Below are 72,089 nucleotides of genomic sequence, written 5' to 3'. Positions count from 1 at the left end.
AACACTTTAACAGTGTGGCCCTGGTTGCCAGTCATGACTGTACCGCCCGCCACTTCCAAACATGTCGACGGTGACCCTGCTGTGAAACTCCATGATACTCCTCGGATACGTGATGTTGAGCTGGCAACGTTGTGGACGGATTTGAGCCGGCGGATAGCGGAAATAAACTAATGCTTCCTGCCGAACCGGTGCGTTCGTGGGCTAAAAAAGAATAAGAATTAAGGCACTTGATGAAATACTCATTACAGACTGAAAATTAAATGACTTAGAATATGCAGTATTTAAAAGAAGTAAAATCTTTCTGTTCTGCGCCCTAGGTGAGCTAAAAAAATTGCTTGAAACATAGAACTTACTTCGCCCATATGCAGACGTAAATCCCCAATCGATCTGACAACCTTGCGTGTACGTTTCCAGTCTCAGAAAATCGATTCTTCCACTCAACCGTGCGACTATCACTTTGTCACCGGCGAGCTTTATGTTAGTTACCCCATTGTTGTGGGTGTTTTCGGCTTCATATATACCCGGGCCCATATTATTGGCTCGAATCAAAACTCGTCGAAATGTCAATTGACGATAGGTTCATCCGGAGTGTTCATTTGTGTTTACATTTTGCTAGCGTTGCCAATTTTATTTTGTGTCCAGCACCCAATGTGGCTACGCCACATCGTTTTTGCGCGTGCTGTCCGACTTCGCTACCGCTCAGTCGGACTTCAACTAGGGATAGCCCCTATGTTTGAGTAAGCCGGGCAAACGAGTGGATCACAGGTTCGCTTGCTTCCGATGGCGGGTCGGTGGCCACCTCGCCCGGCGGATCCTCAGCGGCTTTGCGCCGCTTCGGTTCCTAGGCCTCGGTTATGCGGCTAAGCCGCATCGAAATGGTGCACCTTAAACATTCTAACTTGAATCGGTTGTGTCACCGGAGCCGGAATACGAATTAGAACCAGCCAGCATTCCGGCTGAGTTAAACTGGGAAGATTAGTAAAAATGAATCTGGAAATAAATTTTTTTGGCAACGCTCCAGCACTCCGTTGATTTCACCACCTGGGCGCCAGGTTGACGATATGAAATGAACTATGTTTACTTTCGACAAGTTTTGATTCGAGCCAACAACATCCAGCCTATATACCCTGCAATGAAACGTCCGTCAATAGTTGTAATAAAAAACAAATGACTCCAAACAATTTACCATAAAGTTACCAGTCGTTCCCTTCCAGAACTCCAACCGCCTGAGAACATTCGCTAGCGCTCATCTGCTCCCGGGGTGGGATGAAGCCGTATGATTGGACTTACTCTCCACCGCTGCTACATCATAGCCCTTGGTCGAATTATTCCACAAAAACCGAATTTGCAGATCCGCACAAATACAAACCTTTTAGGCATACACTATTATCATTTGTGAAATGTTTCTCACACTGGACGGTAACACGAAACCATTCTGGGTTAATATTTTCCTGCATCTCATTCTGATGATTGTGCCTGGTGAAGTTAAACTGTAGTTTTTTCTTCAGCTTGAAAGCAAAACTGGTCGGCGAACTCTCAGGAAACGGGAGACAGCTGATGTTTTTGGATTCCTTGGCAGGATGAAATACATCACGGCTCACAGAAAGTATATGTAAGCCGTGGAAATACATTATCAGATAGGTAGAGAAAACAGGAAAAAACAAAAAAGATGTCATCGATGTTTGAAGAGCACTTTTCACTTTCAAGCAGCGTTGTCAGACGGTTTTGTATAATAGGTTTGTTCTAGTACACAGAAGCTGCTCCGGAGCAAACAGAAGCAAAAAAACTTGCTTTTTACTCCAGTTTGCTAACGGAAGAAGAAAAAAGCGAACATAGGAACGATTTTCTCTCTGTTTGCTTCGGAGTACTTCCACTTTCTACTGGTACTGGAACAAATCTAATATGGGTATACTTCTAAATAAAAATAAGGTATACATCGGTGTGAAGATGTATGCTAACCAAAAGTTACCTGCAACTGCAAATTATTGGTTTTAAATTATAAATCATTCTAATGTTATGTAATCAAATCTACTGAGCTCAATCGATTTCAGAATCGGTTGTTGAGCTTCATTTGAAGTTTTGATAGTAACCTGGCAGATTGCTGAATCAATTTCCGGATGATTTGATGTGGAAAGGTGAATACATTTTCTAAAAAGGCCCATACGTAATATTAATTGATCTTATTATATGAAAATCGTTATTTTTTGGTAAGAAAAAAGAAATCGGTATTTTTAGTAACTTTATTGGTATTGAAATTAAAAATCGGTTTAAATATCGATAAATCGGTATATTCTGCAACACTGTTTTGGGGTTCATCTACGTCAAAACAAAGTTTTTGACAAATTCGAATGAACTCTTGGAGTTCATACCCAGTAAACGAAACGGCGAATAGCCAGATTAAAATAGATGCCGGCGAGCGGTAGGCTACTGGAACTATGTTATAGGCTACCCGCCGTAACTTTATTTCATATTCCCCACTGGAAGTTCATCCAAATGGTGTAAAAGTATGGAGAATCAAGGTAAAATAGGACAGGGGAATACAGAGTAAAATGGGCAGTTCGAAGAATTTTTGATTTTTTCAATAGTTAGAGACACCAAATTAACGTGACAGTATTCAGAATCGATCCAGCGATGAAAACGGAAGCTGTTCTGCATATAAAATTTTTTGACGAGAAAAGTCTATTCAGCTTACATGAATTTCATGTGCGAAAAAATCAACCGTGAATATGGCCGACAACTTACTGGTTGGTGTTCTATTTTCATAATTCGGTTTTCTCAACACAAGTTTTCCATTTATTTATTCTGAGGATAGATAAATTTCATTTTCCTTTTCTATAATTTCAGGGATCGAAGGATGTATGGCTAAATTTTCGTTCAACAAGCTCCTGGATAAAATTTGCAAGTAGGGGATGGTGATTATGAAATACTTTTCAACCAGTTATGTGCTCTGCAACATGTTGAAAGTATAAGTTCTATTGTAAATGAATCGAAGAAATAAAAACAAGCAGTTTATTTTTTAAATGTTAAAAATTAAAACTTATTACTTATTACTATACGAATTTCAGTATCTGCTTCATCAGGTAAAAATTATCTGACGTAATGACTACATGAACACAATCATGCTTTACATATTTGACGCCAGGTAATTTTATATGTGATTTTCAGTTCCCAAGCATGTGAAAAACACGTAACTTTGACCTGGTGGGTTAGATAACTATTATGTGTTGCCCCAGATACTGATTTATCGACCCATCCTATTAAATGTACGTGAAAAGTGCGATGGATGAGATTCATATATGTTTTCCCGTGAAAGTAACGTGATTTATTTTTTGAGTGTACGAGCGGTTTGTTTGGTACAGGCCATGTAGCGAAAAATGCTGATCTGCTACTTCTCTAATGCTGGTAGTAGGACGACGGTCAAACGCTCGTTTGCGTGCTTTCATTCATAAAAGTTCAACAATATTTTCAAAGAATGTTGCAAATTGTCATCTTGATAATTCCAAAAATACTCCAAATAAACTATGAATGTGCTAAAGTCGACAAAATCGCATAGAAATTGCTTATTCCAGAGCAGAATTTACCGGTCTAAAATGCATTCTACTTCACTCCGGTTATGTCTCTGACATTACCCACCCATCTTTTTTTCAGATCATGATCATACGTCATTCAGACCCGCGATTTTGGCCATAATGTTTTGCTTTACGGTCCAGTTTGATTGCTTGATAGCGCTATACTTGAAGAATACTTCCCACATCCATGCCCGAAATTCCTGTATTAGCTTTGAAATGAATGTAATGAACATATAGAGCTGGGGTGGGCGTAGCGTAGTTGGTAAATCGATTGTCTTGTACGCAGTGCACCTGGGTTCGAGTCCCGACCCCGCACATAGGGTTAAAACCTTTATAATCGAAATAAAAAACAGGTTTGGATATTGTGATCATCATACTCGGGTTTTTATTTCTTTTGTGAAAAATTAATTCTTGCTTCTTTCCCATCGCTTCACAATTTAAGAAAACATTAAATTTTTTGCGCAAGGTCAAGGTCTCAAGAGAAAGACACTTACAGTGTTGCAGTCAAAAGCTTCCGGAACAGACCACAAAGAGCACTGCACCGGATAAGAAGAAGCATCGTTATTCTACATTCGTTTGCTTCAAATGTTTTCAACTTGGACCTTTTTGTAAATTTTAAGAATTATGTTGGGAAAATTTTGTTTAAAAATCAGAGTGATTCTCAGCATACGAGCTATATAAATTTTAATTTTTCTTGAAGATCCTAAACTCAACAATGTGAAAAGTTTTATAACTGAACAAAAAACCAAAAATAAAAAAATCAATAAAAAGTACTATTAACTAGTGGAAAAATCCATAAAAAATTCATTTTGAGATATAAAAAAACAACAAAAATTCGTATCTCTTTTGAATTTACGTAATCAGATTAAAATATTTACGAAATATAATATTTCTCTTTCAATCTCGCCAGGATTTGGTAGTGGATTATAGTTTACTGACGACGTAAATTATAGTGCATTCGAAAAAATCTGGATGACTTTTGTTAATCTATTAATTGTGATATATTATCTCCACTGTAGGATTTATGCTTAAAAATAATTTTTATCTCGCTTTTAAATTTTGTTTTATGATGGGCCCTATTCTCATAGTCACGTCACTTAGTGACTAGAAGGAAATTTTCTTCAATTCACTAGGTGACGTGATTGTGAGAATAGGGCCCGAAATCTATTTTTTAACGTTTTCAGTATACTCGGGGTATACATAAGAGGCGTTGCGAAAAATTTGAATATTTTTTTATTGTTTTCGCGATTCATTTTTTGGAATATCATTTTCAGCATCCTAAAGCATTAGTAAACAAAATTCAACCAATAAATAAAAATTAAATGTTTTAAAAAATCTTCAGTGCTGTAACCCCTTGAAAGCACTGTACCGGTCAAATAGAAGCGCTTCTAAATTGGCACGTCATTATTTTTAATAACGCGCTACAGAAAAAAAACAAGTAACGATGTGAATTCTCGTGAAATTTATCTTGTTTTATGTGGACTTTATCTCGGAAAAGTTGGACATCGGACTCTTCTCGTGAGTGAAAGAGAATTACAATGCCTGCGTATTATAATAATCAAAAATGTGTGTAATATCAGGACATTACTTGTCATAGGCGTGCGCAGCCTTTTCCATTAGGGGGGGGGGCTAACAGCTTAAAAATTTCAGTTATGTTAAACCTTCATTATCAGTTGGATTTCTGGTAGAGATTCGACTGTAAAACAGTTATTTTATTTTGTAATTGAATTTTACGTTGTTTCATTTATTTCTTAAATCTAGAAGAAATTAACATCAAACATTTTCAACTTCCTTGAAAAACATTTCTCGTGGTCTTTAGCGTAAAATAATCGTCAGGTTTTTTGCAATATGATTTTTTGAAGTTTATAAAATGGAACTTTTTTCAATCGCAGATAGCATGTGAACTATTGATGCAAGGAATTTTTCTACAAATAATTAAAGTTGTGTTTTGGTATGAGTAGTCTGAAAAAAATTTAAAAGCATTTTTTTATCATTTGACTTATGTATCCTGCAATAAGTAAGGCCAATTTAAAATTTAAAAAGGTAGCGATTTTTGGAAGTATGATTTAGCATGATACGAAGTATGATTTAGCATAATACGTTATCAGAAAAAAATGATGCGTATTTAATGTGGGTTTTTGCGGTTTCTATTCCTCTCGAATGAAAATTTGAACTTTGGGCACGAACCTGCCTTTAGTTTTTGCACAAGCTGCTGATCAACATCGCCGGCTGCTTTTTTCCAGTGTCTAGTCATTGAAATAACATCCTTAGCCATGTTTCCATTCAATATATTTAGAGTACATAGAATTGGTTTGGGTGGAATTCCTATATACTTCGATTGTGTGGAATTCCGGGAGGTTAGGGGGTTCAACCCATTTTCATGTACGTTGACGTCATTATCCCAGTACAGCTATTGCACATTCTTACTGTAGTGGTTACTCGCCAAATCTGGCAAAAACTGGGGAGAGCACCGGTGATACCTAATTAGCCGCTAGACGCTTTTCAGACCATTGATGAATAACTCGTTTTTGTTTGTGATGAAAATTGGAGTCTTGTGGCTATAACTGCAAATTTACTGCCAGATGATACACTTTTTCCGGTAAACTTGTCCGCAACAACAATTTTATACTTCTTGGGAACATCTCAGTGATCTTTGGAAACATTAAACTTATGTCCCGGAAGTTGTTTAAAGTCAAATTTGACATACGTTTCATCAACCTTTTATTGCATTTATTGAGTTTTTCAGATCACGATCATACGTCATTCAGACCCGCGATTTTGGCCATAATGTTTTGCTTTACGGTCCAGTTTGATTGCTTGATAACGCTATACTTGAAGAATACTTCCCACATCCATGTCCGAAATTCCTGTATTAGCTTTGAAAGCCTTCATGAGTCCTGACGCAGTTTCTGGTACCGCTTCGACGATATGATGGCATCTTCTTAACTGCAGACATATAGAGCTGGGGGTGGGCGTAGCGTAGTTGGTAAATCGATTGTCTTGTACGCAGTGCACCTGGGTTCGAGTCCCGACCCCGCACATAGGGTTAAAACCTTTAGTCAAAAGCTTCCGGAACAGACCACAAAGAGCACTGCACCGGATAAGAAGAAGCATCGTTATTCTACATTCGTTTGCTTCAAATGTTTTCAACTTGGACCTTTTTGTAAATTTTAAGAATTATGTTGGGAAAATTTTGTTTAAAAATCAGAGTGATTCTCAGCATACGAGCTATTTAAATTTTAATTTTTCTTGAAGATCCTAAACTCAACAATGTGAAAAGTTTTATAACTGAACAAAAAACCACAAATAAAAAAATCAATAAAAAGTACTATTAACTAGTGGAAAAATCCATAAAAAATTCATTTTGAGATATAAAAAAAACAACAAAAATTCGTATCTCTTTTGCATTTACGTAATCAGATTAAAATATTTACGAAATATAATATTTCTCTTTCAGTCTTTCCAGGATTCGGTAGTGGATTATAGTTTACTGACGACGTATATTATAGTGCATTCAAAAAAATCTGGATGACTTTTGTTAATCTATTAATTGTGATATATTATCTCCACTGTAGGATTTATGCTTAAAAATAATTTTTATCTCACTTTTAAATTTTGTTTTATGATGGGCCCTATTCTCATAGTCACGTCACTCAGTGACTAAAAGGAAATTTTCTTCAATTCACTAGGTGACGTGATTGTGAGAATAGGGCCTGAAATCTATTTTTTCAGGACAATATATTGAATGAATTCTGACCTCACCTCAATTCTCACCTAGATTTTCACCAAAAATACGTTTTCAATTTATAAAAAAATTTATAAAAAAATCTCTATCTGTAGTATTGGGTAAACCTCTAATGGGTTTATAAGAAAAATGAAGACAAACAATAACTTTTGAGCAACTCCAAGAATCAAGAAAAAAATAGAAAATCCTCTTTCTGTAGGAAAAAAATTATTATCACTTTTCGGGCTATATGAGTGGTCCAAAATAGATTTAGAAAAGATAGTTAGGAAAAGAATCATTTTTTTTCGAAAACATTGCTATAGGGATCTTTAATTTGGAAAAATTGTGCCAGTTTTTCATATGTATTGGTAGCGGGTGTCCTTACGAGTACACTCATATCATTCTTACACCTTAATTATTCTTTTATGATTTTTAAATTTAAAAAAACCAAATTAAACTCAACCAGCAAACTGACAGTTGTCCTACTAAATGACGTATCTGCAAATATCTCGTTCGCCTCATTGTTAACCAGGACAGCACCCCACACAGCATGATCTCGACATAAATCTTTCATTAGGGCTTAAACCGCTAATGTAAACAAACTGCGTTTTCGTTATTATGACATTATGCGACAAAAATACTACAAGATTGAGGTGAAAATTAGTTAAAATGGTTTTTAGTTCGATTTATAATTAAAGAAAACAAAACGGCGAAACATGCATTTTCTTCGAGATTTCGACTTAGGCCCTTCTTATCATATGGAATATAAAGGCTAAACTTACATTTTTTGACAGAAACGGGCGTACGGTTGTTATTCACAAAATTATTCTTTAAATGGCGGTTCTATTATATAAATGATAAGCAATATCTACTATATCATCATACTATGTAGCATAGTACTATATCATGTCTACTCGATAGTTGTTGCACATAAACATTCGAATATTTCGATATTTTCATGTAATTCGAAGAAAAGATGCACGCGCCCTTTCATTTACATTGGGTTTTTATGCGCCCAGTTGCTGAGCCCTATTAAAAAGTATACTGTCAAGCTCGCCCATTTTCCCAGCCCTACTCAGCAAGACAAAGTCAGTTTAGCCCATTTACCGCGCCCTTCTGAAATTATGTACACAGTTTAGCCCTTCCGCAAATGGTGGTTGCTGAAGGGCGAAATCACGACTGGGATGCAAATTGGACGTAAGCATTTTTTTTAGTTTCTACCCACTAAAAGCACATAGGAATTAAATTCTTTGTTATATTGTCATAAGGTTTAACCAAAGATGCTTCCGGAAAAACATGGTCATAAAGTAATTTATACCTACAATAAGAACTACATTTAAAAAAGCATCGCCGAATATTGAAACTGATTTTTCTCCATTTGAGTACATTGCGACTTTGGCCCTAATGAAAGATCTGTGTCGAATCTGGTACTTTGTCAATCCGCTAGCAACCTGCCATCCCTAAGACAAGACGTGACAATCGGCTTCTTATTTTTCCTTCGGCATTCTTCTTTTCGCACATTTTCACCCTGCCGAAATCATCCGAACAGTGTTGCTGTTTTTATTAATGAAAATAGTCTTGTTAATTTATTTTATGCCGACAAAATTTTGCGTCTTTAATTCACTATATTGATGAAGGACACGTTTTTTCCATGTCATGGTTGTTTAGTAAGGTTTGACGAAGCCATTTTCTGAATAATTTTAGATTACAGTGTGATTTCTGTCTTATTTTTGTTAAAGTTGATCAACCACGTATACGGTAAATGCATGATAAATACTTGTTTCACTTTGCCGCGCAATTTCAGTTCAATTTAGTCGTTTTTACTTTTTTAACGATAATAATTTTATTTGTCAAAAGTAATGACAAGCTTTTCCTATAAATATAGCAACACTGCAAAACATAATTTCGATATCCCTGCAGTAACATTACGTACGGTGCAAAACGTCAGAATCTATCAATCAGGAGCTGGAACATTCTGACATAAAATTGGAACAAAAACGGCCCCCCTTATTGCCACGTCTTGTCTTATGTCGTTTTCGCTTGAGGCAGAAACTAACTCAGTTTCGGAACTATATGCTGTCAAACCGTTTGTTTGAAGCCAGTTTCGAACCTAGGTTATGCTCCACTGAACTGAAAACCGAGTTGGGTTCCAACCTGAAATATATTTCGGGCTCGCTCGCACTACCGCTGTTTTGCGAGAACCCAACTCAGTTCCATTAAAAACGTTTGTTTGAAGCAACCAACCTGGGTTAGTGTCTAGGTTCTCAATCGAAAACGACATTAGTGCCATCCCAAGTTTCATCTGCAAACTATGGTACACTGAAAATTGAAGTTACCTATTTTTTGGGTAAAAATTGCTCACTGCAAAGCTACACTCAAAAAATAAATCATATTACTTTTACGTGATAACATATGTGGTTCTCATCCACCGCACTTTTCACGTAAACTCTATCGGGCCGACCGATATAATAGTATCTGTTTCAATGTGTGATTCGTCATGTGAAGGTTAAGTGTTTTTTAAATAATTTGCAATAGAAACTCACGTAAGAGTAATGCGAAACCAAACATAACAACTACATGACACCAAACGTATCAACTACATGAAACAAGATGTAAGGATAATATGGAGTCAAACGTAACAATAACAGGAAACCGTATATATTTTCATGTGTATTATTTTAATTTAGAGATTTTCAATTATTTTTAATACAAACAAAGCAGCATCTAATAAACATAGAGAAATTGGCTTTATTGAAGTATTTTTATAAAATAATTATGTGCTACAACTAAATACAAGAATCCATTATTTGTATGCGAATTTGTGAAGTTACTCGATTATCAAACACACTAGTCATGAAGCAAATGTTAATTCTATTCAGCGAATGACCATAAAGCCTAAAAGGGTAAGTAAACGAATAAACAATAAATTAAATCCAAAATTGATTGAGATGGTTCCAGTTCATAGAAACATTGGGTTGCACCTCAATTTGATGACGAAATGATATTATCTGGCTACTCCAATGCTCCATGATAATGGATGGGTCGACAGATATTTGAAACGAATTGATAAAAAGAGTTATATGCAAAATTGTCGAAATTATGGAAAAGAACTGTATACGCTACTCATTCCAAGTAGAGATAACTAAAAAGGAACAGTAGTGTTAGGGAGGACATAATCAGCCAGTACTGAATCACTGCTTAGTAACGTTGTGTGACGTTTCTCCCAAATATCAATTCTCTAATCGTCCCATAGGCTTACTATGAAGTGTAAACCAGGTAAACATTTCTGTAATAGCTAAAGTTGATGATGTCCATCACCTCTATCATGCACAGGGTAACGGAAAAGGAGGCAGCATACTTTCGTCCTCGCGCATTCTCATCGCACTGCTGCAGATAATTTATTTTCTGGGGAACGGGCACGTGCTTGGCCAGGAATGGATTATTTGGCTAGAAGCATAAATACCATTGTTATCAAATGCAGTAATTAAGGTCAAAAACAACATACCACGTAGGTAGGCGATCATCAGTCGACAGTATAAGCTTCCTCCGCAGCAATCCAGAACTATCTGATACGACACGATGGTTTCGCCGATAAAATGCACTTTTTGTAATTTCTGTAGAATTAATATAAACAGTTTGACAACATTTCAAATGGAGTGCAATTATGTAGCAAGAATATTTACTTGCCATTGCAAATTTGCACCGGGGTATATCTGCATGAGTGAACACGTTCTCAGTCATCTCGTTTAATTTTTTCACATATAAAATTCATGTAAACGATAATCGTCATATCACTTAATGATTATGTGTCTAATACATAGCTTGTACAGGGCTATCATATGACATATAAAGGAATCAGGTAATGTATGTTGAAATTTGAAAAGCGTAACATTCCGTGATTATTCCCGTGAATTTAAAGTGATTTATTTTTTGAGTGTAGTATTCCGGCGACCTAAAATTAGGTACACGCCACCAAAAAAGTACTGAACGGTGACGTTAAAACTACCTAATAGTAAGTAAACCGTATTGTTTACATTTTTTAGGTGAATTTTACCTCTGTGATTAAGTTTTTTCTACCCAGCGAGTCAGTTCTATCCACGAACTTTAAACTTAACGTTGGGTGAAAAAAAGATGTGTTTTTGTGTGATAGCTTTCAAACGAAAAACTCCAAAAATAAAGTAAGACTATTAAACTAATATACATAATTCATGATTAATATAGTTTCTGCATTTTTCTAGGCATATACATATACGTAGTTGAAGGAAAGAGGATTTTCAGAATTTTCCACGGAAGCTCCTGAAGAAAAGTTATTGAGGCCTTCTTTTATTTAGCGGAATTTACCGAGAATCGACATGGTAGGACAATACATCCTCAGGTAAATCTATTTTAGTTACTTAATAATAATCCGCACTTTACTACACCCGTAAATCTCACTGAAAAATCGTTCTTTCCGTTGAGTGATTTTCACCTAACGATTAGTTAATACACAGCAACTCAAAAATCAGTTATGCTCTTTTACTTATTTTTGACTTCCTGCATGGAAGCAAATATTATAAAGAAACAATATGGTCCACTCCTCTGTTTTACAAAAGACATCACACTAGCGCCACGGTGGCACAAAAGTACACTAGTACACTACAAATTTCGTGATTAGCAAATGACAGATTTTCATCAGTAGTTGCCCACGATGTAGCAATCCAAGGTGGAGACATTAGAAATCACACGCATGACGTCATTCTCACGAACACGAATTGCTGTAAGGTCGGTTTTAATGTAATCATCGTTGTTATTTTGACTGGTTGCTATGTTTAGTGTCGTTACCTTCGTAATTCTTTGTTAAATGCTATAAAGGGTCATTGATAAAAAGTAACGAAAATCGGTTCAATTAGTATTTTTTCGTGCTAAGTTCAAGAAAAGCGATGGGCAGAACGGAATGTGCAGTGTCTGGTTGTGCCAGCTCAAAAAACGGCCCGTCATCTTTGTCATTCTTCCGTGTAAATGCTGCAAATAGGTAATTCATCGAACGGAACTATATATTAACGTTACAGTTGAAACCTGTAAAATCCAACTAGCGACAATCGTTTTTTCTCTTGTTTAGTGCTAATTTATGATGCCGGAAGTAGCGCGCTGTATGGCGCATCATTGTACGAATACAGCGCACTGCTTCCGACGTGATTCCATTGTTTAGAACCAGAGAAAATACGATTGTCGCTGGTTGGAATTTCCAGTTTTCAACTGCAATCAGAATATCATACAGAACCATACGCTGAGCAAGTATATATTGTCACTATTTCGAAATACAGAGAAGCAGAGGCATGGAAAAGATTTTGCTGCAATGCTTCCCTTAGCAAAAACAGTGTTATTAGCTTACTGCATTTTCGGGATTCAGATTTTCTTAATCCACACCACAAGTCTCAAGGGTAAGCATTGGTTCATTTTGATTTCATGAATTTGAATACAAAAACAAATCCGAACTTCAGGTTGTATCTCCATGCCCGCCCGTCTTTACTACCCGGTATTTCAGAACTATTCGATGCATCAAAAAGTGCAACCGATTATGTTCACGCGATGGAAGATGAGAGTGATATTTATTTCGTAGACGAAAATAATGTTGCATTTGAAATGGAAGTGGGTGAGAGTCCGATAGATTATTCGGTTCCATGTATTTGGAAGAAATCTCCACAAACCCTGAGCTCCAATACTTCCGTCAAACATGACCATGATTATTGTGGTAATATTGAGAAAATCATACTGTGTGTGGAACGGCTTGTCCTAGTTGAAGAGCAGAATCGCGACCTTAAAAAGAAAATGCGGATGAAGCAAAAACAAATCAGCGCATTGAAAACTAGAGTACGTACTCTAAAAATGGAGAGAAACGGATTAAAAGCTACCTTAGCATCGCAGTCATCGAAATTGATTGATCCGGTACTATTGGAACTACAAAAGAACAAAAAGAGGAAACAAAGGGGGGCCAGGTATTCAGACAAAATGCGGAATATGGCGGTAGTATTACATTATTGTTCCAACAAAGCTTATCGCCAGATGCGAAAGTTTTTTACCTTGCCGTCTGTTGAAACAATAAAACGTTGGCTTTCGAAATTAGAAATCAAAGAGGGATACTCCACAACAATTTTGAAGCTGCTGAAGTTCAAGGTGGCCGGTTTACCAGAAAATGAGAAGCTGGTTACCGTATTCATAGACGAAATGAGCGTATCCCAACGATTAACGTATGTCGCAAACTCCAAACCCGATTACTTCATGGGTTTTCCAACAAAACTTGATAAAGAATCGACAAATTTGAATCAGAGGGCCAGTACAGCTCTAGCAATTATGGTGAAGTCCATTAAGTCTGGATTCAAGCAAGCTATTGGCTACTTTTTCAATCCCAGCTCACTGAATACTGATCGTCTTCGGAACATTGTAGACGAGGGTCTGAAACTAGTTACTGAAACTGGGCTCATACCCAAACTAATAGTTTGTGATCAAAATTCCACAAACCGTTCTCTTTTCAAATTATATGGAGTTAGCTCAGACCGCCCGTGGTTCATTTTCCAGAAGAATAAAATCTTTTGCGCATACGACGCCCCTCATCTGGCCAAATCTTCACGAAATAATTTATTGAAGCATAACGCTGTGTTGGAGGGGAAAATTTGCAGTTTCCAACATATCATCGATTTGTTCAATGAGGATATCAAATGTTTCCCTCGGTTGGTTCCAAGATTAACTGTGAACCATGTGCAGTTAGCTCCATATGCAGAAATGAATGTCAGCTTAGCTACACAAACATTAAGCTCATCTGTAGCTGCTGGATTGAAGGCCTATGCAGAATTCAAAAAGTTGCCAGCAACATGCTTGAATACGGCAGCTTACACCGAGTGCTTTGATAAACTTTTCGACTGTGCAAATTCGTCCACTTTCACCGAGACGAAGGTATGTTTAACTATGTATAATATGAACAAAATCTAAATATGTTGTTCACAGGACCTTAAAAGACCATTGCAGCAACATTCCGCTCACTGGGAATTATTTGGTTTAATGAAGGATAGATTGAAATCGTTACGATTTATTCCCAAGGACTGCTTCGATTTAAAAACGGTGAAATAGTTTTAATTTATCCAAACAATAATTTTAAATTTACAACTATTTGATACGCTTTCAGGAAGGACAATTTCCCAAGCTGCCGATTCAATCTCGAAAACCTTATTTCATTGACTGTTGGCTCGTTTACATCTCAGCTATTGAAGGATTATGGAAAGATCTTCATGAAAATCACGGATTTTTGTTTCTTAGAACAAGGAACTTATCGCAAGACTGTCTCGAACATTTCTTTTCCCTAATCCGCTGGAAGAATTGTAATAATAACCACCCAGATCCAAGTAAATTTGCATCAGCATTCAAATCGCTAGTTATTAATCAAATGATGGCACCGAAGAAGTTGGGAAATGTAGAGGCAGATCTTGATAAGTATTTTATAAACACGACAGAAATGTCAAAAGTAAAAATAATTAGCATATCAGAAGTTAAAAAGAATACATTGAAAGAAGCTGACATACAAATAGAAATTAATCAATCCAATAGTGTATACTACACCGCCGGTTGGGTTGCATCAAAATTGTTACATAAAGACTATCAATAGAGTGTATGGAGATACTCGTTTGGTGTCAAAAACTAACTTAATTCTACTGAATCATAAAAAGTTCAGACCTGATTCAAAGTTAAACCCACCAGGTTTAGGCATATTTAAGTTTTGTAAAAAATTGGTAAGCGTTTTCGATAAAAACTTTGAACATTTTTTAAAAAAATCAGTCGTAGGCGTTAAGCATAAACTTATGAACGTTAGATTTTGGTCATATGAGGCTCAAAGCGAGCAAAATCATCTAGTTTACAACACTCTATGTGTTCCATGTGCTAAAATGATTGCCAACAAATATTTCAACATGTTAATCAAGGCAAAACTGCAACAGTTGAATATGAAGATCCAGATCGTTGAACAACAAAAACGAAGAGATAAGAAGAACAAGAAGTTTGCGACGAAGCGCAGAAAATTAAACATTAAGACATAAGTCTAACTTGCCAGTAGCTTTCAAATATTAGTCGATACACACAAAAGATAAAACAATGTAATTTTATTTATAGATTTATTTATTTATAAAAACCAGTGGCTCATGATCTTTTTTTCATTTTATGAACTGTAAATAGGGATCTTTAATTTGGAAAAATTGTGCCAGTTTTTCATATGTATTGGTAGAGGGTGTCCTTACGAGTACACTCATATCATTCTTAAACCTTAATTATTCTTTTATGATTTTTAAATTTAAAAAAACCAAATTAAACTCAACCAGCAAACTGACAGTTGCCCTACTAAATGACGCATCTGCAAATATCTCGTTCGCCTCATTGTTAACCGGGACAGCACCCCACACAGCATGATCTGGTACTTTGTCAATCCGCTAGCAACCTGCCATCTCAAGTTTCATCTGCAAACTATGGTAGATCTGATAAGGCTACCTATAGGGTCGTGCAAGTCGCATGGGTTTGGATGTGTTATTGTCCTAAAAGGAAACAAACTAAAAAATGTTTTTTTCAATAGTTTCGGGCCAAAAAATTGAAAAAGGACTGAGATATTAACTCACGGTACTAATCTGCATCAGAATATGCCTTAACCCGCACACCCCTAAAGATCCCTATTACGATCTTCAACACTGGATCGAAAAAGAACTACCGCCTTAAACATTCTCGTCGAAATCCAATACATTCACCTTGAACAGCTTAGATTCTACAATGCCACCTACGCTATAATTTGCTTCACCGTGTGCTTGGAGCCTTTTCATCGTACCACCCCTATGGTACATCTGCGTTGACTGATTTATGCTAAAGTAAGGTGACGTGCGGCTTCGTCACTACGCAATTCCATTTTCGCAATAGGTTTTTTTTCACTGAAAAGATAATCTGATGACGTCATATGGTCACCCTTATTCTTGTTTATGTCGAATGAGAGTTTCGAACGAAAGTGGTTCGCATTCTCATTTACGACGACATTAAATTCGCTTTCCAACGAATTTCACATTCATTGTAAACAATAATAAACCTTCCGGAAAAAATGGAATATGACGAAGCCGTATTGCACCACACAAGATGAATGCATTCGTTTAAATCAGTTAACGCATGCGTACCCACTCCGTATACTTATTAGAACTCACTTCCTATATGCAGCAAATCACACCGCAATGGCACTGCAGTGCTGCACATGCACTACGTACACCTCTACAATCGTGTGCATTGGGCCTCTCAATGGCCTCCATTGGACAAGCATCGCAGCATGGATGTGACGTTATGTGCAGCTTGCACATACCAGTGTATCAATGAGCACTGTTCACTTGTGTTGAATTTATCTGAAATGAAAATTGGAGCATAGTTGAATCGTAACTCGAGACAGAAATATTCATATCTTACCTTCGTTATTTTACTGCGGAGTTTCAAGTAAATCGTCAAGGGCCGATATTTTAAAACATCCACCATGGCGGTATTGTCCTTCTGCAAAAAAAAAAAACAATAATTTGATGGCAAAAGAACTTAATTATCAAAACATTACCACTTGGAGGCGAAAAATATTTTCACGACTCCCCAGAAAATTTTTTGTCGTGCGAATCAACCGCATAAAGCTCGAAAATTTTGTTTACTCCATAAGAGCGAAAGAGAGAGTATGATGTGTATCTCTTCCATCTAATTCATTCAAAATTCGAATTTGCGTTTCTTCTTATCGCAACGAGATCGCATGCTTCTTCTTTGCATCCTCTACGGAAACTTTTGACAGCAGTCATTCATACGACGTGTTTGCACTTGTTTTTACCGTTTTTACTTTAGGTTTGTTCCAGTACACGGAAGTCACTCCCTGTTGCTCCGGAGCAAAAAATTCTTGTTCCTTTTTACTCCGATTTGCTACCAGAAGAAGAAAAAGAAAAGAAGATAATACAGGAACGATTTTCTCCCTGTTTGCTCCGGAGTACTTCCAGTTTCTCCTGGTACTGGAACAAACCTTTTTTCACGTCCGCGCGCGTACAATTCGTTAATTTCTTTCAATGGTCTTTTGCTTTGCCCTGAAGAAAAATACCGGCATAGAAAAGGCAAATTCATAGTTTTTGCTCATCTATCCGCAAATTTATTTGTAATTACAGTAACCATTGTAATTACCAGATATACCGGTGCAAGTTTAACCGGAACATCACTCAACTGTTAAAAAAATTCAGTTCGCCTGTATAGAGTTACTGATTTGTGCAGTTCCGGAGGATACTGTTGGATTTTCCTCAGTTTTGCGAAATGCAAATCAGTTGATTTCTGCAGGGAAGATTTTTTAGCCGTAACCGAGCAAAGGTAAGTTTTGCCAAGTTGGTCAACCGTTACTGATCAGTTTGATTCATCGGAGCATTCTTTTTGCAGAGATATGTTTGAAAATGACCGGTTCTACTTATATATTTTACTCCACGCCACAAGAAATTCCGGAGGAAGAAATTTACTACACAGATTCGTTTTGTTTTATATGTGATGATTTTCTCTGTCCAGGTTACTATAAATGCGTATCAACTGAACTACCCGGATGCCCGTATTTGATGGTGCCATACGTGCAATAAAATATCCATAAATGGAAACTTGGTATATGGACTAGGTAGGTAGGAAACTAGGTATATGGACGATGCGGTTGCAGCGTAAAATCGGAAGAGCCATTTATTGCAAAGATACGTGCTGCATCGCAAGTGGGTCTGAAACCCACTAGATTATCAAAATCCCGCATACGAAAAAATATCTTTATAGTTGCCCCTGCTAAGCAGCATCAGTTACTGATAAATTATGTGATTTCATATACCTACTATAGAACCTGGTCGAAAATGTATAGTTAGCGCTCGCACACTCGCTGTAAGTAAATGATGAAACGTTTCCTTTAAAAAATTCCCTTATGTGTAACAAATCGTTTATATTTTTCTACTAGGAAATCATGCTATCTCGTTATAAACCCTTTTTTAACTTCGCAAGAGATTGTCTTCTGCACTTCTTTTGTGATTTTCACCATAGCTGCTGTTTTTTTGCTCTCTGTCCAACTGATCTGCATAGGTCTGCTTCAAATGTCAACACCTGTGTTTGGAGCTCTCTGAGGTAATTTGATGCAGCTTTTGTCCGGAAAAAGATCGATTAGAATTGAAGACTTCTAGAATTTTAACATTTTGATAATCAAAGGATTACGAAATTTTGGATTTTTGGAAATTTCGCTATTGAGAAGTTTGAAATTTCAGTATATGTGAGTTTTATAATATAGTGCAGTTAGAATTTTAAGACTTCGGTATTCAATAATAATAGGATTTTACTATTTTTGCTTCATAACTATGGAATACTGAGATTTTGCAGTTTTAAAATCTCAGATTGTGTCAACCTAAACTAAATTTCAGAATAATAAAATTTAAAAATTTCGGTACCTAAGAATTTTAGAATTTTGCAATATTACAATGCTACGATTCAGGGGCGGATCCAGAAAAAAAAAATTTGGAGGGGGCCCGAAATTTCGCTTTTGAAATGTTCATTGTACAATAAGTAATATGTAATAAACTCATTTAATTTTTGGTGGTCTAATATTGTTTGGAATGATTTAAGTTTAGAACGAACTAAAATAAAAATTATTTTAAAATTTCTCAACAAGTTAAAAAAAATTCGGGAGGGGTCCGGACCCCCAGGACCCTCCCCCTGGATCCGCCAATGCTACGATTTTATAATTTCAGAATCTAAGAATTTTGGAATATTAGCATTTTGAAATATTAGAATATTAGAACTTTAAAATATCAGAATTTTAGAATATAAGAACATCAGAACTTTGGAATTCTAAAATCTTAGAATTTCAGAATTTTATAATCCTAGAATTTCGGAATTTTAGCACTTTAGAATTTTAAAACTTCAGAATTTTAGTGCTTTAGTATTTTAGAATTTTACGATTTAGGAATTTTAGAACGTTAGAATTTAAGAATATTAGAATTTCAGAATGCTGGATTATTAGAATTTTAGAATATTAGAATTTTATAGTCTAAAAATTTTATAATTCTAGGATTTTAGGGTTTTAGAATTTTGCAACATTGGAATTTCAGAATTTTAGAATTTCGGAAACTTAGAATTAAGGAATTTGAGAATTTTAGAACATTTGAATTTTAGAATTGTAGAATTTTAGAATTTTAGAATCATAGAATTTTAGAATTTTAGAATTTTAGAATTTTAGAATTTTCAAATTTTAGAATTTTAGAATTTTAGAATTTTAGAATTTTAGAATTTTAGAATTTTAGAATTTTAGAATTTTAGAATTTTAGAATTTCAGAATTTTAGAATTTTAGAACTTTAGAATTTGGCTCGCTGGACACGTCGATTGCTCTGATGGGTCACCAGGGTTTAACATCCGGTATGCAGCTCCGGCAAAATATTCTGGTATCGAGGAATGCTGACTCGACCGTCACGGTTTGTGACATCGTCACTGGTCAGTGCTTGCAAACGTTATCTAGCCCCAACAAGCATCAATCGGCTGTCACCTGTTTGCAGTTCAATTCCCGCTTCGTAATCACCAGCTCCGACGACGGTACCGTCAAGCTGTGGGACGTAAAAATTGGAGAGTTCATCGTAACCTGGTTGCACTAGAATCGGGCGGTTCTGGTGGTGTGTGGTGAATCAGAGCCAACGACACCAAACTAATTTGTGCCGTAGGGTCACGCAACGGTACGGAATAACCAAACTAATGGTTCTCGACTTTGATGTAGAAGGTGTCTGCTTGAAATGCTCATAATTTTGAACAAGTATACTCTTAATACCTTCCTTAGTACTTTTCTGAGGAACAAACAACTGGTGCCATTGCACGTACACTAACCCTACATGCATACTTCAAAAATTTATAAATATTGTAAGGACTAGTATTTTAAAAAAAATTGACGTAATAAAAATTCTGAAGCAAAAAATGCTGTTATTGTTTTTATTTGAAAAGAAGAAAACTCAAACGAATAAAACAAGAAGAAGAAGACCAAAATAAGGAGCACGACGATCGCCCGATTTTCTATAGTTCGACATCGGGCTTACGTCGGTCCGATTACGTCGATGCGTTTGGCATATTCGAAGGTTGACGCGGTTTATGCAAATGGTGCAAAATTGCAGGATATAAACCCGATATCCTGCTCTGATCGGCCCGTTATCGGGCTTAGTCGGCCCGATCATCGGCCTGATAATCGGGCCGATTGAGCTCTACAAAATTTACTGGGATATATCGATTGATTTGATTTTTGACAGTTCATTTTGCATTACACGTTAAACGCAGGAGAGCTACAAATGATTGTTTATTATGATTAAAATACTTTTTCGGCACGAGATGGCGCAAGTTTTATGTCTTTTACGATTCGTATGGGATTTGCGAGAGTGGACTATATTGTTATTTATAATATTTGATGGAAGGCCTTAGTTGGGTTGAAAGTACGTAATATTCAGTACTTTTTGGTGGCGTGAGAAAAACAAAAATGGCTGCTACCCAAATTTTGGGTATTGAACTCACAACATTTTTGAGATAATACTGGGTAGAGTTCAACACATACCATTAACCCAAATTTTAAGTTAATCGCATTGCATGTTTTAACCCAAAATTTGGCGAGACTCCATTCGTAAAATTAATGTGACAGATACTTGTTCTCCTCCCGCTGTTTTGGTTTTCCATTTGCAGAAAATGGAATTTTTAACTCAAAATTCACTTCAGTAATATTGTTTTCTGCACGTCTTAATGGTTTTTTATTGTTTTCGGTTGATTTGCTGCGATCGGGGCTCAGATTGCATTTTCAGCGGAAGGAAAAAAAGATACGAAAACAAAATGATCTTTTTAAGCAGTTTGATAAAGACAGAAACAGGTATGTTATTTTCATTTGTAATTTATTTATCAGCAGAACGAAAACTTGCCAGTTACATAAACTTTGTATCAAGTCAAGGAAAAATGGATATTTTAATTATTACTTTTCAGAAAAGTTGTTCATTTGTTTATGTAAAGTAAGGACACATTGTTTAAACCGCTATGTCCACTACACCGTGGCGTGCCCGGGACTGTACACGGCAAGGATCCATATGCGTGTCAATTTTAGATTAATGAGTGCATTTCTACGAGATAATCTCACCAGAATCAATATCATGGCACACGGACGGGTCCTGATCCTGTTCAGTCCCGCAAGCGATACGTTTCTAGCAAATCTAATCAATGCACTTCTAACGGCCAATTTCTTCACTGGATGAAAACCGGTTTTCGCTGAAAACCAGTTTTCAAGTTGCTGGTGATCAATTAGCCGAAAACCGGTTTTCAACGAAAACCAATTTTCATCCAAGTTAAGAAATTGGCCGTAAGCGAAAGGGCAAAACCAGTAAGCGGCACCGGTCGTGCCAATCAAGCGAAAGCTTAATTTGGTCCTGTAAAATCATTGCACTGTCGCTTTCATCATAACATAATCTGCCGCTATACGCATAACTGTCCCATGTGCTATGGGATTCCCTATACATATGGGACAATTATGCGTAGAGCGGCAGTAATCCAAAGCTATATTTAAGGGATTGTTAGGAAAATTATGGCTGTTAACAAGTTCTCTAATTGCTCCGTGCATTGAGAAAAAGTACGCTAATTTTACACAGTAAAGATATTTTTCGTTTTGGTCGTGTATTGGATTTCTTGCTGTCATTCCCTCGGTTATTCCCGTTATTCCGCATTTGCCTGCTGTATCCCGGTGAAACCATTCGGAATTTGATTTGGAATCCTGAATGGAGTTATTATGGATTCCAAATCAAATGCAACAACCGATTCTGAGTCGGAATCGGTTGTTGCATTTGATTTGGAATCCATTATGACTCCATTCAGAAATCCGAACCGGTTCCGGAATGAGTTTAACTGGGATTTTTCTATTGGGCGCCTTTCGCGATTTTCATTTCTCTTTTCCAATATTTTCAATGCACTGGTAAACAAATCGTAAACAAAACTGCCCAATTATTCTTAGAATAAACAATGTTTTTTTTTTATTTCAGCACAGGAGTAACCAGTAAAATGCCAGTCAGTTGTCCAGTAGATTCCACGAAGTGATTGGCGGTGGAAATCGCATGGGTAACGGAAGCAGTATTATTTTCTGTGGTGGTCTAACCGACAGGCGAGCAAAAGAGATAGTCTGCATAAACTGCAATGGAGCAGCTTTGATCTGCCTGTTACTGAGAACTTCTACGAGTTATCGGAGCAAGTGCAGAGTACGTTCGAATAGCTCCCGAAATATTTATCTGACGGGGTATGAGATTACCGTTAAAGGCGTCGAGAGATCGCCTTAGTATAAACGAGCACTTAATCGTTGATGATATGGGTCTCGAGTATCAGAATGAATGCGACGCAGGGATGGTTCAATCGTACTGTTTTAGTTACCTCTCGAGATTTGCCCGGGCTGGTCACAACCGATTGCCAAAGGATGAAAACCAACATTACTTGCGTCTTTAGAGGGGTATCGAAAGAACCACAAATTCGTGATCGGTTCCCCCACGAACGTGGGATCATTAACTTACATCGATTCGCCTACCTGGATCTTAACGAAGCTAATGACAAGCGGGTTATGAGATGTGCACCCCAAATTCGTCAGATTACGGGTTCGATCCGGTATGATGGTCTGCCACTTGGCCCAAGCAAGCTCGTAATGTGAGAGGAATTTCGCATAGAATGCGTTCGTATTAATATTGGATCGCTTAATCTTTCGGCCAATCGCAATTGTCAGATCATGGATATTCGTGAAACAAAACGATGCTGTCCGTCGAAAGGATACACTGCAAAGATAATATTACTCGCATTATCAGTCGTAACGGCTTTTCTGGCTAAGTTTTGAAATGGACACCAGGGTATGCGTACCGACCGTTTACTTGGTAAGTGATAAGGTTTCCGTGACTCCAGGGCAACCAGTGGTTGAACACGAGGTTTTCCTATTTGCGATTATTTATAAGTTGTCAGTATATTGCCATGTAGTGAGTCTAACTACGAGGCTGGCCCTATTTCAGCGTTAAAGGGGCATCTTTTTTCTTCACAAAGTAGACTATGGTGTTAGTCCGAATTTAGAGCCGCGTTGAAATCTGACTTTCTCTATAGATGTCAATTCCCACACAAATTATACACGCCTGCAATTCCGTCTCTACCTACCAGCTCACCTACCTAAAGCTCACCTACCAAAAAGCTCCCCTACTAAAAAGCTCACTGAATACAGACTTCCACCTTAAAAGCGCTTTCTAGATAAAGCTCACAGCCTGGTGGCGGGATTCGGAACTACTGGAGTTGCCATAATTATCGAGCAAATAAACTTTTTTTTTTAAATTTTGCATAAGAAACACAAAATGACTATCAGCCACATATTGTTTAGTCAATTGCCCATACTTTTAGCTATATCCTGGTATAGTTGGTTATTCCAGGAAAAGCCCGGGTGCTGAGAAATTAATTTATTAGTAGAATTATAATTAATCTACCAAAAAGCTCATCTACCAAAAAGCTTCCTTACCAAAAAGTTTGCTTGTCATACTGAATGATATTGGCTCAAATATTTTTAATTTTGAGTGAGCCACAAAAATTGTCCAGTAACCGGATATCGTCTAGTCGATTGCACATACTTTTAGCTATCTCCTGGTATAGTTGGTTATTCCAGGAAAAGGCCGGGTGCTGAGAAATTAATTTATTACTAGAATTATGATTTATCTACCAAAAAGCTCATCTACATAAAAGCTTCCTTACCATAAAGTTTGCTTGTCATACTGAATGATATTGGCTCAAATATTTTTAATTTTGAGTGAGCCACAAAAATTGTCCAGTAACCGGATATCGTCTAGTCGATTGCACATACTTTTAGCTATCTCCTGGTATAGTTGGTTATTCCAGGAAAAGGCCGGGTGCTGAGAAATTAATTTATTAGTAGAATTATAATTTATCTACCAAAAAGCTTCCTTACCAAAAAGTTTGCTTGTCATACTGAATGATATTGGCTCAAATATTTTTAATTTTGAGTGAGCCACAAAAATTGTCCAGTAACCGGATATCGTCTAGTCGATTGCACATACTTTTAGCTATCTCCTGGTATAGTTGGTTAGTCCAGGAAAAGGCCGGGTGCTGAGAAATTAATTTATTAGTAGAATTATAATTTATCTACCAAAAAGCTTCCTTACCAAAAAGTTTGCTTGTCATACTGAATGATATTGGCTCAAATATTTTTAATTTTGAGTGAGCCACAAAATTGTCCAGTAACCGGATATCGTCTAGTCGATTGCACATACTTTTAGCTATCTCCTGGTATAGTTGGTTATTCCAGGAAAAGGCCGGGTGCTGAGAAATTAATTTATTAGTAGAATTATAATTTATCTACCAAAAAGCTTCCTTACCAAAAAGTTTGCTTGTCATACTGAATGATATTGGCTCAAATATTTTTAATTTTGAGTGAACCACAAAAATTGTCCAGTAACCGGATATCGTCTAGTCGATTGCACATACTTTTAGCTATCTCCTGGTATAGTTGGTTATTCCAGGAAAAGGCCGGGTGCTGAGAAATTAATTTACTAGTAGAATTATAATTTATCTACCAAAAAGCTCATCTACCAAAAAGTTTGCTTGTCATACTGAATGATATTGGCTCAAATATTTTTAATTTTGAGTGAGCCACAAAAATTGTCCAGTAACCGGATATCGTCTAGTCGATTGCACATACTTTTAGCTATCTCCTGGTATAGTTGGTTATTCCAGGAAAAGGCCGGGTGCTGAGAAATTAATTTATTAGTAGAATTATAATTTATCTACCAAAAAGCTCATCTACCAAAAAGTTTGCTTGTCATACTGAATGATATTGGCTCAAATATTTTTAATTTTGAGTGAGCCACAAAATTGTCCAGTAACCGGATATCGTCTAGTCGATTGCACATACTTTTAGCTATCTCCTGGTATAGTTGGTTATTCCAGGAAAAGGCCGGGTGCTGAGAAATTAATTTATTAGTAGAATTATAATTTATCTACCAAAAAGCTTCCTTACCAAAAAGTTTGCTTGTCATACTGAATGATATTGGCTCAAATATTTTTAATTTTGAGTGAGCCACAAAAATTGTCCAGTAACCGGATATCGTCTAGTCGATTGCACATACTTTTAGCTATCTCCTGGTATAGTTGGTTATTCCAGGAAAAGCCCGGGTGCTGAGAAATTGATTTTAATATTAATTGAGTAGAAATATATTCCACTTACTAAAAAGCTCATCTATAGAAAAGCTTCCATAATGAAAAGTTTACCTATCATACTACACGTATCCGCACCCTGGTGGCGGTGACTGCGTTCGCTAGCTTCTAGTACAGCATATTGCAATCTTGAAGTTATATATCGCTAATATAGTGTTACTTGAGTGGATCAGCTCTCATCATTCGTTGACTGTCTGAGGAAGAGAGATGATGGTAACCGGGATTATCGTATCCCAGATTTGTCTGTAATGTTACAGATTTTTTGCATAAATCTGGCATTTTGAAGAAAATTTCACAGATTTCCAGATTTTTGAAAATATTGTGATTTTTCACAGATTTCCTGGAAATTCATCACAGATTTTTTTCTGTTTTAGTCATCACAGATGGTAAAGATTGTTTTGACCGAAACACAGATTCCAATGTGGCATCCCTGGTGGTAACCCAGATTCTGAAGCCATATAGAAGGTTGGAATCGATCGTCTCCGTCTGTATAATGATGGGTTGTATTGTTGTAATTTTGCGAAAGGATCGACATAACGCGATTAATAATTGCTATTCTCGTTATCCGATTGACAAGTACATAGTTAATACGTTTTTTCTTCATTACTCGTTCAATATTTTATCAATACTCTAGTTAAGCTTTATAAGAGACACAAAATGACCATTAACATTGTAATATCTGACGTTTAAAATACGCACAATGAGATCACACATGTTTACACTACCACCCTCGCCTCAGGCCAAGAAGCGGTTTGTTTGCCAACCAATTCGTCGTGTAAAAGTATTGTTTGCCTCCCAATTTAAACAAAAAAGCGGCGCAACCTGCTGGATAAGTCTATAGGGAAGTGCCACACCAGCCTTGAGAAAAAGCAGAAAAATGTAACCTTTTTATGCAGTTTTTCATGAGACTAATTTTCCTTCAAAATGCATGAAGTTTTACGTCTCCAGCGTAAGGTACGCATTGTTCCCATAACTTCAACATAAATGGATGCTTGAAATAAGAAACAGTGTATAAGGCATTTGGACCAGCCGGGAAAGCAGTTGTTTCACAGCGTTTGTTGATTGACATCATTTTTTGCTGGATTTTTTTCAAAATGAAGAAGACAGTTGCATTCGAATATCTTTTGGGAGCGAAAAACGCATAACTGCAGCCGGTGTTGCTCGGCATGAAACAAGTGGATAATTACCTCATCGAAAACACACGAAATCCTTCTAATAAATTATTAATTGTCTTTAATTCTAATTATAAGGTGTCTTGAATGGGCTTCCATTCGTCATGAAAACATCTGGTAACTTTATTGTACATCTTCCATGTCAAATACGGTTGATGCTACAGTTGCTGTTGCTATTCATCCCCCTTCTGAATGTCATTCCGAAACATAAGGACCATCCCGCACAAAAAGCACAATGTTTCCCTAGTTTCAATTGCTAAATTTAATATATTTTTTTAAAATGCCTAACTGTACTACTAGTTATTAAAAATAGCTCTAATTGACCACCTTATTTGTAACGAAAAATCAATTATTCCCTCATATATATCGAGCTACACGCAGAATTTTATTTATGCATCGATAGCATACTTTTCTATCTGCCTCTCGTTTCTTCTGCTGTAAATTTTATGCATTGGACATATTCGGTCTATCCACTCATTGAAGTACTAGAAGTATATGCTAGGAAATTGCATAAAAATCACAGCAGAAGAAAAGAGACGGGAATAGAAAGTATGCTAATAATGCATATTTTTTTATTTCTAAGTGTGTATTCCTAGTTTTAAGGTAGTTTTAAAAGTGTTCCCTCAGCTTCAATATAAAAAATCAACTAACTTATATCCGAAGAATATTTCCTTGTCCTGATACTAGGTGTGAACCAACAGACTACCGTATTCAATAAAATTACAATCACAAAAAAAATATATATTTCACCGCGTTAAAGTATTTAAAATGTAAAACGAAGAAGCGTGCTTTGCGAAACCTAAGACTAAAACAAATGAACTAAATAAATGTACATTTAATGCACATAAAACCCATAGATTTTTTACCCGATAGTCAAACCGAACACGCTTATACATACATGAACTCGACAAGTTCGCCTGCAGATTGAGTTTTTTCTTTCTCTCCACTGATGAGTAAAGCATTAACGCATTTTGCTTTGTAGGTAGGTTTCCGGTGATGTACGCATCCGGTGTATGTGTGTATGTAGGTACAAGTAGAATGTCAGATATGCAATGATTGAATGTTTTCTATATCTGTCCCGTTTATTCTGTTGAGGTGTATAGGCAGCTTCTAGAACGTGCTGTGAGTCTGGAATAAGTGATGTTACTCCGGAGCAAAAAGATACTTGCTCGTTCTTACTCCGGTTTGCTACCAGAAGAAGAGAGTACAGCAATGATTTTCTCTCTGTTTGGTCCGGAATACTTCCGATTTCTCTTGGTTCTGGTTCAAATCATTTATCTTATAAGAACCAACTTTATTATTGTACGTTTCATTGGAGACGAGCCATTCAATCATTTTGATGCGACGAAGTGACATGGCGCATTTGATAATAATTAAATGCTCAAAAACGTCGAAAAACAGAGTGTCGACTCATTTCTGAAAATGAAATTCCCTGATTTTCCAGGTTTTTCCAGACCTTTTTATAAATTTTCCAGAGTGCTCAAATAAATCAAATTAAATTCACATTTTTCAATGTCTATCGTTTGAGCTTACAACCTGTAGTGCATTTTTAGTTAGTTTTAAACATTTTGTATCTTCAATTTCAAATAAACCACTTTTGGTCTTTTAACTGCCATGTAATTTAAATATTTTCAAATCTTAACAAGTTTCATCCTCTAAAGTTTTAAATAAAAACATGTTTTCTAGATCACAAGGCCTGATTGTGACGAATCTTGGATCAATGCATTGCATACTCATCGTGGCGCTTCTGGAAATCACAGACCAACAGACATAACACTCGAAAACAATGCTTCGCCTAATATAACGATTATTTTAAATATAGTTTTGGTTGGGGCTGTGGTCGTATTTGCGATAAGGCCGCGCCTGGCATATGCACAAGTAAGCTGAGGATAGACCACTAGTGAAAAATTGTTACCAGGCCCGAGGGATAACCGACAAGCAAATGAGTGTATGGGACCGTGTATAAAAGGAGGAGCTAGTGTTCTGGAAAAAAATGGCGGATTGACTTTTTAGGGATGAATTTCCTCATAGTGTTATGTATTTTAGTCTGTGTGGAAATGGTGATGAGTCCGGGATCTTCCGTTAAGTAGGTACCGTTTTAACATACTTTCTCATATTCCAAATACCCTTGAAGGTGGTCGTAACCCATTCTTACGTCAATTTGCAATGTAAAGTTTGTTCGCGACAAAATATAGAAACCTAAAAACACATAGATCTCTTGATATATTCAATCAAAAATGAAATATTTTTCACAAATATGGACGTATGACTTTTTTATCTAAAAATACATAATTCGTTGACATGTTAAAGGCGCTTTCAAAAATGAGTCGAAAGAAATGCGTGTTAGAAATAATATGTGCGGTCCAAACGGAAATCAAAAGATATCTCAATTGGAATAGTTCTAAAAAGCTTGGCTAATCGGCAAGCTCTGTTCGCACTGTTTCCAAAACGTCTAATAAGGGATTGTCGTTGGGTTGGGACGCTGTATAGGTTGGGACAGCTCGATATTTTCGTTCCTATGCAGTGTTGCCATCTGTTATTTTTAGCACATACTAGACTCGATCGTAGCTCACTTTTTATACAAAGTTGAAGTTTTGGTTCATTATTGTCACAGAGACACTAAGCAGTGTCAAAAAACGAGCGAAAAATCTTTTGTTGTGCTGATTTTTGCGCCATCCATCGCCATGTCGTATAGGTTGGGACACCATACAATTACGCATGCGTACAAGATTGCGTACAAGTTTTACATGTAAAAACTGTGAGTCAGATTAACTTTGTCAAATGGAAGTAAATAAGTCTTTCAGTTACTTATTCTTATTCTAAAATACTTATTAATAAATAAATATTAACCAAAAAATAAATATAATGCATTAAAGTTTAAATTGCCTTTATTTAAATTGTTTGAAGTGTCCCAACCTATACGACACTTTTTTGTCGTTTTGCCGTCATTTAGAAAGTTGATCCTGAGTCTTATTTAAAATTGCAAGTAAACATTTTCCATTCGCAGACATCAAGCCACATAATATATCTACAAAATAGTGTACTACAAGCTAAAAAAATATTGTCATGGAAACAAGATATCAGCCTCTAAGCAAACCCGTCCCAACCTAGACTACATTCCCTTACTCGATTGCCATCAGCTATAAATAAAAGAAATGCAAAATACAATCTTAAGAAACGACTAAATGGATTCGATAGTGAGATAAACATTCTGTTCGTACACTAATAAAATAATAATAAAATAAAAACGTCAAACGTGTTTGTACATAATTCGAAGCATCATTAAAGAACGAAGTCATTGAAGGTATTGATTATTCCGAATTATAGTGATAGGCAGAATATGAGGGCTTAACACTTCTTCGAAATTTGTAACGTGGATATTCTACCAATTTTTCCTGTATCGCAATGGATTACAAAACTTGGACGTAGAAGACTTCAATTAAGCTTCATGGCATGAAACGAAATGAAGTATTAAAGTAATTCTGAACGATAGAGAAGTCTAAGCTTCTCAAGAAATAATTGGTTAAGCCGGTCTTCTGCATCAGTAGGTGAACCAGTAAAAACTTCATACCAACAGGAAGGTAGAAAGAAAAGACAGACAGGTCTGCGAACAAATTATAGTAACCGGTTTTTGGTAAGTTTACTTGTGATTTGAGACAAACTGTTTTTTAGTCTCTCATTTGCCTGCTTTTGATTTTTCCCAACAATTCGTCATTTCAGAAATTAAGTACCCTCTAAACTGCCGTTAAGATCGTATTCGTTCCATGTTCTATGAGATTCCTTACATACATAAGACAATTATGCGTTGAGCGACACTGAAAAGGTCAGTTGGACATTCCATCTTGGAATATAATAAATACAAACAAATAAATAAATAAAGCGATTTTAATGCAATCTGGCAATAGCAGCACACAAAAAGGACACCAGTGTACATTCTATCTCTGCTCAAGCTAGTGCTATAAGAAAGTTAAGCAATCGACAAGTAACAGTCGCCGGGATCTAACGTGAGTGATAATATACTACTGATGTTATTTTTGCGATGATCGTTTGTCCGTTTGTTGTGAGATGAGTGAAGCTTCGCAGCAAAAGGGAGGCAAACTTCGGTTAAATACACTATTTCTCGAGTACTTTTTCAAATGGACGTAAGTAACAATGAGAGATTCTCTTTGAGGTCTTTCTCTTCTGTTCATTACTCGGCCATTTCAACATTTACTACTCTACTCTTTGCATAATATTGTAGTAAAAACCGTCGGCTTTCGATATGTACTGGAAAATTAGTACAAAGTGTTGTAATGACGTCGTAATAAACGAAAGAGAAAGTAAACAAAGAGAGGCTCTCAATGTTACTTACGTCCATTTGAAAAAGTACTCGAGATTTGTTGATTTTAAATATTGTCGTATCCGCCCGTCTGTTAGTGGAAGGTGATATTGAAACTGGAGCTTGCGGAAGTCATCTTCATACAGTTCTATTATATACGGAAACCCATATTGAAAACGTTGAATTGTTAAGCGGAGTTATTAGCATTATTAGCATACTTTCTATTCCCGTCTCTTTTCTTCTGCTGTGATTTTTATGCAATTTCCTAGCATATACTTCTAGTACTTCAATGAGTGGATAGACCGAATATGTCCAATGCATAAAATTTACAGCAGAAGAAACGAGAGGCAGATAGAAAAGTATGCTATCGATGCATAAATAAAATTCTGCGTGTAGCTCGATATACATGAGGGAATAATTGATTTTTCGTTACAAATAAGGTGGTCAATTAGAGCTATTTTTAATAACTAGTAGTACAGTTAGGCATTTTAAAAAAAATATTAAATTTAGCAATTGAAACTAGGGAAACATTGTGCTTTTTGTGCGGGATGGTCCTTATGTTTCGGAAAGACATTCAGAAGGGGGATGAATAGCAACAGCAACTGTAGCATCAACCGTATTTGACATGGAAGATGTACAATAAAGTTACCAGATGTTTTCATGACGAATGGAAGCCCATTCAAGACACCTTATAATTAGAATTAAAGACAATTAATAATTTATTAGAAGGATTTCGTGTGTTTTCGATGAGGTAATTATCCACTTGTTTCATGCCGAGCAACACCGGCTGCAGTTATGCGTTTTTCGCTCCCAAAAGATATTCGAATGCAACTGTCTTCTTCATTTTGAAAAAAATCCAGCAAAAAATGATGTCAATCAACAAACGCTGTGAAACAACTGCTTTCCCGGCTGGTCCAAATGCCTTATACACTGTTTCTTATTTCAAGCATCCATTTATGTTGAAGTTATGGGAACAATGCGTACCTTACGCTGGAGACGTAAAACTTCATGCATTTTGAAGGAAAATTAGTCTCATGAAAAACTGCATAAAAAGGTTACATTTTTCTGCTTTTTCTCAAGGCTCGTGTGGCACTTCCCTATAGACTTATCCAGCAGGTTGCGCCGCTTTTTTGTTTAAATTGGGAGGCAAACAATACTTTTACACGACGAATTGGTTGGCAAACAAACCGCTTCTTGGCCTGAGGCGAGGGTGGTAGTGTAAACATGTGTGATCTCATTGTGCGTATCTTAAACGTCAGATATTACAATGTTAATGGTCATTTTGTGTCTCTTATAAAGCTTAACTAGAGTATTGATAAAATATTGAACGAGTAATGAAGAAAAAACGTATTAACTATGTACTTGTCAATCGGATAACGAGAATAGAAATTATTAACCCATTATAACCCAGCTATGTTAAAACTTTTGGTAATTTATAAAATACTTCGTGAGCTCTCATATTATGCCGAATTAAGTATGGGAAAAATAAAATAACCACTTTGGACCGTTTCGTTGCGAAAAAAACTAACGTATGAAATTTCATACGCTGGGCTGATAGGGTATCAAAAAATCATTACAGAGAAAATTCGGCTAAAATCTTTATACTCAGCATAAAATCGAATAATATCTTCAACCTTGCGAGATCATTCATTTAGCAGCTTTTTTGAATGATTTTAACACTACTCTCCTCTCTCGTGCCGTTTCGTCTTATGATTGGTTCGTTGCATTAAACCATCTTTCCCTCAAACTTAGTAATTATTTTAAGAAAAAGAACATTTTCTTACGAGAATTTACATAAAAAATATTCCGGGTAGAACCAGGTATGATTTGCTACGTATTAAGCATTTGTTAGCCTTGAATGTACTGATTCAACTTTAAAATCAGCGTGAAAGTTGTAAATCTCCTCCTAATCCTAAAGAGGAAATAATTTTGCCTTGGGAAAAAAGATATCGGTTCAGCCTAGCGTATGAAATTTCATACGTTGAACTACCAGCAGAATGTTTGCAATTGTTTCACCAATTTCTTCCATTTTTTCGCACTGAGCCACATCTTTCACATCTCTTATGGCCATTCGTTCACAATCCGAAACAAGAATTAGTGATTTAGAAGAGAAAATTAATAATATGTATTGTTCACATTTTGGTTTGAATTTTATCCAACTTTGACATTCGAAAACACAATGGAATTTAATAAAAAATAATTATTGAGCATACACATTATAAACTATAGGGTATTAGTTAACATTCACAGAAGACCAGAAGTTTGAAAACGGCTTTATTGTATAACAAGTATGATCCAGAAATGTGTTGTTTTTGCGTATGAAATTTCATACGCTAGGACATAATGGGTTAATCGCGTTATGTCGATCCTTTCGCAAAATTACAACAATACAACCCATCATTATACAGACGGAGACGATCGATTCCAACCTTCTATATGGCTTCAGAATCTGGGTTACCACCAGGGATGCCACATTGGAATCTGTGTTTCGGTCAAAACAATCTTTACCATCTGTGATGACTAAAACAGAAAAAAATCTGTGATGAATTTCCAGGAAATCTGTGAAAAATCACAATATTTTCAAAAATCTGGAAATCTGTGAAATTTTCTTCAAAATGCCAGATTTATGCAAAAAATCTGTAACATTACAGACAAATCTGGGATACGATAATCCCGGTTACCATCATCTCTCTTCCTCAGACAGTCAACGAATGATGAGAGCTGATCCACTCAAGTAACACTATATTAGCGATATATAACTTCAAGATTGCAATATGCTGTACTAGAAGCTAGCGAACGCAGTCACCGCCACCGTGCGGATACGTGTAGTATGATAGGTAAACTTTTCATTATGGAAGCTTTTCTATAGATGAGCTTTTTAGTAAGTGGAATATATTTCTACTCAATTAATATTAAAATCAATTTCTCAGCACCCGGGCTTTTCCTGGAATACCCAACTATACCAGGAGATAGCTAAAAGTATGTGCAATCGACTAGACGATATCCGGTTACTGGACAATTTTTGTGGCTCACTCAAAATTAAAAATATTTGAGCCAATATCATTCAGTATGACAAGCAAACTTTTTGGTAGATGAGCTTTTTGGTAGATAAATTATAATTCTACTAATACTTCTGTGAACTTACCTACCAAAAAGCTCACCTACCAAAAAGCTCCCCTACTAAAAAGCTCACTGAATACAGACTTCCACCTTAAAAGTGCTTTCTAGATAAAGCTCACAGCCTGGTGGCGGGAATCGGAACTACTGGAGTTGCCATAATTATCGAGCAAATAAACTGTTTTTAAATTTTGCATAAGAAACACAAAATGACTAACAACCACATAATGTTTAGTCAATTGCCCATACTTTTAGCTATCTCCTGGTGCATTGTTTATTCCAGGAAAACCTGGGTGCTGAGAAATTATTTTTTTAGTAAAAATATAATCTATCAAAAAGCTTATTTACTAAAAACCTTCCTTACCATAAAGTTAACTTGTCATACTGAATGATATTGGTTCACAGACATGGGGGCGAGAAATTGATTTTAATATTAATTAATAGTAGAAACATATTCCACCTACCAAAAAGCTTATAGCTACCTACCAAAAAGTTCGTCTGCTAAAAAGCTTCTTTATTAAAATTTTACCTGTATGCCACATGTATCCGCACCCTGGTGACTCAAAGTTAAACATCGCTAATGTAATGATACGCGTGTGAATCAGTTCTCATCATTCGTTGGATGGTAGAGTTGGATTTAGATGTCCGATTTTTAGTTAGGTATAATAGAAAAACTTGTTTTAATCCACCTAGCGGTGCAATTGTGCCTTTCTCAATCATGAACATGAGAATTTTTGCGTTGTTTATATTCATTATAAGCTTCCAAATGTATATATTACATTTTTATTATACACGACATGACAACTATATACAAGAATAGAAATCATTATTCGAGTTCTAAAACTTTGTAAAAGAAAAAACAGCCACGGTAATATTGAATTGAAAAAAGGTGCGAAATCGGCAAGTTCCAAAAAGTCGATCTTTACAAAAAAAAATTTTCGATATAACATAAAATCTCGACGTTTCATGCATTTTCAAGATGTTTGGCATCAAAAATACGAATTCGATTTCTGAATCATGGGGTCCCCCCTCGAAAAAAAAAATTTGAGTTCCGGCTTATATGGGAATTTCATATGTGACCGGACGATTTAGTCTATATTTCCGGACCCATATAAGCGATCCGTACGAAATTTTATAGACATCTGTGGGGATATTATAGCTATCATTTGGGACTAAGTTTGTGAAAATCGGCTCAACCATTTCCGGGAAACTGATGTGAGTTCGTCAATTTTGAAAGATGGCAGCTTTTCCCGGGCACTTCCGGAACCGTCTATGGTGGTCAATGTAGTCAACAAAAGTTTGGTTGGCCGTCGGTGACCTAGAACAGCAAATTGAAGTTGTTTGAGAGACATTTTAGCGAAATTTTTACCTTTTTTGCTTTCATCGGACTATCGGTTTGAACCGCAATTTGCTATGTGATCGCACGCCACAACCTCCAGAAGTCGGATCGGGATGAAATTAAATAGTCATTTACGGGGACGCAATACCTTTCATTTGAGACCAAGTTTAGTTGAATCGGTCTAGCCATCTCCGAGAAACCGATGTGACTGTTATTCTGAATTTAGATGCTTCCGCCGGGGCTTCCGGAACCGATGATGGTGGCCAATGTGGCCAAATAGACTTTGAATGGATGTTAGTGACCTAATACTACAAATTGAAGCAGTTGTGGTCATATTTTGGAAAACTTTTCTCCTTTATACATTCATTGCAGAATTTATTAAAATCGACATTTTCTGCGTGTTCGTACTCATCACCCTGTAATTCCGAAACAGGAAGTCGGATCCATCAGAAATTCAATAGCAGTCTATGGGAACGTTGCACCTTTCATTTGGGACTAAGTTTGTGAAAATCGGTTCAGCCATCCTGAGAAAAGATGGTGAGATTGTGTTCGCGTACACACACATGGTTTTCAGAGCAATTGCAATACCTTTCTATTGAGAAAAGCAAAACGTCAATCTCGAGCGTTAAAGTTATGTAAAAAATAACAGTTTATTTGAAAGTGATTAGTAGATCACTGCCAGGTGTGTTAGTGAACTTGATTGAATTGATAGCTGATCCCAAAAAGAATAAAAAAACAACCACTAAGTCAGTAGAGATATGCTGATATGGCATCGATTCGCTACTGTTTTAATGGATATTCGTTCAATTATATACACAAGTATAAACTTGTTTGTAAGAACATGAATGTCTCCTGTGGCTAGGTTACTGAATTACGTTACTGTTGAGTGATTGTAATTATGATAATCGTTCAATTCCAATTTATACCAAGTTTAATCTCATAAAGAACCACACGCTGATAAAATGTTTCGATGTCTTCGGAATACAGCAACCCTTTATTAGAATTAATAGAACTTCTCGATCTAGTGTATGTTGCAGAGGCGCATATAGTGTACCTAACCCTCTTCTTCTCCTCATGCCGTTTGCTACCGGTACTGTTGCAAGCCTTTCCTTGCTTGAACTCAAATCATCGGAAAAGTATTTATAGAGCGAATCCGAATGACTATGTTCAATTCGTAATCCCACGATCTAAAGTTTCCAATGGATCTGTTTAAAATGTTAAAAAATATGATCATGAATGTAAGACTTATAAAAACGTAAGTTTAAGGTATTTCAGAACCTTCTACTTTTAGCTATCTCCTGGTATAGTGGCTATTCTAGGAAAAGCCCGGGTGCTGCGAAATTAATTTTTTAGTAGAAATATAATTTATCTACCAAAAAGCTTCCTTACCATAAAGTTTGCTTGTCATACTGACTGATATTGGCTCAAATATTTTTAATTTTGAGTGAACCACAAAATTGTCCATTAACCGGATACCGTCTAGTCGATTGCACATACTTTTAGCTATCTCCTGGTATAGTTGGTTATTCCAGGAAAAGGCCGGGTGCTGAGAAATTAATTTATTAGTAGAATTATAATTTATCTACCAAAAAGCTTCCTTACCAAAAAGTTTGCTTGTCATACTGAATGATATTGGCTCAAATATTTTTTAATTTTGAGTGAGCCACAAAAATTGTCCAGTAACCGGATATCGTCTAGTCGATTGCACATACTTTCAGCTATCTCCTGGTATAGTTGGTTATTCCAGGAAAAGGCCGGGTGCTGAGAAATTAATTTATTAGTAGAATTATAATTTATCTACCAAAAAGCTCATCTACCAAAAAGCTTCCTTACCAAAAAGTTTGCTTGTCATACTGAATGATATTGGCTCAAATATTTTTAATTTTGAGTGAACCACAAAATTGTCCATTAACCGGATACCGTCTAGTCGATTGCACATACTTTTAGCTATCTCCTGGTATAGTTGGTTATTCCAGGAAAAGGCCGGGTGCTGAGAAATTAATTTATTAGTAGAATTATAATTTATCTACCAAAAAGCTTCCTTACCAAAAAGTTTGCTTGTCATACTGAATGATATTGGCTCAAATATTTTAAATTTTGAGTGAGCCACAAAATTGTCCAGTAACCGGATATCGTCTAGTCGATTGCACATACTTTTAGCTATCTCCTGGTATAGTTGGTTATTCCAGGAAAAGGCCGGGTGCTGAGAAATTAATTTATTAGTAGAATTATAATTTATCTACCAAAAAGCTCATCTACCAAAAAGTTTGCTTGTCATACTGAATGATATTGGCTCAAATATTTTTAATTTTGAGTGAGCCACAATATTGTCCAGTAACCGGATATCGTCTAGTCGATTGCACATACTTTTAGCTATCTCCTGGTATGGTTGGTTATTCCAGGAAAAGGCCGGGTGCTGAGAAATTAATTTATTAGTAGAATTATAATTTATCTACCAAAAAGTTTCCTTACCAAAAAGTTTGCTTGTCATACTGAATGATATTGGCTCAAATATTTTTAATTTTGAGTGAGCCACAAAATTGTCCATTAACCGGATACCGTCTAGTCGGTTGCACATACTTTTAGCTATCTCCTGGTATAGTTGGTTATTCCAGGAAAAGGCCGGGTGCTGAGAAATTAATTTATTAGTAGAATTATAATTTATCTACCAAAAAGCTCATCTACCAAAAAGCTTCCTTACCAAAAAGTTTGCTTGTCATACTGAATGATATTGGCTCAAATATTTTTAATTTTGAGTGAGCCACAAAATTGTCCATTAACCGGATACCGTCTAGTCGATTGCACATACTTTTAGCTATCTCCTGGTATAGTTGGTTATTCCAGGAAAAGGCCGGGTGCTGAGAAATTAATTTATTAGTAGAATTATAATTTATCTACCAAAAAGTTTCCTTACCAAAAAGTTTGCTTGTCATACTGAATGATATTGGCTCAAATATTTTTAATTTTGAGTGAGCCACAAAATTGTCCAGTAACCGGATATCGTCTAGTCGATTGCACATACTTTTAGCTATCTCCTGGTATGGTTGGTTATTCCAGGAAAAGGCCGGGTGCTGAGAAATTAATTTATTAGTAGAATTATAATTTATCTACCAAAAAGTTTCCTTACCAAAAAGTTTGCTTGTCATACTGAATGATATTGGCTCAAATATTTTTTAATTTTGAGTGAGCCACAAAATTGTCCATTAACCGGATACCGTCTAGTCGGTTGCACATACTTTTAGCTATCTCCTGGTATAGTTGGTTATTCCAGGAAAAGGCCGGGTGCTGAGAAATTAATTTATTAGTAGAATTATAATTTATCTACCAAAAAGCTCATCTACCAAAAAGCTTCCTTACCAAAAAGTTTGCTTGTCATACTGAATGATATTGGCTCAAATATTTTTAATTTTGAGTGAGCCACAAAATTGTCCATTAACCGGATACCGTCTAGTCGATTGCACATACTTTTAGCTATCTCCTGGTATAGTTGGTTATTCCAGGAAAAGGCCGGTTGCTGAGAAATTAATTTATTAGTAGAATTATAATTTATCTGCCAAAAAGCTCATCTACCAAAAAGTTTCCTTACCAAAAAGTTTGCTTGTCATACTGAATGATATTGGCTCAAATATTTTTAATTTTGAGTGAGCCACAAAATTGTCCATTAACCGGATACCGTCTAGTCGATTGCACATACTTTTAGCTATCTCCTGGTATAGTTGGTTATTCCAGGAAAAGGCCGGGTGCTGAGAAATTAATTTATTAGTAGAATTATAATTTATCTACCAAAAAGCTCATCTACCAAAAAGCTTCCTTACCAAAAAGTTTGCTTGTCATACTGAATGATATTGGCTCAAATATTTTTAATTTTGAGTGAGCCACAAAATTGTCCATTAACCGGATACCGTCTAGTCGATTGCACATACTTTTAGCTATCTCCTGGTATAGTTGGTTATTCCAGGAAAAGGCCGGGTGCTGAGAAATTAATTTATTAGTAGAATTATAATTTATCTACCAAAAAGCTCATCTACCAAAAAGCTTCCTTACCAAAAAGTTTGCTTGTCATACTGAATGATATTGGCTCAAATATTTTTAATTTTGAGTGAGCCACAAAATTGTCCATTAACCGGATACCGTCTAGTCGATTGCACATACTTTTAGCTATCTCCTGGTATAGTTGGTTATTCCAGGAAAAGGCCGGGTGCTGAGAAATTAATTTATTAGTAGAATTATAATTTATCTACCAAAAAGCTCATCTACCAAAAAGCTTCCTTACCAAAAAGTTTGCTTGTCATACTGAATGATATTGGCTCAAATATTTTTAATTTTGAGTGAGCCACAAAATTGTCCAGTAACCGGATATCGTCTAGTCGATTGCACATACTTTTAGCTATCTCCTGGTATAGTTGGTTATTCCAGGAAAAGGCCGGGTGCTGAGAAATTAATTTATTAGTAGAATTATAATTTATCTACCAAAAAGCTTCCTTACCAAAAAGTTTGCTTGTCATACTGAATGATATTGGCTCAAATATTTTTAATTTTGAGTGAGCCACAAAAATTGTCCAGTAACCGGATATCGTCTAGTCGATTGCACATACTTTTAGCTATCTCCTGGTATAGTTGGTTATTCCAGGAAAAGGCCGGGTGCTGAGAAATTAATTTATTAGTAGAATTATAATTTATCTACCAAAAAGCTTCCTTACCAAAAAGTTTGCTTGTCATACTGAATGATATTGGCTCAAATATTTTTAATTTTGAGTGAGCCACAAAATTGTCCATTAACCGGATACCGTCTAGTCGATTGCACATACTTTTAGCTATCTCCTGGTATAGTTGGTTATTCCAGGAAAAGGCCGGGTGCTGAGAAATTAATTTATTAGTAGAATTATAATTTATCTACCAAAAAGCTTCCTTACCAAAAAGTTTGCTTGTCATACTGAATGATATTGGCTCAAATATTTTTAATTTTGAGTGAGCCACAAAATTGTCCATTAACCGGATACCGTCTAGTCGATTGCACATACTTTTAGCTATCTCCTGGTATAGTTGGTTATTCCAGGAAAAGGCCGGGTGCTGAGAAATTAATTTATTAGTAGAATTATAATTTATCTACCAAAAAGCTTCCTTACCAAAAAGTTTGCTTGTCATACTGAATGATATTGGCTCAAATATTTTTAATTTTGAGTGAGCCACAAAAATTGTCCAGTAACCGGATATCGTCTAGTCGATTGCACATACTTTTAGCTATCTCCTGGTATAGTTGGTTATTCCAGGAAAAGGCCGGGTGCTGAGAAATTAATTTATTAGTAGAATTATAATTTATCTACCAAAAAGCTTCCTTACCAAAAAGTTTGCTTGTCATACTGAATGATATTGGCTCAAATATTTTTAATTTTGAGTGAGCCACAAAATTGTCCATTAACCGGATACCGTCTAGTCGATTGCACATACTTTTAGCTATCTCCTGGTATAGTTGGTTATTCCAGGAAAAGGCCGGGTGCTGAGAAATTAATTTATTAGTAGAATTATAATTTATCTACCAAAAAGCTTCCTTACCAAAAAGTTTGCTTGTCATACTGAATGATATTGGCTCAAATATTTTTAATTTTGAGTGAGCCACAAAATTGTCCATTAACCGGATACCGTCTAGTCGATTGCACATACTTTTAGCTATCTCCTGGTATAGTTGGTTATTCCAGGAAAAGGCCGGGTGCTGAGAAATTAATTTATTAGTAGAATTATAATTTATCTACCAAAAAGCCCATCTACCAAAAAGCTTCCTTACCAAAAAGTTTGCTTGTCATACTGAATGATATTGGCTCAAATATTTTTAATTTTGAGTGAGCCACAAAATTGTCCAGTAACCGGATATCGTCTAGTCGATTGCACATACTTTTAGCTATCTCCTGGTATAGTTGGTTATTCCAGGAAAAGGCCGGGTGCTGAGAAATTAATTTATTAGTAGAATTATAATTTATCTACCAAAAAGCTTCCTTACCAAAAAGTTTGCTTGTCATACTGAATGATATTGGCTCAAATATTTTTAATTTTGAGTGAGCCACAAAAATTGTCCAGTAACCGGATATCGTCTAGTCGATTGCACATACTTTTAGCTATCTCCTGGTATAGTTGGTTATTCCAGGAAAAGGCCGGGTGCTGAGAAATTAATTTATTAGTAGAATTATAATTTATCTACCAAAAAGCTTCCTTACCAAAAAGTTTGCTTGTCATACTGAATGATATTGGCTCAAATATTTTTAATTTTGAGTGAGCCACAAAATTGTCCATTAACCGGATACCGTCTAGTCGATTGCACATACTTTTAGCTATCTCCTGGTATAGTTGGTTATTCCAGGAAAAGGCCGGGTGCTGAGAAATTAATTTATTAGTAGAATTATAATTTATCTACCAAAAAGCTTCCTTACCAAAAAGTTTGCTTGTCATACTGAATGATATTGGCTCAAATATTTTTAATTTTGAGTGAGCCACAAAATTGTCCATTAACCGGATACCGTCTAGTCGATTGCACATACTTTTAGCTATCTCCTGGTATAGTTGGTTATTCCAGGAAAAGGCCGGGTGCTGAGAAATTAATTTATTAGTAGAATTATAATTTATCTACCAAAAAGCTCATCTACCAAAAAGCTTCCTTACCAAAAAGTTTGCTTGTCATACTGAATGATATTGGCTCAAATATTTTTAATTTTGAGTGAGCCACAAAATTGTCCAGTAACCGGATATCGTCTAGTCGATTGCACATACTTTTAGCTATCTCCTGGTATAGTTGGTTATTCCAGGAAAAGGCCGGGTGCTGAGAAATTAATTTATTAGTAGAATTATAATTTATCTACCAAAAAGCTTCCTTACCAAAAAGTTTGCTTGTCATACTGAATGATATTGGCTCAAATATTTTTAATTTTGAGTGAGCCACAAAAATTGTCCAGTAACCGGATATCGTCTAGTCGATTGCACATACTTTTAGCTATCTCCTGGTATAGTTGGTTATTCCAGGAAAAGGCCGGGTGCTGAGAAATTAATTTATTAGTAGAATTATAATTTATCTACCAAAAAGCTTCCTTACCAAAAAGTTTGCTTGTCATACTGAATGATATTGGCTCAAATATTTTTAATTTTGAGTGAGCCACAAAATTGTCCATTAACCGGATACCGTCTAGTCGATTGCACATACTTTTAGCTATCTCCTGGTATAGTTGGTTATTCCAGGAAAAGGCCGGGTGCTGAGAAATTAATTTATTAGTAGAATTATAATTTATCTACCAAAAAGCTTCCTTACCAAAAAGTTTGCTTGTCATACTGAATGATATTGGCTCAAATATTTTTAATTTTGAGTGAGCCACAAAATTGTCCATTAACCGGATACCGTCTAGTCGATTGCACATACTTTTAGCTATCTCCTGGTATAGTTGGTTATTCCAGGAAAAGGCCGGGTGCTGAGAAATTAATTTATTAGTAGAATTATAATTTATCTACCAAAAAGCTTCCTTACCAAAAAGTTTGCTTGTCATACTGAATGATATTGGCTCAAATATTTTTAATTTTGAGTGAGCCACAAAAATTGTCCAGTAACCGGATATCGTCTAGTCGATTGCACATACTTTTAGCTATCTCCTGGTATAGTTGGTTATTCCAGGAAAAGGCCGGGTGCTGAGAAATTAATTTATTAGTAGAATTATAATTTATCTACCAAAAAGCTTCCTTACCAAAAAGTTTGCTTGTCATACTGAATGATATTGGCTCAAATATTTTTAATTTTGAGTGAGCCACAAAATTGTCCATTAACCGGATACCGTCTAGTCGATTGCACATACTTTTAGCTATCTCCTGGTATAGTTGGTTATTCCAGGAAAAGGCCGGGTGCTGAGAAATTAATTTATTAGTAGAATTATAATTTATCTACCAAAAAGCTTCCTTACCAAAAAGTTTGCTTGTCATACTGAATGATATTGGCTCAAATATTTTTAATTTTGAGTGAGCCACAAAATTGTCCATTAACCGGATACCGTCTAGTCGATTGCACATACTTTTAGCTATCTCCTGGTATAGTTGGTTATTCCAGGAAAAGGCCGGGTGCTGAGAAATTAATTTATTAGTAGAATTATAATTTATCTACCAAAAAGCCCATCTACCAAAAAGCTTCCTTACCAAAAAGTTTGCTTGTCATACTGAATGATATTGGCTCAAATATTTTTAATTTTGAGTGAGCCACAAAATTGTCCAGTAACCGGATATCGTCTAGTCGATTGCACATACTTTTAGCTATCTCCTGGTATAGTTGGTTATTCCAGGAAAAGGCCGGGTGCTGAGAAATTAATTTATTAGTAGAATTATAATTTATCTACCAAAAAGCTTCCTTACCAAAAAGTTTGCTTGTCATACTGAATGATATTGGCTCAAATATTTTTAATTTTGAGTGAGCCACAAAAATTGTCCAGTAACCGGATATCGTCTAGTCGATTGCACATACTTTTAGCTATCTCCTGGTATAGTTGGTTATTCCAGGAAAAGGCCGGGTGCTGAGAAATTAATTTATTAGTAGAATTATAATTTATCTACCAAAAAGCTTCCTTACCAAAAAGTTTGCTTGTCATACTGAATGATATTGGCTCAAATATTTTTAATTTTGAGTGAGCCACAAAATTGTCCATTAACCGGATACCGTCTAGTCGATTGCACATACTTTTAGCTATCTCCTGGTATAGTTGGTTATTCCAGGAAAAGGCCGGGTGCTGAGAAATTAATTTATTAGTAGAATTATAATTTATCTACCAAAAAGCTTCCTTACCAAAAAGTTTGCTTGTCATACTGAATGATATTGGCTCAAATATTTTTAATTTTGAGTGAGCCACAAAATTGTCCATTAACCGGATACCGTCTAGTCGATTGCACATACTTTTAGCTATCTCCTGGTATAGTTGGTTATTCCAGGAAAAGGCCGGGTGCTGAGAAATTAATTTATTAGTAGAATTATAATTTATCTACCAAAAAGCTCATCTACCAAAAAGCTTCCTTACCAAAAAGTTTGCTTGTCATACTGAATGATATTTGCTCAAATATTTTTAATTTTGAGTGAGCCACAAAATTGTCCATTAACCGGATACCGTCTAGTCGATTGCACATACTTTTAGCTATCTCCTGGTATAGTTGGTTATTCCAGGAAAAGGCCGGGTGCTGAGAAATTAATTTATTAGTAGAATTATAATTTATCTACCAAAAAGCTCATCTACCAAAAAGCTTCTTTACCAAAAAGTTTGCTTGTCATACTGAATGATATTGGCTCAAATATTTTTAATTTTGAGTGAGCCACAAAATTGTCCAGTAACCGGATATCGTCTAGTCGATTGCACATACTTTTAGCTATCTCCTGGTATAGTTGGTTATTCCAGGAAAAGGCCGGGTGCTGAGAAATTAATTTATTAGTAGAATTATAATTTATCTACCAAAAAGCTTCCTTACCAAAAAGTTTGCTTGTCATACTGAATGATATTGGCTCAAATATTTTTAATTTTGAGTGAGCCACAAAAATTGTCCAGTAACCGGATACCGTCTAGTCGGTTGCACATACTTTTAGCTATCTCCTGGTATAGTTGGTTATTCCAGGAAAAGGCCGGGTGCTGAGAAATTAATTTATTAGTAGAATTATAATTTATCTACCAAAAAGCTCATCTACCAAAAAGCTTCCTTACCAAAAAGTTTGCTTGTCATACTGAATGATATTGGCTCAAATATTTTTAATTTTGAGTGAGCCACAAAATTGTCCATTAACCGGATACCGTCTAGTCGATTGCACATACTTTTAGCTATCTCCTGGTATAGTTGGTTATTCCAGGAAAAGGCCTGGTGCTGAGAAATTAATTTATTAGTAGAATTATAATTTATCTACCAAAAAGCTCATCTACCAAAAAGCTTCCTTACCAAAAAGTTTGCTTGTCATACTGAATGATATTGGCTCAAATATTTTTAATTTTGAGTGAGCCACAAAATTGTCCAGTAACCGGATATCGTCTAGTCGATTGCACATACTTTTAGCTATCTCCTGGTATAGTTGGTTATTCCAGGAAAAGGCCGGGTGCTGAGAAATTAATTTATTAGTAGAATTATAATTTATCTACCAAAAAGCTTCCTTACCAAAAAGTTTGCTTGTCATACTGAATGATATTGGCTCAAATATTTTTAATTTTGAGTGAGCCACAAAAATTGTCCAGTAACCGGATATCGTCTAGTCGATTGCACATACTTTTAGCTATCTCCTGGTATAGTTGGTTATTCCAGGAAAAGCCCGGGTGCTGAGAAATTGATTTTAATATTAATTGAGTAGAAATATATTCCACTTACTAAAAAGCTCATCTATAGAAAAGCTTCCATAATGAAAAGTTTACCTATCATACTACACGTATTCGCACCCTGGTGGCGGTGACTGCGTTCGCTAGCTTCTAGTACAGCATATTGCAATCTTGAAGTTATATATCGCTAATACAGTGTTACTTGAGTGGATCAGTTCTCATCATTCGTTGACTGTCTGAGGAAGAGAGATGATGGTAACCGGGATTATCGTATCCCAGATTTGTCTGTAATGTTACAGATTTTTTGCATAAATCTGGCATTTAGAAGAAAATTTCACAGATTTCCAGATTTTCGAAAATATTGTGATTTTTCACAGATTTTCTGGAAATTTATCACAGATTTTTTTCTGTTTTAGTCATCACAGATGGTAAAGATTGTTTTGACCGAAACACAGATTCCAATGTGGCATCCCTGGTGGTAACCCAGATTCTGAAGCCATATAGAAGGATGGAATCGATCGTCTCCGTCTGTATAATGATGGGTTGTATTGTTGTAATTTTGCGAAAGGATCGACATAACGCGATTAACTACTGCTATTCTCGTTATCCGATTGACATGTACATAGTTAATACGTTTTTTCTTCATTACTCGTTCAATATTTTATCAATACTCTAGTTAAGCTTTATAAGAGACACAAAATGACCATTAACATTGTAATATCTGACGTTTAAAATACGCACATTGAGATCACACATGTTTACACTACCGCCCTCCCCTCAAGCTAAGAAGCGGTTTGTTTGCCAACCAATTCGTCGTGTAAAAGTTTTGTTTGCCTCCCAATTTAAACAGAAAAGCGGCGCAACCTGCTGGATAAGTCTATAGGGAAGTGCCACACGAGCCTTGAGAAAAAGCAGAAAAATGTAACCTTTTTATGCAGTTTTTCATGAGACTAATTTTCCTTCAAAATGTATGAAGTTTTACGTCTCCAGCGTAAGGTACGCATCAACTAACTTATATCCGAAGAATATTTCCTTGTCCTGATACTAGGTGTAAACCAACAGACTACTGTATTCAATAAAATTATAATTACAAAAAAAAAATATACTTCACCGCGTTAAAGTATTTAAAATGTAAAACGAAGAAGCGTGCTTTGCGAAACCTAAGACTAAAGCAAATGAACTAAATAAATGTACATTTAATGCACATAAAACCCATTATGTGGAGATTTTTTAAAATACTTTCCGCTTGCTACATTAAAATGATTTTAATTATTTATTTTATTATTCAAATGAATACAATAAGTACGATGGATATAAAGTATATCACGAATGAATTAAATGTTGTCCGTACTTTGCCAAAGGAGACGCGATGATTGTTTTTCGTCGCAGCAAGATTCGTAGCGCTATTCGGCGCACGATTCGTTGCAATGTATTTGTTATGGGAAGAATGACACTTAAATAAAAGGTGGTGCAATTGTGTATGAAAATATTATTGTAAATAAAACATACCAAAACCTGAAACTTTAGAAGCAAACATATCAGTCAGTTTCATTGACAAATTCAGTTAAAGTAAATCTAGAGAAAATTTACAATAGGACGTAAGTAACAATGAGAGATTCTCTTTGGGGTCTTTCTCTTCTGTTCATTACTCGGCCATTTCAACATTTACTACTCTACTTTTTGCATAATATTCTAATAAAAACCATCGGCTTTCGATATGTACTGGAAAATTAGTGCAAAGTGTTATAGTGACGTCGTAATAAACGAAAGAGAAAGTAAACAAAGAGAGGCTCTCAATGTTACTTACGTCCTATTGAAAATTTTCTCTAGAAATAATTAGCACACATTAAACTTGAGTAATACATATTTTTCGACGTTTTTGAGCATTTAATTATTATCAAATGCGCCATGTCACTTCGTCGCATCAAAATGATTGAATGGCTCGTCTCCAATGAAACGTACAATAATAAAGTTGGTTCTTATAAGATAAATGATTTGAACCAGTACCAAGAGAAATCGGAAGTATTCCGGACCAAACAGAGAGAAAATCATTCCTGTACTCTCTTCTTCTGGTAGCAAACCGGAGTAAGAACGAGCAAGTATCTTTTTGCTCCGGAGTAACATAACTTATTCCAGACTCACAGTACGTTCTAGAAGCTGCCTATACACCTCAACAGAATAAACGAAACAGAGATAGAAAACATTCAATCATTGCATATCTGACGTTCTCCTTGTACCTACATACACACATACACCGGATGCGTACATCACCGGAAAGCTACGTACAAAGCAAAATGCGTTAATGCTTTACTCATCAGTGGAGAGAAAGAAAAAACTCAATCTGCAGGTGACTTGTCGAGTTCATATATGTATAAGCGTGTTCTGCTTGACTATCGGGTAAAAAATCTAGTTGGAATTCTCTAGCACTGGTCTATATGTACTTGGAACAGATTTGGTTCGGCATAGAGCGGCACGCTCAGTAGTAGCTCCAGTCAATATTCAAAAGTATTGGTGGAGTGGAAAAAATTTAGGGATATTTGATTGGCAAAGCTGAAAGGAATAAAAAGTGCTGCCGAACGTTTTACCAACACCGTTTTACACACCAACACGATCAAAAGAACAGAGCACCGAACCACTTGCCCCTTCTCTGTCGAACGACTGCCTTTAACTCATTTGTTTGGCCAGCTCTCGTTTACGATTTGAATGACACTTATATATATATATATATATACATGGAAAACAATACATTGATAGATCGATTCTTCATACTGCTTCAGCATCCTCAACTCCCACCACAATGTATTGGTCGCAACAATAATATTCGTTCGACTCGCTCACCTAACACATATTTCCGAACAAGTACATAGTGAAAAAAATCCCCCACTCCGCATGCTTCCTTGAATCGCATGCCATTGGAACCAGTATAAATGTAGCACAGTTTCATTGAAGCAGCATCAGTTTATTTGAATCTTTGAATAGCTAAACAAATCGTCCAGCAAAAACCAGCCAAGAAGGAAGACTCCAACCGCCCTCAACCAACAGCAAGGAAGGCTCAAGCCAACAGGAAGGAAGACGCCCCCAACCAACAAGAAGGAAGGCGCCCCCAACCAACAGGAAGGAAAGCGCCCTCAACCAACAGGAAGGAAGACGCCCTCAACCAACAGGAAGGAAGACGCCCTCAACCAAAAGGAAGGAAGAAGCCCTCAACCTACAGGAAGGTGTCCCTAACCAACAGTAACGAAGCCCCCAATCAACAGAAAGGAAGGCGCCCCCAACCAACAGGAAGGAAGGCGCCCTCAACCAACAGGAAGGAAGACGCCCTCAACCAACAGGAAGGAAGGTGCCCCTAACCAACAGTAACGAAGCCCCCAATCAACAGAAAGGAAGGCGCCCCTAATCAACAGGAAGGAAGGCCCGATACGATAGGAAGACCCGACAGGAAGTTCAACAAATCCCACGATGAATTCAGGGTACACTGTAAGTTACTCAAGTGTGTATTTACATTCTTAAGCACAATTTACACCTATCCGATCTGCTGCACGGTACTAAACCGTCACTGATCGGAAAGGTGCAAGTAGTGCTTAAGTATGTGAATTTTTTCATTAATTTGTTTTATTTTCGTTTAGTACTGTCCGTTTTGTGGCAACCATTTGCCACCAACGCTGAACCCATTTGCTGTATACGGCGCTCGCCCTCAACCATTCTACGGAAACGTACAGCAATCTAACCCGCCATTTTTCAAAAAATTTAAGAAAAATCATAACAAAAAAAAGGTAGCAGAAAAACTGGCCAAAGCTAAAGACAACGAAGAGGTCAACAATGCTGTGGAAGATCAGGCCAATAATACTGTAGATGACTCGGAAACACAAGAATAAATATTGAAATGTGATATTCACACCACTATTTTTATTATTAGAACTTACAAAGAATTACTCCATTCAATTGTGTTATCCTGCATTTTTATTTATATTGGTAAGTTTCAACTAAGAAAACTTGGAAAATTATCAGTTTCACTATTTTCTATTGAATCTTTCTGCTGATTGCTTTTCGTAATGATTTTTACGTCGACTTGGGCAAAACTGCTTTCTTTTATTTTCAAAGTTTTCACCCTTACTCTTGGGGCCCTATGCTCACAGTCACGTCACTTGGTGACTAAAAAGAAATTTTCTTATATTCACTAGGTGATGTGACTGTGAGAATAGGGCCCTTGTTTACGACGAATGCGCGATTCGTTCGAACGAATAGTAAGCGCATTGAAGTTTCCTCTCGCAAACGAGAATACGAACCAGAAACTCGCATTCGTCGTAAACAAGAATGAGAATATTGGGAATTCTACCGAATTTTACATTCTGTTCAAAGATTTTTGACCTGAGATGCAATAACACCTACGTTGGTTTTTATTATGTATCTTGTAAACATACTATCATGAAAACTCATAAAAGTCCTTGCCTTGTAGATAAACAGTCAATTGATAGGAATGTAATTTGATTAATTTCAAAACAAAAGCTAAAAAATATGTTGTACTAGGTGTTACACCACTGCAGTATCAGTGAAGGAACAAAATAAACATGCTTATCTGGGGTACCTATCTGTATATGGGGGACTCTTTTAATTTCGATAATTACATCATCATTAAAGGAACTTTTCAATAATTTTCTAGAAGATATCGAAGTACGATAATTGTTGTAGCTACCCTATTGTCCATAGAACATAAAGGCTATCTAGTAATTAGCGAAAGAGAAACTAAACAATAAGAGGCTCTCATATGCAGTTTAATGGTGCTCACGTTCTGTGGTAACCGTAGCTCGTCAAATGCAAAGCAAATGTCGCTATCGATTAATTCCAACACCTTGATGGATGCAATGCAGGTTTCTAACGGCATCTTATACCGGTTGGTGACGCTATAAAACAGCTCCGAAAAAATCAGTCTTATTCCACTTGCAATATCCTTCCTCTCAAAGATGCCTGCAAATGAAGAAAATAACAAATTATAGAAATACCAGCTCTGTCAAATACAAGCATCAATTACTTCAATTCAATTCATCAATACGAATCACTTGAGGGATATTATTTTTGGTTGTATGCACGACGTATTTTTTTTGCCGGAAAATTAAGTCTAATCTATTCAGTCTTCTTGAAAGCCTTGCCATTTTTGACTCCGCAGTGAAGGGATGACAATTGTCAATAAATCGATTATTGATCAATATATTGATCGTGTAAGGGTATCTTAAAAATATTGATCATGTAGAAATCAAATGGCATTGACGTATTGAAGCAGTCTTGACAATATTTTTATTGACAATATTCTTGTCCCGTGTAGGGTCCGCTAAGGTTTGTTTAGGGACCATTCATAAATTACGTAACGCTTTTAGGACGGTGTGACAAGTTGTGACATATGGGAGTAAGCTAGAACCTCACGTAACATGTTTTTACCGAAGAAAAACATTTTTAAAGGATTTGTTACGTAATAGGAGAGGGAGCAGAGTAGAGATACCCAGTTAAACTCATTCCGGAACCGGTTCGGATTTCTGAATGGAGTCATTATGGATTCCAAATCAAATGCAACAACCGATTCCGACTCAGAATCGGTTGTTGCATTTGATTTGGAATCCATAATGACTCCATTCAAGATTCCGAATCAAATTCCGAATGGTTTGACCGGGTATTTGTGACAATTTATTACATGGGGGGAATTTTCGCGTTACGTAATTTATGATTGACCCTTATGGTTATTTAATTTTTAACAACCATGGTATATTAAAGAATTTTTGTTCGTCAATAGCATGATCGTCTATTGTCCCTCAAGACTCTTAATAATGAATCAAACATGTTAAATAATGCATACATTTACTCTTGCGTTGTATTCGAAGATGAGTGTTTCCAGTGTATACAGAACGATGTCAATTTGAAGAAGATTTGGACTTGCTTGTGTTGACGATTATGCCCACTGTAAAGAGAAATAACAGTTGGATACATTACTAAAGCATTTTAAAAATTGAAATTGTTTTTTTGATCTATACATTTTGTTTAGTTGACTAGACAAGCTGGGAGATGGAAAATGGAGATTTAAAATACGACTTACACGATACGTGAGACTTCCGTCTGCGGTACAGCATGTCACCGGAACGTCAAAATTAGTTACACGCAGTTAATTGCGAATAGTCACATAACATTAACGACACCAAGCGTTTTGACGTGTGGAACGTGTGAATAAACGCATTCAACTTACCCTGACGGAACGGTGTGGTGACGTTAACGTTATTTTTTGTTGACGGAAGTTGAAAGTATCGCCTGAATCGTGCTTAATCAAGAAAAAAAAACTAAGTAATATGCGTAATCTAGTAAATCTAGTTCGTCGGGTCGCACATGTTTGTATGAGAGATAGCGTGTTTGTGCGTGGATAAGTGGGATTTTCGATTCATTAACACCGGTGTAGTGGAGTGCACTGGAACTGCACCATTTTTGCACTTTCTAGCAGAAAACTGGGTATGTTCCATTGACACTTCTCCTAGAAAGTGGAAAACTAGTGCACTCCACTAGACCGGTGCACATGCATCGAAAATCCTATATAGCAATACGAGTGCTTACCTTAATACGTTGCTCCTCTCTTTCAAGAGATCCACGTGAAGAAACCTGCAGGTCTGTATTTATCAAGATGTAGTCCCAGGTTTCTTCACAGATCTATCTTCGATCAGTGGCTGTAGATTTGGATCCAGTTTGAAATTTTTCTCCATCGACGTAATTTTCGCGCGGGCCGTGATTCCAATGCTTAGTTTTTAACATACGCTGCTGATGCTAGAAGAGAATGTGTTTCCCCTTATCATTAGGGTTCCCGGCAACGTCGCTGTGAAACGTATAGTCTTGCAGGGCCGGCATAACACCAGAGAAGCCTAGGGTGGGCACCAGTCTATTACTAGAGCTTTGTCGCAGTTTCACAATACTGGCGATTGCATTACAATCACTTGCGATGCGCTTGTACAAATGACATCGTCGTACGTCGAAAATTCAGACGTGCACATTGTGTGCGTCAGACGCATGCGTAGCATATTTCAAATTTGATGTTGATTCCAAAATTTCGAGTTGGAAGTATCCGAATTATTCATTCGGTTATTTTCATGTAGGTGGAACTACCCATGTTATCTGCCAGCCCGTTAGTCTTGTATACAAGAGTGACTTTTTTGAGATCCGACCAACCGAAGGCTGAACCTAGGCTAGGGCTTCCGGACGTGACCGCGTTGGAATGCGCGTTTGTGCAATCATACTTGAGACCGCGTTTATAAAAGCACAAGTGCTAACGTGAACTTAATCGCCGGAACGTTTTATGATTGCGATATGACAGTCGTAGGCATACGTGCAGTAGTTTTTACATTCCGGTGTCCTTTCGAGTGTTTCCGAAAAAGAAACAGCAAAAGAAAAAACGCATTATTAATTAGTCATTGATTTAGTAAAGGTTAGATGGATGTACTACTCATAACATACACCACATAACAAACCTTAGTATTCCATACACCATGCAATTACTGTAAATACTACTAGTTAAAATTTGGGTTAATCATAAGATAATTTGAAAAGCACGCAATTTGAAAAAAAAAATAAGTTCGATAAACCCACTTAATCTCCTCGATCTACTAGGGTATCGCAAGCAACATCTTAAAACAACTTTCTGTTGGAGAGGAAAACTGTAATTGTGCCATAATTATATATACATATATACTGTATGTTTGTTCCAGTACACGAAAGTCACTTCGGAGTAAAGGCTACTGCATGCTTCGGAAATTTGAAAACGGGATTTTGATTTTGTTCCCCATGCATTTCAAATGGGAGATGGATTTTCTCATTTCAGAATGAAGACAAATCTGACTGAAACATCCCTCTAAGAACGGTTGGTTTCAAAATCGTCCAATGAAGGACGTTCGTTGGACCAATTTGGACAACGTCCAAATAACCGTTCAACAAACGACCATCGTTGGACCCGTGTTGAACGATTTTGAAACAATTTTTTGGACGTCTCAGTGGGATACCTCGTATTTACACCGATTACACCCACATTATACGGAGGCTAATTAACTAACGTCGGCAATGCAGTGTGTGCAGAGCTGCCGGATGATTTTATTGAAAATCTGTACCCTTGTTAAAAAATCTGTATTACTCGACAAACATTTTGTCTGTATTCATTGAAGAAACACAATTTTGATAATTGATGCGCATTTAAAAGTTTAAAGTATTGTCTACTATAAACTCAAACATCAAAAAAGGTTTTAAATGAATACTTTGAAGTAATTTGTACATTTTTCGGCTCAAGAGTTTTTGATTTTTTTGAATATAAAAAATATGTTTCATACGACAATACATTGTTGAAGAAATGGCTATTCTTAATGAAAACGGCTGCAGAAAGAGTCCGTTAATAACGTTGTCAATTGAAATTTCAAAAATCCTATATAAAACTGTATTGTGTATTGAAAATCTGTATTAAATTTGTATTCTGTATCAGCGCTTGTAAATCTGTATAATGCAGATAAATCTATATAAATGGCAGCATTGAGTGTGTGAAATATTTCCATGAACATCTTCAGGCGTATTGAATATTTTGACGTTTATTTATGTTTAATTTTTAAATGCAGCTAGCATTGTAAATTCTCTGTTGAGGTGTGATCTTTGAGGTTCAACTATTTTCAGTAATTGTGAGACATACAAAAGGAATCTGGAAACGATCCACGTTTGTTGTCATTAAATTTACGGTAGAGCCTAGCCGAGAAAATTAAGAAGTGCAAGATGCCTGTTGTCGTCTTTTCTCTTAAGCGGACCCTACACGAGCAGAAATATTGACAATAAATAATTTATTGATCAATATATTGATGGTGTAAGGTCATCTTGAAAATATTGATTCTGTAGAATTTAAATGGGATTGATGGATTGAAGCAGTCTTGTCAATATATTTATTGACAATATTTCTGTCTCGTGTAGGGTCCGCTTTAAGCGGCCCTTACACACTCAATATTTTTGTCAATACTAGAGAGTATTGACAAATGTCTTGTACGTGTCATATAAAAATGTGCATTTCCAATGGGATTGAGGAATTGTCATATTGACGATGTGCATTTCCAATGGGATTGAGGAATTGAAGCAATATCGTCAATACTATGTATTGACAAAAATATTGAACGTGTAAGGGCCGCTTTAGATTGTATGAAAGAATATTGGCGTCTGTGTACGGTATTGAACCGTCACTGAATCGGATCGGAAAGGTGTAAATGTGACTTTATTCGCCAGTGCTAATTTCCTCTAGGAACAAATGCAAGTTGCGAAATTTTAGGCCCAATATACATAAAATAACATTATTTCAAAAAAATTCGTTGTAATACGTAAAAAACGATTTTTTTTTGTTTTTTAGAATAAATTATCTTATGTAAACATAGACAACCATACATAGGAAAACTTCGGTTGTTTACATCTGGCCTATCAAGACAACACCCAAAATGAAAAAAAAAAACTATATACGGTGAATGGAGTTTATGTCAAATTAAAATAATCATGCGGGAAAACCGTGAAAAGTTGTATTCATTTTTTCTGACAGGGCATCATTTGTCATGAAATTCGATATGTCAAATGCTTCTGATAGTGTCAAATCAAGACTGTCAACATATTTCTTTATTTTAAATTTTATTTTCACTTTTCCTGAGTTGGAAAAAATATTGTTGTAATCACAAAAATCAGCTTTATCGATGTATGTAATAAAACAAAAAGATTTTTTTTCTCATTTGATGACCCAATTGTTTGAAAATATAGCAGGATCACTGATCTAAACTCTTAATGAACGTCAGATTATGGTAGTTTTATAGCGTTTTCGGTTGTACCTGGTGCTACACCCTAGGGGCTGTATTTTGCGTTGCGTGTAAGACGTCAAACCCTACAAAAAACTAACCCTAAATTCAACCAAACTCATCAGCGTAGGACGTTTGTTAAACAAACTTTTCTGCGAGGGAGTGCAAAGTTGATGCAAAAATGGAAATTACGCATTAAATGCGGTGTAGTGCAAAAAAAGAGATATACTGATTGGGTGTGTTCAAATGAGTGTAGTGCACTATCAAAAACAAAAATGCCATTAGTGTGCAATACCAATTTCGTCATTGAATCTTCCCATAGATTGGATTATTTGGGTACATAGTGATTCCAAAAATAAGTGTTGTTTACACTTTGCATATAGGAAATTAAGGACGATTAAATGGTGCGTTCGATTAGCGATCTGCGGGCAATTTAAGGGCGCGTGTGGTGGCAAAAATGGCGGAGGCAAATCGCCCAAATGTTGCATTTGAGATAGTCCCCTAATTGCCTCGTATTTGCCTCAAATTGAGAAGCAATTAGCGCATTCGAGTTGGTAAATAGCCCCCTGTTAGCCAGAAACGTGCCCTATACGATTGTACCGGGTCATATGAGAAATTACTATGTGACCGCAATAACCAACCTGTAACTCCGGAACCAAAAGTCATAACTGAATGAAATTTAATAACTATCAATGGGAGTATTATATCTTTTATTTAAAATCAAGTTTGTAAACATCGGTTAAGAGTTTGCTGGAAAATAGGTGTGACATTACTTTGGGAACTTAGCGAGTTCCCAGGGAGCATCAAGATCCGTCATAGGTGGTCAAAACTATTTTGATTGGCCATCAGTGATCTAGACACGCAAAATCAAGTACTGTTTAACGTATTTGAATATGTATTACATTATTCGGACATCATAGGGTTACCAGTTTATATGGGAATTTGCTGTGTGACCTCCGGAACCGAAAGTCCGATCAACTAAAAATTCAATAGCATACCGTTCATTTGAAACTAAGCTTATGCAAATCGGTTCAGCCATCTCTAAAAAAATTGAGACATTGTTTGACGCACACACATACATACACACAAACATTTTGCGATCTCGACGAACTGAATCGAATGAGATATGACACTCGGCCCTCAGGGCCTCGGTTGGAATATCGATTTTGGAGTGATTGCATAGCCTTTCATTATATGAGAAAGGCAAAACGGTGCGAAATCGGCAAAGTCCCAAAAAATCTTTAAAATGACAGTTTTGCAATCTTGTCGCTATCTTGTTTTTTTACAACAAATAATTCCGGGATATGGTACATTCCGAGAAATAATTTTCCGGCAAGTGGTATTCCGGGGAATGGTATTCCGGGAAATGACGTACAACCTAATGCATTGATTGAAAAGCTTAGATATTTTATTAACCAATCATTGGGAACAATCCGTGTGCCCTTCTATGCTACATCATGCTCTAGATGTTCTTATTCGATATATCATCCTACGAGAGTGATAATTATAAGAAATGTCTCATCACATTGTTGGGTGTGTTAAAAGCGTATTTATTTGACCGTACGAAATTTTATGCCATTTAAAAAACCCAAGGTTACTATGATTTAATACAACTTTACACCTCATGAATTTTATCACGGGATTTTGTACCGGATTCTGATCACAGACAATTTTCAGCCGTTATATCTCCAAACTGTCAAAACAAATATTATGGCGCTTCCAAAAATAAGTTGTTTCAAAATATCACAGATTTTTAAACATATTGTACGTTTCATTGGAAACGAGCCATTCAATCATTTTGATGCAACGAATTGAATTGGCGCATTTGATAATAATTAAATGCTCAAAAACGTCGAAAAATATGTATTACCCAAGTTTAATGCTTGCTAATTATTTACTTTAATTGAATTTGTCAATAAAACTGACTGAAAACTGTGCTTCTAAAGCTTCAGGTTTTCGTAAATATATTTTATTTACACAAAATTGCATCACCTTTTATTAAAGGTTTTTACACAAAATTGCATCACCTTTTATTAAAGTGTCATTCATCCCATAAGAAAATACATTGTGACGAATGGTGCGCCGACCCAGTTAAGCTCAGCCCGAAATGAACCGGAAATCTGGCTGGTTCCAGTTCGTATTCCGGCTCCAGTGACAACCGATTCTAATTAGAATCGGTTGTGTCACTGGAGCCCGTGTACGAACTGGAACCAACAAGAATTCCAGTTCATTCCCGCTGAACATCACTGGGGAATAGCGCTACGAATATTGCTGCGACGAAAAATAATCGTCGCGTCTCCTTTGGAAAAAGTACGGACAATAATAAAAGTATCAATTTTTGGCGCACGATATGGTTCAGAATTTTAATCCTAAGGGCTACTGTACACCAAATTGAATCTTCAAATTCGCGAGATAGCCAGTGAATTTTGTCCGTGTATTACAAATGGGAGATGGATTTTTGATTTCCGTGACGGAGAAGTCTACACGGAAAAATCAAGATTCCCGAAGTGTAAACCAACCGCACAAAATTTAAAATTCTCCGCAGAAGAAATCCGATCAGGAACAAAAAAAAATCAGGATTGTTTTTGCGTGAAAAATGTTTCTATTGCTTGAAAATCTGCGCTGATCAAGATTTAGGTATTTTTCAGATGCAGCGGAAGTTTTATTTCGACAGTTCGGAGATTTCGGCGGAAAAGTAGCCTTCAAAGGTACTTACATCTCGGTAATTGGATCGCAGAATTTTGTTCCCCGTGTATTTTTGTTGAAAAGTCTACACAGAAAAATTTTGATTCTCAAAGTGTAAACTCAACTGCGGAAAACGTTAGATTTAAGTAAATCTCTAAAGAATCCAGCCGGAAACAAATTAACACGCATCTTTCCTGTTGCAAATATTTTATATTGAATTGCTTCCGACCGGATTTTCAATGGGGAGAATTTACAATATCCGAGACCGTCCGAGCGGTTGAATTTTTACTTCGGCAATCATTTCATGTTGGTTTGGTTTCCGTCGGATTTTTTCAATGGAATTTTGAAAATCCGTGGCATTTCCCGTTGTTGAGTTTACACTTCCTAGAAGTTGATTTTGTTGTGTAGACTTTCGTCACGGAAAACGAAAATCTATCTCCCGCTTGAAATACATGGGGGACAAAATCAAGCAGCCTTAAATGCTGTTGTATATTCTAGGAATTAGATCGAGATTTTGTGCCCATGTATTTTATATAATATGAATTAATATAATTTAACATACGACATACCTTACACAGCCGAAAAAGGCTCGACGCCCTTGAAATTTCACTCACACAAAATTACCAACGTACTGTGCGCACGTCTCAACTCGATGAGTTAAAGAACAAGGATGAGGGATTTTTGGCAAATAGAAAGGTGCCAGGGATGCCATATAAGAACATGTATATGATGCAATGATTACACCGTTTACACCGATAAACCCATCCCAGTAAAGTTCAGCCGGAAATGAACTGGAAATCTTATTGGTTCCAGTTCGCATTCCGGCTCCAGTGACACAACCGATTCTAACTAGAACCCAGTTAAACTCATTCCGGAACCGGTTCGGATTTCTAAATGGAGTCATTATGGATTCCAAATCAAATGCAACAACCGATTCCGACTCAGAATCGGTTGTTGCATTTGATTTGGAATCCATACTGACTCCATTCAGGATTCCGAATCAAATTCCGAATGGTTTGACCGGGTATCGGTTGTGTCACTGTAGCCGGAATACGAACTGGAACCAGCCAGAATTCCAGTTTGTTTCCGGCTGAGCATAACTGGGATATTTAGCTGGGGCCAATGGTTTACTAACGTCGGTAATGCAGTGTGTGCTTTTTTGCCCACCCAGTAAACCAAAAGGCGGCTAGACGGGTTAAACTTGATGCTGGCGATCGGTAGGCTACTGAAACTTTGTTCTAGGCTATCCGCCGTAACTGGCCGTTTACTGTAAAAGCTGAGACCCAGTTAAACTCATTCCGGAACTGGTTCGGATTTCTGAATGGAGTCATTATGGATTCCAAATCAAATGCAACAACCGATTCCGACTCAGAATCGGTTGTTGCATTTGATTTGGAATCCATACTGACTCCATTCAGGATTCCGAATCAAATTCCGAATGGTTTGACTGGGAACGAGACATGCAGATCAAGATGGAGAGAAAGGTGGGAACATTTGACACTTTTGAGTGTATTAGTATTATACTTGCAAAATTAAACATGGCCTTGAAGTAAACATCAACATTCGAACGAGCATCCTGATTCTTTGGCGCACGATGAAAAGTGAGAAAAGGCCGAGCTTCACTTCGGATCTATCGATTAGAACACTTATGGACACTTTTTACCTCGAAAAAAAACCCGATTAAATTAACTATGACCGAACGAAACAAAACTTATGGCAACAGAAGGGCCCACTACGTCAACTGTTTGTGATTTTTTTTCTTCATATCCTCTTGTTTTTTCGGCTTCATTAAAAAAAATTGACAACCGCCCTCACACACAGAAAAAAATGTGCACACCTGTATGCGTCTTGCATGCAGATAGCAAAACATTTAACATCAATTGTAGCCAGGAGGTACTGTCAATGCAGCCAGTCCATTTAAACTACGTGAGGCAAAAAGAGAGGCTATGCGAGACGAACGATAGAATGAACAGAGAAAAAAGAAAAAGAAAACATATATCGGCAAGTCCCGTCCCAGTGTAAAAGTAGTGAGGGCAGTAATCGAAAATGCGACTATACTGGGAACTGACATACAAGTAAAGTTTCCAATGTGTGTAAGAAATAAAAATGTTGTTTTGAAATGCCACCAACAAGTAGCAACTTGCCTCTACCCGACGCCACGATTGGACACCAAACACTGTACGAGCCTTGCGTGCAAATTTGAATTCAATACAGTCGTGATTCGTTGGTTGAGCCACAGCCTATGTCCAACTAACGAATTCAATTCGCTAGTTGGACCGACTTACAAATGTCAAAAACACTCCAAAGAAGACATTAGTAGTGTAAAACATTATTAGATAGATTGTCAAAATCAGTTTGACATAATATTTTGAAGTTCAGATGCCTTTTAGTTAGACAATGGTCCAACTAGCGGAGGTCTAACTAAAAAGTGGTCCAGTTAAAAAGTGTTCAATCAGCGAATCACGACTGTAGTGATCTAGGGGTAGATCACTTGTGATGCATTTTTGAAAATCAGCTAAATTAAATGCATTTCTTTCCATTAAAATAGAAATTCGTAATGCATTTGGCGTTGCGTGTAAGACGCCAAAACCCTACAAAAAACTAGCTCTACATTCAACAAAACGTCGAACAAAGTGAATCAGCGTAGGACATTTGTTAAACAAACTTTTCTGCGAGGGAGTGCAAAGTTGATGCAAAAATGGAAATTAAATGCATTTTTTTCTAATTTAGTGCAAATTTGTTAAACATTTCATGCATGCGAACCTGTAAACGATGGTGATTTTCAACGTATTTTCTTTCAAATCTTTGCACAGGTTTTTCGAGAGAGTTTGTTCTAGCTTATATGTCTATTCTCTGTGTCTAGTCATCGAAATTATACATTAAACTATTTGAGAACGTCTAACAGGGAATCAAATTTACAAAAAAATATTCGCTTAAAAAAATGTCATTTTTCGCAAAAACTAAAATTATGTTTCAAAGTTTCTGCTGAGATATTTTCCCAGTTTTCAAATTCTGATCGAAATCACTATATTTTTGCATTATCTGATCGGAAATATGTGCACGTATATTGTACTAGCTAATACCCACCTCACGTTGCTGCGACTTTTAACGTAATAGGAGAAAAACAATTTGTTCCGAAGCGCCATCTGGCGGGCAGATAATCCCCAACCAATAGGATACAAACACGCTATACAACAAATGCCTACTATGTACAATTTTTTACAACAATCGGTTAAGCCGTTTGGGAGTCTAAAAATTATATACATACGAACATTGACTTTTATATATATATAAATATTATTCCAGTTTTTTACGTACCATAATGGCGGTCTAAATTATTCAGTTCGTAATACGCTTAATGGCCCTTTTTTGACAATAATCGTTTACGTCAACCGCCCAGTAAGATTAAGTCATCCTACGTTAGTCCAATGCGTTAGATGTTTATTCAATGAACGCCCGACATCTTCCACTGGACGTTGCTGTTGCTGTCAAGCTGGCGTAAACCATTATTGACAAAAAAGGGCAATTAAACGTATTACGAACTGAATAATTTAGACCGCCATTACGGCGCGTAAAAAGCTGGATAAATATATAGATTTGATAACCGTAAAATGTACTACAGTCGTGATTCGCTGGTTGATCACTTTTTAACTTTTTAATGAAAGTTTTATAATATTTTTATTGTACTCGGAAATATTTCTATTTTCAGTATTTTTCATTCTGTGGTGATTTTTATGAGTGGATATTTTGTCCGCATTTTCGTGTCCTTTACGCGCAAAGTGGTTTAAAACAGTTTTCTCCTTAGTGTAGAAAAAATAGTTTTTTACCCAAATGTTTCTCCACCAAGCAGAAGTATAGTATAGTGCATATTGCATAGGCCTGCTACGCCAAACCAAGTTTCGATTCATTAATTCTCATCAGCTTAAATAAGAACTTCTTTTCTTGCGGGACATCCCAATGGACAAGAGGTTGGCTCAGAAACATAAATCGTGTTTTCGTTTTTTTGGAGCTAGCGCTGATCTCCCCAAAAGTGATGCATCAAAAGTGATCTGCCCATAGAACAGTGAGCAGTGCTCTGCCAAGTGAAGTTATGCAGCACAGCTTGTGTTGTGCGACTTGGCTGCATAGTCGAGACGAAGGATCCGAAGCGGCGCATAGCAAATGTGAAAGCACTGAACGAGGTGTCGTCAAACTCGCCGTCGGATGTGCAGACAAACCTATGATTCACTCGGTTGCCCGGTTTGCTCAAGCATATATGCTGGCTAGTTTTAAGTCGAAAAACACGATGTCGTATAGCCACATTCGTCTGTAGTATTTTGTTGTGACTAACGGCTTATTTCAATATAGGGGCCCCTTTTCAAAATTTCAAATGTTCATATCTATATATCTATATTGAATAAAATTAATCAATTTCTACCCCGTTTTGTCGAAATATGTATAGGGATGTTTTATTATGTATCCCAGTTAAAAAGGGCACGTTTCTGGCTAACAGGGGGCTATTTACCAACTCGAATGCGCTAATTGCTTCTCAATTTGAGGCAAATACGAGGCAATTAGGGGACTATCTCAAATGCAACATTTGGGCGATTTGCCTCCGCCATTTTTGCCACCACACGCGCCCTTAAATTGCCCGCAGATCGCTAATCGAACGCACCATTTAATCGTCCTTAATTTCCTATATGCAAAGTGTAAACAACACTTATTTTTGGAATCACTATGTACCCAAATAATCCAATCTATGGGAAGATTCAATGACGAAATTGGTATTGCACACTAATGGCATTTTTGTTTTTGATAGTGCACTACACTCATTTGAACACACCCAATCAGTATATCTCTTTTTTTGCACTACACCGCATTTAATGCGTAATTTCCATTTTTGCATCAACTTTGCACTCCCTCGCAGAAAAGTTTGTTTAACAAACGTCCTACGCTGATGAGTTTGGTTGAATTTAGGGTTAGTTTTTTGTAGGGTTTGACGTCTTACACGCAACGCAAAATACAGCCCCTAGGGTGTAGCACCAGGTACAACCGAAAACGCTATAAAACTACCATAATCTGACGTTCATTAAGAGTTTAGATCAGTGATCCTGCTATATTTTCAAACAATTGGGTCATCAAATGAGAAAAAAAATCTTTTTGTTTTATTACATACATCGATAAAGCTGATTTTTGTGATTACAACAATATTTTTTCCAACTCAGGAAAAGTGAAAATAAAATTTAAAATAAAGAAATATGTTGACAGTCTTGATTTGACACTATCAGAAGCATTTGACATATCGAATTTCATGACAAATGATGCCCTGTCAGAAAAAATGAATACAACTTTTCACGGTTTTCCCGCATGATTATTTTAATTTGACATAAACTCCATTCACCGTATATAGTTTTTTTTTTTCATTTTGGGTGTTGTCTTGATAGGCCAGATGTAAACAACCGAAGTTTTCCTATGTATGGTTGTCTATGTTTACATAAGATAATTTATTCTAAAAAACAAAAAAAAATCGTTTTTTACGTATTACAACGATTTTTTTTGAAATAATGTTATTTTATGTATATTGGGCCTAAAATTTCGCAACTTGCATTTGTTCCTAGAGGAAATTAGCACTGGCGAATAAAGTCACATTTACACCTTTCCGATCCGATTCAGTGACGGTTCAATACCGTACACAGACGCCAATATTCTTTCATACAATCTAAAGCGGCCCTTACACGTTCAATATTTTTGTCAATACATAGTATTGACGATATTGCTTCAATTCCTCAATCCCATTGGAAATGCACATCGTCAATATGACAATTCCTCAATCCCATTGGAAATGCACATTTTTATATGACACGTACAAGACATTTGTCAATACTCTCTAGTATTGACAAAAATATTGAGTGTGTAAGGGCCGCTTAAAGCGGACCCTACACGAGACAGAAATATTGTCAATAAATATATTGACAAGACTGCTTCAATCCATCAATCCCATTTAAATTCTACAGAATCAATATTTTCAAGATGACCTTACACCATCAATATATTGATCAATAAATTATTTATTGTCAATATTTCTGCTCGTGTAGGGTCCGCTTAAGAGAAAAGACGACAACAGGCATCTTGCACTTCTTAATTTTCTCGGCTAGGCTCTACCGTAAATTTAATGACAACAAACGTGGATCGTTTCCAGATTCCTTTTGTATGTCTCACAATTACTGAAAATAGTTGAACCTCAAAGATCACACCTCAACAGAGAATTTACAATGCTAGCTGCATTTAAAAATTAAACATAAATAAACGTCAAAATATTCAATACGCCTGAAGATGTTCATGGAAATATTTCACACACTCAATGCTGCCATTTATATAGATTTATCTGCATTATACAGATTTACAAGCGCTGATACAGAATACAAATTTAATACAGATTTTCAATACACAATACAGTTTTATATAGGATTTTTGAAATTTCAATTGACAACGTTATTAACGGACTCTTTCTGCAGCCGTTTTCATTAAGAATAGCCATTTCTTCAACAATGTATTGTCGTATGAAACATATTTTTTATATTCAAAAAAATCAAAAACTCTTGAGCCGAAAAATGTACAAATTACTTCAAAGTATTCATTTAAAACCTTTTTTGATGTTTGAGTTTATAGTAGACAATACTTTAAACTTTTAAATGCGCATCAATTATCAAAATTGTGTTTCTTCAATGAATACAGACAAAATGTTTGTCGAGTAATACAGATTTTTTAACAAGGGTACAGATTTTCAATAAAATCATCCGGCAGCTCTGCACACACTGCATTGCCGACGTTAGTTAATTAGCCTCCGTATAATGTGGGTGTAATCGGTGTAAATACGAGGTATCCCACTGAGACGTCCAAAAAATTGTTTCAAAATCGTTCAACACGGGTCCAACGATGGACGTTTGTTGAACGGTTATTTGGACGTTGTCCAAATTGGTCCAACGAACGTCCTTCATTGGACGATTTTGAAACCAACCGTTCTTAGAGGGATGTTTCAGTCAGATTTGTCTTCATTCTGAAATGAGAAAATCCATCTCCCATTTGAAATGCATGGGGAACAAAATCAAAATCCCGTTTTCAAATTTCCGAAGCATGCAGTAGCCTTTACTCCGAAGTGACTTTCGTGTACTGGAACAAACATACAGTATATATGTATATATAATTATGGCACAATTACAGTTTTCCTCTCCAACAGAAAGTTGTTTTAAGATGTTGCTTGCGATACCCTAGTAGATCGAGGAGATTAAGTGGGTTTATCGAACTTATTTTTTTTTTTTCAAATTGCGTGCTTTTCAAATTATCTTATGATTAACCCAAATTTTAACTAGTAGTATTTACAGTAATTGCATGGTGTATGGAATACTAAGGTTTGTTATGTGGTGTATGTTATGAGTAGTACATCCATCTAACCTTTACTAAATCAATGACTAATTAATAATGCGTTTTTTCTTTTGCTGTTTCTTTTTCGGAAACACTCGAAAGGACACCGGAATGTAAAAACTACTGCACGTATGCCTACGACTGTCATATCGCAATCATAAAACGTTCCGGCGATTAAGTTCACGTTAGCACTTGTGCTTTTATAAACGCGGTCTCAAGTATGATTGCACAAACGCGCATTCCAACGCGGTCACGTCCGGAAGCCCTAGCCTAGGTTCAGCCTTCGGTTGGTCGGATCTCAAAAAAGTCACTCTTGTATACAAGACTAACGGGCTGGCAGATAACATGGGTAGTTCCACCTACATGAAAATAACCGAATGAATAATTCGGATACTTCCAACTCGAAATTTTGGAATCAACATCAAATTTGAAATATGCTACGCATGCGTCTGACGCACACAATGTGCACGTCTGAATTTTCGACGTACGACGATGTCATTTGTACAAGCGCATCGCAAGTGATTGTAATGCAATCGCCAGTATTGTGAAACTGCGACAAAGCTCTAGTAATAGACTGGTGCCCACCCTAGGCTTCTCTGGTGTTATGCCGGCCCTGCAAGACTATACGTTTCACAGCGACGTTGCCGGGAACCCTAATGATAAGGGGAAACACATTCTCTTCTAGCATCAGCAGCGTATGTTAAAAACTAAGCATTGGAATCACGGCCCGCGCGAAAATTACGTCGATGGAGAAAAATTTCAAACTGGATCCAAATCTACAGCCACTGATCGAAGATAGATCTGTGAAGAAACCTGGGACTACATCTTGATAAATACAGACCTGCAGGTTTCTTCACGTGGATCTCTTGAAAGAGAGGAGCAACGTATTAAGGTAAGCACTCGTATTGCTATATAGGATTTTCGATGCATGTGCACCGGTCTAGTGGAGTGCACTAGTTTTCCACTTTCTAGGAGAAGTGTCAATGGAACATACCCAGTTTTCTGCTAGAAAGTGCAAAAATGGTGCAGTTCCAGTGCACTCCACTACACCGGTGTTAATGAATCGAAAATCCCACTTATCCACGCACAAACACGCTATCTCTCATACAAACATGTGCGACCCGACGAACTAGATTTACTAGATTACGCATATTACTTAGTTTTTTTTTCTTGATTAAGCACGATTCAGGCGATACTTTCAACTTCCGTCAACAAAAAATAACGTTAACGTCACCACACCGTTCCGTCAGGGTAAGTTGAATGCGTTTATTCACACGTTCCACACGTCAAAACGCTTGGTGTCGTTAATGTTATGTGACTATTCGCAATTAACTGCGTGTAACTAATTTTGACGTTCCGGTGACATGCTGTACCGCAGACGGAAGTCTCACGTATCGTGTAAGTCGTATTTTAAATCTCCATTTTCCATCTCCCAGCTTGTCTAGTCAACTAAACAAAATGTATAGATCAAAAAAACAATTTCAATTTTTAAAATGCTTTAGTAATGTATCCAACTGTTATTTCTCTTTACAGTGGGCATAATCGTCAACACAAGCAAGTCCAAATCTTCTTCAAATTGACATCGTTCTGTATACACTGGAAACACTCATCTTCGAATACAACGCAAGAGTAAATGTATGCATTATTTAACATGTTTGATTCATTATTAAGAGTCTTGAGGGACAATAGACGATCATGCTATTGACGAACAAAAATTCTTTAATATACCATGGTTGTTAAAAATTAAATAACCATAAGGGTCAATCATAAATTACGTAACGCGAAAATTCCCCCCATGTAATAAATTGTCACAAATACCCGGTCAAACCATTCGGAATTTGATTCGGAATCTTGAATGGAGTCATTATGGATTCCAAATCAAATGCAACAACCGATTCTGAGTCGGAATCGGTTGTTGCATTTGATTTGGAATCCATAATGACTCCATTCAGAAATCCGAACCGGTTCCGGAATGAGTTTAACTGGGTATCTCTACTCTGCTCCCTCTCCTATTACGTAACAAATCCTTTAAAAATGTTTTTCTTCGGTAAAAACATGTTACGTGAGGTTCTAGCTTACTCCCATATGTCACAACTTGTCACACCGTCCTAAAAGCGTTACGTAATTTATGAATGGTCCCTAAACAAACCTTAGCGGACCCTACACGGGACAAGAATATTGTCAATAAAAATATTGTCAAGACTGCTTCAATACGTCAATGCCATTTGATTTCTACATGATCAATATTTTTAAGATACCCTTACACGATCAATATATTGATCAATAATCGATTTATTGACAATTGTCATCCCTTCACTGCGGAGTCAAAAATGGCAAGGCTTTCAAGAAGACTGAATAGATTAGACTTAATTTTCCGGCAAAAAAAATACGTCGTGCATACAACCAAAAATAATATCCCTCAAGTGATTCGTATTGATGAATTGAATTGAAGTAATTGATGCTTGTATTTGACAGAGCTGGTATTTCTATAATTTGTTATTTTCTTCATTTGCAGGCATCTTTGAGAGGAAGGATATTGCAAGTGGAATAAGACTGATTTTTTCGGAGCTGTTTTATAGCGTCACCAACCGGTATAAGATGCCGTTAGAAACCTGCATTGCATCCATCAAGGTGTTGGAATTAATCGATAGCGACATTTGCTTTGCATTTGACGAGCTACGGTTACCACAGAACGTGAGCACCATTAAACTGCATATGAGAGCCTCTTATTGTTTAGTTTCTCTTTCGCTAATTACTAGATAGCCTTTATGTTCTATGGACAATAGGGTAGCTACAACAATTATCGTACTTCGATATCTTCTAGAAAATTATTGAAAAGTTCCTTTAATGATGATGTAATTATCGAAATTAAAAGAGTCCCCCATATACAGATAGGTACCCCAGATAAGCATGTTTATTTTGTTCCTTCACTGATACTGCAGTGGTGTAACACCTAGTACAACATATTTTTTAGCTTTTGTTTTGAAATTAATCAAATTACATTCCTATCAATTGACTGTTTATCTACAAGGCAAGGACTTTTATGAGTTTTCATGATAGTATGTTTACAAGATACATAATAAAAACCAACGTAGGTGTTATTGCATCTCAGGTCAAAAATCTTTGAACAGAATGTAAAATTCGGTAGAATTCCCAATATTCTCATTCTTGTTTACGACGAATGCGAGTTTCTGGTTCGTATTCTCGTTTGCGAGAGGAAACTTCAATGCGCTTACTATTCGTTCGAACGAATCGCGCATTCGTCGTAAACAAGGGCCCTATTCTCACAGTCACATCACCTAGTGAATATAAGAAAATTTCTTTTTAGTCACCAAGTGACGTGACTGTGAGCATAGGGCCCCAAGAGTAAGGGTGAAAACTTTGAAAATAAAAGAAAGCAGTTTTGCCCAAGTCGACGTAAAAATCATTACGAAAAGCAATCAGCAGAAAGATTCAATAGAAAATAGTGAAACTGATAATTTTCCAAGTTTTCTTAGTTGAAACTTACCAATATAAATAAAAATGCAGGATAACACAATTGAATGGAGTAATTCTTTGTAAGTTCTAATAATAAAAATAGTGGTGTGAATATCACATTTCAATATTTATTCTTGTGTTTCCGAGTCATCTACAGTATTATTGGCCTGATCTTCCACAGCATTGTTGACCTCTTCGTTGTCTTTAGCTTTGGCCAGTTTTTCTGCTACCTTTTTTTTGTTATGATTTTTCTTAAATTTTTTGAAAAATGGCGGGTTAGATTGCTGTACGTTTCCGTAGAATGGTTGAGGGCGAGCGCCGTATACAGCAAATGGGTTCAGCGTTGGTGGCAAATGGTTGCCACAAAACGGACAGTACTAAACGAAAATAAAACAAATTAATGAAAAAATTCACATACTTAAGCACTACTTGCACCTTTCCGATCAGTGACGGTTTAGTACCGTGCAGCAGATCGGATAGGTGTAAATTGTGCTTAAGAATGTAAATACACACTTGAGTAACTTACAGTGTACCCTGAATTCATCGTGGGATTTGTTGAACTTCCTGTCGGGTCTTCCTATCGTATCGGGCCTTCCTTCCTGTTGATTAGGGGCGCCTTCCTTTCTGTTGATTGGGGGCTTCGTTACTGTTGGTTAGGGGCACCTTCCTTCCTGTTGGTTGAGGGCGTCTTCCTTCCTGTTGGTTGAGGGCGCCTTCCTTCCTGTTGGTTGGGGGCGCCTTCCTTTCTGTTGATTGGGGGCTTCGTTACTGTTGGTTAGGGACACCTTCCTGTAGGTTGAGGGCTTCTTCCTTCCTTTTGGTTGAGGGCGTCTTCCTTCCTGTTGGTTGAGGGCGTCTTCCTTCCTGTTGGTTGAGGGCGCTTTCCTTCCTGTTGGTTGGGGGCGCCTTCCTTCTTGTTGGTTGGGGGCGTCTTCCTTCCTGTTGGCTTGAGCCTTCCTTGCTGTTGGTTGAGGGCGGTTGGAGTCTTCCTTCTTGGCTGGTTTTTGCTGGACGATTTGTTTAGCTATTCAAAGATTCAAATAAACTGATGCTGCTTCAATGAAACTGTGCTACATTTATACTGGTTCCAATGGCATGCGATTCAAGGAAGCATGCGGAGTGGGGGATTTTTTTCACTATGTACTTGTTCGGAAATATGTGTTAGGTGAGCGAGTCGAACGAATATTATTGTTGCGACCAATACATTGTGGTGGGAGTTGAGGATGCTGAAGCAGTATGAAGAATCGATCTATCAATGTATTGTTTTCCATGTATATATATATATATAAGTGTCATTCAAATCGTAAACGAGAGCTGGCCAAACAAATGAGTTAAAGGCAGTCGTTCGACAGAGAAGGGGCAAGTGGTTCGGTGCTCTGTTCTTTTGATCGTGTTGGTGTGTAAAACGGTGTTGGTAAAACGTTCGGCAGCACTTTTTATTCCTTTCAGCTTTGCCAATCAAATATCCCTAAATTTTTTCCACTCCACCAATACTTTTGAATATTGACTGGAGCTACTACTGAGCGTGCCGCTCTATGCCGAACCAAATCTGTTCCAAGTACATATAGACCAGTGCTAGAGAATTCCAACTAGATTTTTTACCCGATAGTCAAGCAGAACACGCTTATACATATATGAACTCGACAAGTCACCTGCAGATTGAGTTTTTTCTTTCTCTCCACTGATGAGTAAAGCATTAACGCATTTTGCTTTGTACGTAGCTTTCCGGTGATGTACGCATCCGGTGTATGTGTGTATGTAGGTACAAGGAGAACGTCAGATATGCAATGATTGAATGTTTTCTATCTCTGTTTCGTTTATTCTGTTGAGGTGTATAGGCAGCTTCTAGAACGTACTGTGAGTCTGGAATAAGTTATGTTACTCCGGAGCAAAAAGATACTTGCTCGTTCTTACTCCGGTTTGCTACCAGAAGAAGAGAGTACAGGAATGATTTTCTCTCTGTTTGGTCCGGAATACTTCCGATTTCTCTTGGTACTGGTTCAAATCATTTATCTTATAAGAACCAACTTTATTATTGTACGTTTCATTGGAGACGAGCCATTCAATCATTTTGATGCGACGAAGTGACATGGCGCATTTGATAATAATTAAATGCTCAAAAACGTCGAAAAATATGTATTACTCAAGTTTAATGTGTGCTAATTATTTCTAGAGAAAATTTTCAATAGGACGTAAGTAACATTGAGAGCCTCTCTTTGTTTACTTTCTCTTTCGTTTATTACGACGTCACTATAACACTTTGCACTAATTTTCCAGTACATATCGAAAGCCGATGGTTTTTATTAGAATATTATGCAAAAAGTAGAGTAGTAAATGTTGAAATGGCCGAGTAATGAACAGAAGAGAAAGACCCCAAAGAGAATCTCTCATTGTTACTTACGTCCTATTGTAAATTTTCTCTAGATTTACTTTAACTGAATTTGTCAATGAAACTGACTGATATGTTTGCTTCTAAAGTTTCAGGTTTTGGTATGTTTTATTTACAATAATATTTTCATACACAATTGCACCACCTTTTATTTAAGTGTCATTCTTCCCATAACAAATACATTGCAACGAATCGTGCGCCGAATAGCGCTACGAATCTTGCTGCGACGAAAAACAATCATCGCGTCTCCTTTGGCAAAGTACGGACAACATTTAATTCATTCGTGATATACTTTATATCCATCGTACTTATTGTATTCATTTGAATAATAAAATAAATAATTAAAATCATTTTAATGTAGCAAGCGGAAAGTATTTTAAAAAATCTCCACATAATGGGTTTTATGTGCATTAAATGTACATTTATTTAGTTCATTTGCTTTAGTCTTAGGTTTCGCAAAGCACGCTTCTTCGTTTTACATTTTAAATACTTTAACGCGGTGAAGTATATTTTTTTT

The 72,089-nt window shown here is 36.5% G+C and overlaps 3 long non-coding RNA genes across 3 annotated transcripts; 1 reads left to right on the top strand and 2 right to left on the bottom strand.

Moving 5' to 3' along the window:
- Nucleotides 1-15,614: 15,614 nt before the first annotated feature.
- On the bottom strand, nt 15,615-16,911 carry LOC131694961 (uncharacterized). The gene is made up of 3 exons (XR_009306567.1): nt 16,886-16,911; nt 16,747-16,827; nt 15,615-16,685 (listed from the first exon to the last, which is right to left on the bottom strand). It is a non-coding gene; the product is annotated as an uncharacterized LOC131694961 (long non-coding RNA).
- Nucleotides 16,912-49,812: 32,901 nt separating this feature from the next.
- On the bottom strand, nt 49,813-53,172 carry LOC131694964 (uncharacterized). The gene is made up of 3 exons (XR_009306570.1): nt 52,388-53,172; nt 51,645-51,746; nt 49,813-50,764 (listed from the first exon to the last, which is right to left on the bottom strand). It is a non-coding gene; the product is annotated as an uncharacterized LOC131694964 (long non-coding RNA).
- A 12,641-nt stretch (nt 53,173-65,813) lies between these two features.
- On the top strand, nt 65,814-69,173 carry LOC131694965 (uncharacterized). The gene is made up of 3 exons (XR_009306571.1): nt 65,814-66,598; nt 67,240-67,341; nt 68,222-69,173. It is a non-coding gene; the product is annotated as an uncharacterized LOC131694965 (long non-coding RNA).
- The last annotated feature ends 2,916 nt before the right edge of the window (nt 69,174-72,089 follow it).

Source organism: Topomyia yanbarensis, unplaced genomic scaffold (genome assembly GCF_030247195.1).
Source record: "Topomyia yanbarensis strain Yona2022 unplaced genomic scaffold, ASM3024719v1 HiC_scaffold_21, whole genome shotgun sequence".
In the NCBI taxonomy this organism is placed as follows: Eukaryota; Metazoa; Arthropoda; class Insecta; order Diptera; family Culicidae; genus Topomyia; species Topomyia yanbarensis.
The sequence above is the reverse complement of the archived record's forward strand: the minus strand, read 5'-3'. Positions and strand labels throughout refer to the sequence as shown.